We start from the raw sequence: 72,089 nt of genomic DNA on the forward strand, positions 1-72,089 counted from the left end.
ACTACCATTTGAACATTTTGAAAAAATGAGATTTCACAATGTTTTGCATGAAAAGAAACTTATCCTATCCTTTAATTCCATTTTCCCACAAACTTTCTCAGTAGCCTAGTGTCATGCACCATGATCCCCTCTGCCTTCCCCTGAGTTGGGAACGCTGGGACCCCATGCATTCCAGGCGGTGGCAGCTACAGGTGGACTGGTTCACCCCGGACTGCTACATGGGCAAGACTGCAATCTCTGCCTATGTTACACCAACGTAGTGCTTGCTATCTGCTGCATGACCTGTTTACCCTAATACTCTGGGGAAAGAATCAAGCAAGATAGGGTTGGAAACACAATCATAAAACAAGCTTCCTACCCTCTTGAGAAATAACAGCTTTGGGGTTCTAACCAAAACTGTAGAGTCCATTCATTTCAGTGAAGAAATGTGCCATGTAAGTTTTATCAGCGTTTTATAATTCACAAACACCAATATGAGCATACTCTGTGTTAAGTATTATACTAGGTACAAATAGTTCTTAAATCTATGAATATTGAAGTGCATCTTTACCAGGATCTATATGTATAATCACAGACATAACAGCACTTTCTGTATCCTCCAAAATCCATTATTTGCAAATATCACCAAAAATATAAAAAACACCTCAGCAAGACAAGTGAAAACTTTTATATTAATTTAATCAACAATCCACTCCACTCTTAATTTACATCCAGCCTGAAAAAGGAACACAGTATTAAGGAAAAGGACTGGAATAACCTAGTTCATTATCTTCCATGGTGCGCAAATCTTTGCAAATGCTTTTTCTATTAGATAATAATTCATGTTCATGTGGGGAGAAAATCCTATACTATTTTACAGGTAAACATTTGTATTATAGAAACAAAACCCACAAAAACAAAACCATAATCACATTTAACACCTTCCACACAAATGATGCCAAGACTTTAACTGCAGCCATGTTACTGTTCCACAATGGTTATGCGGCTCTAGAACAGAAACACCAGTCCACGTTTTAAGAACAGAACAAATGTGTGAATCAGTATTACAGCAATGTGCCAGGGTTACATAGCTGGTTTTCCACTTATTTCAGAGTCTCAACATCAGGCAGTGTGCTGTCTTCTTATCCTCATCACCGCAAGCCCTGCCATCTGTCAGATGCTACATCAATGCTCAAAGACTGGAAAGAGGACAAACAGCAGAGTATGCGGATTTACTAGGCTTCCATGATCCACACTTACTCTAAACCCAATCTAGAACTCAGAGCATGGTTCACACCCAGCAACACACTTGGACGATTTTTACAACAGGGCACTTAGGGAAGGGTCTGCAGAGGGTGCTGCCTGTCACCACCATCCTGGGGGCCCGGCAGCTTCCAGCTCCACCGAGGGAGGTCGAGACTGGATTCCAGGGTGTTCTTCTGCTTATCCACCTGGAATGTGTTTGCTCAAAAAACAAAAACAAAAAAACTATGTTATTAACAAGCTTAAGAATAATTCTAGGCTGGCGCCGTGGCTTAATAGGCTAATCCTCCGCCTGCGGGGCCGGTACACCGGGTTCTAGTCCCGGTTGGGGCACCGGATTCTGTCCCGGTTGCTCCTCTTCCAGTCCAGCTCTCTGCTGTGGCCCGGGAGTGCAGGGGAGGATGGCCTAAGTGCTTGGGCCCTGCACCTGCATGGGAGACCAGGAGAAGCACCTGGCTCCTGGCTTCGGATCAGTGTGATGCGCCGGCTGCAGCACGCCGGCTGTGGCAGCCATTGGAGGGTGAACCAACGGCAAAAAGGAAGACCTTTCTCTCTATGTCTCCCACTATCCACTCTGCCTGTCAAAAAAAAAAAAAAAAAAAAAAGAATAATTCTAGTCTGCTAAAGTAGGAAATATACAATTCCTTCCAAAGAACAGTGTTATTTCCATTATATCACACGGCAAACAATTTGCTATGGATCATCCTGTGAGAACTCATCATTTAATACACTGCTTCCATAAGAAAATACCCATTAAGTGAAATTTTAGTCCCAGCTTTCTGGTATCATTGAATTCTTCTAAGTTTCTCATCATCCTAAGTGGCAAACACAAGCATTTAAGAATAAGATGCTTATCTCAAATGTTTCTTAACCACTTTTATGCTTTGAAAATTCAAAGTGGATATGTCATGAAAAACAAATGAGGTCCAAAATATTTTAATTTACATGCTGATAAATAAGAACGTGCTTATTTAGAATGATGAGGACTTCCAAGCTAGGTCCACTGTGGTGCCATTATTTACTCACGGCTGAATGGAAGCCTGCAGCATGGCTCTGGTACACAGCACACACCCAGAAAGGGAAGAGCAAAACAAAATGCTAGCGGTTTCACGTATGGCGTCAGGAGTTTTCCAACATGAAAGCCATGACCACACCCTGGGAAGGTAGGGTGACGGGGGAGCACTGAGGAGCTGGAATGCACGACACAGGGGTGATGCTATCAGGTAACACAGGTCATTTCTGGCAGGGAATCTTCGCAAAGAGCAAATGTACCTGAGTTCCATTTTACTGTTTCTTTCACAAGGAATCCTTCTTTCCAAATAATAAAGTCCTCTTTAAAACGGAAACGTACAACACAGCTTTTTAGGAATCACTATCACAGAACAGTGTCTCCTTGAGAGATTTACACTGAAAACCAGAGTATTTGTTTCTGGCAGAGCACATCATGGAAATCTCTAGGCGTGCGCGGGGGGCACAGGGGCACATGCTGGATTCCTGACTACTTTTTAATTGCACCTTTCTTTGACCATGGGATTGCTACACAGCAGCACAACAGTTACAGCCCAGCTAAGTCTCTTCCTTTGGAAAATGGCAGTATCTCTGAAAATCTGTAACGTGTACTATTCTACAGAGAAGTGAGCATGCATCAAGCTGAAGGCAGTGAGCCACCAATGTTTAAGAGGCAGCAGCTCTGAGCTGAAATACGGTTACTATGTTACAAGTGTCTTCATTAACGTCTCAGAAGATACTCTTAATGACAGCCTACCAGCCCTGAAGAAATGGTTGCCACTACCCAACTCCAGAGTCACACAGAGTGAACAGATGACACAGACAGGCTTTTTGTGGGTAATAGGACACATTTCAATGGGACAGCCACAAACAGGGTTTCTGAGTGTACGTGCCGAAAACGGGAAGGCAGCTAGGCCTAAACTACAGGAACCGGACCACCATGGACTGGATCTGCGTCAGCGTCTATGTACAGAGACAAGCAGGGTTAGGCACTTAAAGCTTTCTGATGAGAATCCCGGCCCTACAGTAATATGACTACCAGTAGTACGATACTTTTCATGAAGAAACATGCACTCAGGAACATTACAGACAGGAAACAGCCTCAGACTGTTCCAAAAACAGAATGACTCTAGATTGTCCAGAGAACATGGATTACACAATCCAATACTTTTACATTGTCATTGTTTTTAATTATCAGTGGTAAATATCTCATTGGAAAAAATTATTTAAAAATTACTGGCAATGATACAAAGCCCTCACTGGTACAGATATTACTGTATTGGGATCCATCTCGTAAGAAAAATACCACCATCTAGATATCTTAACTATCTTCTATCATCCAAATACCTTAAACCAATATTCTTAGATTGTTTTATTCAAAGATATTTTTGTCCTGCCCCTATACTCTATAATCTTTTTAAAAATTATAATATTCTACATATATAAAATAAAAATCTAATGCTGTAAAAATCTCAAAAATGTAACATTAGTAATGCTGATTATCTAAAGAACTCTGCTTCATGGTACAGCTTTGAATATTTATTGCCCAGATGGATTAAAAAAATCTTAAATGTAATGTGGCAATGGACCTAAAAATCTGTAAACAGAATATCACCAAAAAATTTTTATTGGCATGAAATGCTATACGTATGGTTGTGTGAAACTTTTAACTCTTAAAGCCTTTTAACATAATCATGTATATCTATGTACAAAACATACATAAATTTCACTTTATTTAAAACATATGAAAGAGGTAATTTCAAATCACACTAAACATAATAAATATAGAACTTGTTTTGTTAAAAATCTACAGTATACATTCAAGTTAAAGGCTAAACTTCCAATTCCAACTATGTTTAAGACAAAAATTAAACATTTACAATAATCAGTTTCCTAAAAGTGCTATTTTTAATACCTATAAGAGGAAACTCATTCTAGTGCTTTTGTTTCCACCCAAACATCTTACATTCCTTTATTCACAGAACCAGATGCTTCTGTTACTAAAAATACATCTCCAAAGCTTTTAGATCCATTTAAATAGATTTAACATTTCAGCTCTTTGGGGGACGACAGGGGAGTCCAGACAGACAACTCAGACCATCTGAAATTATTAAAGATGACCAACTTTATGATATACCCTGTACCCTGTTTCAACTCAGATGTGAAGTTTGATGAACAGGTTAATGAAGACATTCCAGCCGACAAGTCTAAGGTAAGCCATCTTTCTCTACGTGAGAATTTGTATAGGGCGAGAAGCAGCCGGTATAGCAACCTTCCTGTGATCCGGGTCTGGAAACCACGCTCCACTTCTGATTTGTACATTCTCTTCCCACCTGATTTGGTTTTGTTTCTTCAGGAGTTATATTCAGTACATTGATTGAACTGTTGGGAAAAGATAGGAAGGTCTTTGTAAGTATCCCCTCCTTCCAGGATAATTTAGGCATGTCTCAATGTCTAAAGTCTGATGGCCTCCCTGCCCTGTGCCAGGGACACTTTGAGGATGCACTGATAAGAACATTAAAGAACTGTTTCAAAACAGCCTCACTGGTCATTTCTCACTCTCCACTGACTCCTGTGACCAGTCTATTTCTTTTATTTCTCTCTCAATCCACTCTGAAGGGCATCCCCAAGTGAAACTTAAGGTAGACAGAGAACATGTGGGATTTCAAGCTCACGTTGCACACCGCTTTCTGCCATTTCCAAATCTCTTAATGTGTTTTTGTTCATGCACACTTGCGTCTCTCTGTCCCTCCAGCTATGTAATGAAAGCCCATAAAGGCAGTTAAGAACCAGACATTGAAGGCAGACCCTTTAGGTTCAACCAGCCTCAAAACAAAGATATCTGATTAAGTGACTGCTTTAAAAATCTATGAAGTGTAGCAAGTGAACAACACATTTTTTATCAATTGTTTATACAGTATAATTTTTTTTTCACAAAAAATTTTCCAGATGTACATTTCTTGTGACTTTTGCTTACTCAACCTCATAACGTGGCAATCCTAAAAAAACATCAAGTTACTTCTAACTCCAAACCCTAATCAAAATTTTTATTTATATCGGCTTACCCTTCCTTAGAATAGCTTACAATGATTTAGTTCCCAGAATCCCCATGCCTCAGATCTGTCACAGATGCGAACAATGATCAATAGGTTCTAAGATACAGCCTTTAGGTAAAATCTACCTAACAGAGAAGGAGCGACAAGGGCACTGCCGTACAAATTACTTTGCTGTCCTCTAATTGTAAACCCAGATCCAAGGTGCTTCAGGGGCAAGAGATCCAATTTTAAATAATTTAAAATTTCAAGAAACCATGTCAGGCTGCATGGCTTTTCTATTATACACACAACTCTTGTCTGTTTTTCTCCTAGAGGCTGGAACAGCCAGACAGAGTACCTTTAAGCAATGAAATTCTGTTCTCTGCTACTGATATCGGTCAGACCAGCCCTCAGGACACAAGAAACAAAAGCCTTTCTCACCGTACATCTGTGTTTTTCGTGTTTTTCCCCCCTAGCCCATCACCGAGTGTTTACGATGCACCATGTACCCAGTGCCTTCCCTGTATTAACACTGAACTCACAATACCCTTTGACCCAGGTACGAAACGGTGGATGCTTTGTTTCTGGAACCCATTCAGGACTAATCATGCCAAGTATTTCATAACCAAAAATAATTATGTAAAGTAAAAATTTTAAAAATGTGGGTGCTGAGTACACATGGGCTCTCCTCTTATTCCCTGTACGTCCGTCCATATTTTAACTTTTACATCTCTCACTTTCTCGAGCTTGCACGCCTTTTTCACTGAGCGCCTTCAGCATGGAAATGTGCGTCCCACCTTGGGATCCCTCCACGTCCCAGGGTTCTCTCACCCGGCTCTTCCTTGCCTGCCAATGCTTGGAGTCCCAGTCCTGCCTGCCTTTGAAGGCAACTACAAATCGCACTGTCTTGTCCTCCTTTTTAAAAGCTTGGTATGTTGTTTTACAATCTGTTACACAAATCCTGGCCTGAGAGCCAGCTCCAGGCCAATCTCTCACTGCCAAGGGCCAAGCCTGCTGCAGCTCTGGCTCCTCTTTCCAAGGCGCCTGAAAAACTGCAGGCCCTCAGGACCCTGTCTCCTACTTTAATTAAGAGGAAAGATTATCACCGCACTTGCTAACCTCCCCTTTGATCTTTCCTATTCCTTGCTATCTTTTTGTTTTAAAGGTAGAGTGACAGAGAGGGAGGCAGATACACACAGAGAGAGAGATCTTCCATCTGTGGGTTCACCCTTCAAATGGCAGCAACAGTCAGGACAACGGGAGACCAAAGAGACTCAAGCCCTGAGCCATCTCTGCTGCCCCCCCCAGGATGCACTAGCAAGAGGCTGGGTTGGAAGCACAGAATAGCTGAGGCTCCATTCCAGGCACGTGGTACAGGAGATGGGAGTCCCCAGGCACGGTTTAATCCATCACACCACAGCACCTGGCCCTGCTGCTCTTTATCTTACTAGGGATACTCTCTTGGCTTCCTATGCTCAGTTCAAAAAAAAAATTTTTTTTTTTTTTTTTTTTGACAGGCAGAGTGGATAGTAAGAGAGAGAGAGAGAAAGGTCTTCCTTTTTGCCGTTGGTTCACCCTCCAATGGCCGCTGCGGCCGGCGCATCGCGCTGATCCGAAGCCAGGAGCCAGGTGCTTCTCCTGGTCTCCCATGCGGGTGCAGGGCCCAAGCACTTAGGCCATTCTCCACTGCCTTCCCGGGCCATAGCAGAGAGCTGCCTGGAAGAGGGGCAACCAGGATAGAATCCGGCGCCTCGACCAGGACTAGAACCTGGTGTGCCGGCGCCACAAGGTGGAGGCTTAGCCTGTTAAGCCACGGCGCCGGCCACTCAGTTCAAAATTAATCTTGGAATCGGCCCTGAGGCAGAGTATTAACATTACATTTAAGAAAATGAGGCTGGCGCCATGGCTTAACAGGCTAATCCGCCACCTTGTGGCGCCGGCACACCAGGTTCTAGTCCTGGTCGGGGCGCCGGATTCTATCCTGGTTGCCCCTCTTCCAGGCCAGCTCTCTGCTATGGCCCGGGAAGGCAGTGGAGGATGGCCCAAGTCCTTGGACCCTGCACCCGCATGGGAGACCAGGAGAAGCACCTGGCTCCTGGCTTCGGATCAGCGAGATGCGCCGGCCGCAGCGGCCATTGGAGGGTGAACCAAAGGCAAAAAGGAAGACCTTTCTCTCTGTCTCTCTCTCTCTCTATCCACTCTGCCTGTCCAAAAAAAAAAAAAAGAAGAAGAAAATGATTTAGCGATAGAGGAAAATGCAAAAACGCAGCAATATATGCATTTTCTGGGGACAGAGAGCAACCTTTTTACCACTGTCACCCTTGGGCAGAGAATTTTTTTTATCATTCAAGTTGCACAGGTTTTTCCCAGTTCTGCCGCCCTTCAACACCAATGAAATGGGCACACCAAAAAGAACCTGAAAATATGTACTCTACAAAACCTGTCAAAACAATATCCTTGTAACTAAAGTACTTAATATATTATGTAACTCTTGGAAATGAGCGCAGTGGCTCACTTGGTTAATCCTCTGCCTGTGGTGCTGGCATCCCATTTGGGCGCCGGGTTCTAGTCCCGGTTGCTCCTCTTCCAGTCCAGCTCTCTGCGGTGGCCCAGGAGGGCAGTGGAGGATGGCCTGAGTGCTTGGGCCCCTGCACCTACCTGGGAGACCAGGAAGAGGCACCTGGCTCCTGGCTTCGGATCAGTGCAGTGCCAGCCCTGGTGGCCATTTGAGGAGTGAACCAACAGAAGGAAGACCTTTCTCCCTGTCTGTCTATAACTCTGTCAAATAAATTTTTAAAAAAGTTACACATTCTATGATTTAGCTCAGGTGTACACTGTTCAAAACTGTACCTCCAGCATCCTCGCCCAATCCCTATTTATATTGGACACCAATAACTATTTGTAGAATGAAGAAATCAATCTACTGGAGCAGTGTTGTGGCACAGTGGCTAGAGCCACCCCTGCCACATGGGCATCCCATTAACATCCAGTTCCCTGCTAATTAATGGCCTGGAAAAAGCAGCAGAGAACTGGCCCAAGTGTTTGGGCCCCCGCCACCTACATGCTCAGCCCCAGCTGTTGCAGCCATCTGGGGAGTGAACCAGTGGGTGGAAGATATCTCTGTCTCTCTCTCTCTCTCGTTCTCTGTCTCTCCTTCTAACTCTTTTGAATAAATCTTTAAAAAAAAAATCCACTAACTTCCTCCTCAAAGCCTCTATTGTTGCTAATACTACAGATAAGCCACTCTTTCCTTAGCAGCGCAGATTCGGTGATTTTTAGAAGTATGTGAGAAAAGCGTCTATAGGCAAATACCTGTGCTCAGACACACAGGAACGTGGCTGGCAGAAGTCTGAATTGGAAGGTGAAGCAGGAAGAGACTGAGTCAGCTTAGACGTGCAGACCGGAGACCCATTAGACACACCGTGAGGCTTCTTTTGCCGCGGCCTCGAGTGCATTATAAGATTGTCTCGATCCGAACCTGTTAAAAAGAAAAAAAGGAAAACAGGCAGTACACATGATGAGGTGTTAAATGTAGAGAAGGCAACTGCTAGCAAGAGTCACTGGAGTTCTGAGGGAGGTAAGAAACAGAAAACATTCATCTGAACTTCATTAATTCTGTGATTTTTGTTGCATATTCTGCAAATACTTGAAGGACCTAGATTTCTAAAATTATAGTTCTAGACTAAATTGCCAAACGTGACATTCTTACACACTTAGAACAAAAGTTATGAAAGTCATGCACTGTCCTATCATCCCCACTGGAGCTACAGTAAATAAAATATTAAAGTTGATTTTTAGTTCCAAGTAGAGAGCTGTACGCTTTATTGAAGTGTGTGTTCGGACAAGAGTGTGTGAGGCACTTACTTCCTGAGAAGGCACTGAAAAGTTTCACATTTTCTGAGTTCTGGTGGTCAAAGGTAGTCATAGTTAAGAACTGCTGCTTTAACCAACTGGCTCTTTCTTCTTCGAACGCCTTTCTCTACCGTAACAAACAAACCAAAGAAACAGCGATCAGTATGTCAACATCCACACAGTTGCCATTTCACGACTTATCTAGCTGTCCATGTTTGCTTGCCGCCTAACTACGTGAATATATATTTTAAAAAACAACAGGCAGGGCCAGCACTGTGGTGTAGTAGATAAAGCCACCATATGCAGCTCCATCCCATATGGGTACCAGGGAGTCCTGGCTGCTCCACTTCCCATCCAGCTCTCTGCTTATGGTCTGAGAAAGCTGCGGACCTGGACCAAGTGCTTGGACCCCTGCACTCACATGGGAGACCCAGATGAAGCTCCTGGCTTTGGATCAGCCCAGCTTCAGCCATTGCAGCCATTTAGGGAGTCAACCTACAGATGGAAGATCTCTCTCTCAATCTGCCTTTCAAATAAATAAATAAATCTTTTAAAAAAATAACAGGCTAGAAAATCTGTTCTTTATTATTTTAATTTTTATTTGAGAGGCAGAAAGCTTCCATTTGCAAGTTTACTCCCCAAATGCTTGTAGCAGTTTCAACTGGGCCAAGAACTCAACCTAGATCTCCTAGACATGTGGCAGGAGCCAACTACTCGAGCCATCGTTTGCTGCCTCCCAAGGAGCACTTAGCAGGAAGCTGTAATCTGGAGTAGAGCGGGGACTAGAACCCAGGTGCCAGGCACTGTGAGCATCCCAATCAGCACCTTAACTGTGAGGCCGAAAGGCTGCCCTTAGACACATGTCTTACATGAACTCACGTAGAAACTTAGAATTTCCACTTAATAAAAACTGTGCATTTAAAAATAAAATTTAGAGGTGGGCATTGTGGCTTCTGCTCAGTATGTCTGGATCTCATCCTGGAGTCCCAGCTCCTTTGCTTCCAATCTAGCTTCCTGTTAATGTTCCTGGGAGGCGGAACAGGGCCAAGTACTTAGGTTCCTGCCACTACTCACAAGGGACATCTAGACAGAGCTCCTGGCTTTGTCCTGGTCCTGCTCCTTCTCCAAAGGCATTCTGCCTTTTGAATGATCTATAAAATATTAGTCTATTTTTCCCAAAATTGTGCTTAAAAACCCCACTACCACCAGTCCCTTTGGGCTTTGCCTCTCTTGAAGCGCCCCTCCCCCGCCCCCAGGCTACTCTGGCTGGAGGTCTTGGACTTAAATAAATCTTAATGTTAAATAAAAAAAAAAAATAGTCTATTTCACGTAATAAGCCATCAAGCACTATATCACATCATTTTAAAAAAAGATTTATTTATTTAATTGAAAGGCAGAGTTACAGAGAGAGGAGACAGAGATTTTCCATCTGCTGGTTCACCCCCCAAATGGCCACAACACCCAGGATTGGGCCAGGCCAAAGCCAGGAGTCAGGAGCCTCCTCCAGGTCTCCCTGGTGTAGAGGGCCTAGCACTTGGGCCATCCTCCACTGTTTTCCCAGGCCATTAGCAGCGAGCTGGATCAGAGGTGGAGCAGCCGGGACATGAACCGGCATCCATATGGGATGCCGACGTTGCAGGCTGCAGCTTTAAACCGCTGAGCCACAGCGCCGGCTGCTATCACATCAATCTTGAATTCAAATAGACAATACAAAAAAATGGAACAGAATATTAACCTAACTGTTGAATAAGCAGACTATTAAAAACATGAAATTACAAATGAGAAAAATATCCTGTACTAAAAATTAATCACTTCCAAAAAAAAAAAAAAAGCCATGAGGGCTTCATCAAACATTTCTCATTCTCTAGCCACCTACTAATCCTAGGAGCCAGGACAACTAAACCACAGAGCCCATGTGCAGATTATGTCAAACCTTCCCCTTTCCCAACAGCTGAGGGATCCTAAACCAATCCCCACCCTCCAGCCCTCACTGCACCCAGGGACTACAGGAGACTGACTCTGGAAAGGCCCCAGCCAAGGGGAGTGATAGGCAAAGCACCAAGAATATCTCTTGGAGCAGCCTGGAGACAAAGCCTCAGAAACCGAGATGATCTCATAAGGCAGGAGACAACACCTTGGCTTTGCTTCCTAAGGAAGACCGCAATTGCTGAAGTAGACTCTCACAGCTGTGGAGGACATTCATGTCAGCTACTCTAAACAACCCACATGAACTCTCACTCATACATATTAATATGGAATCGGGCATTGGCATTGGAAGAAAGAACGTTATGAGAAAAAACACCAAGACAGATAATGTACCATAGAGAACCATTTAAGAGAACAATTTTTTTTTAAAAAAGCAACATCAAACAGGTTAATAAACATTTGTAAAATAACAATATTATATAGAGAACAAAAATTAAGGGGATTAGGTCATTTACAGGATAAATTATGAAATAAAACTTGGGCTAAAGCAAGAAAAATACTGATCCTGAAAACCAGTTTGGTGACCCATAAGATAAAGGTAAGAGAAGATCTCAGAATTTTTTAAGTTTTATTTTTATCTATTATAAAAAGAGACAGAGACAGAGATCTTCTACCTGCTGGCCCACGGCACAAACGCCCACAACAGCCCAGGATGGGCCCGGCTTTCCAAGCCAGGAGAGCCCAGAACTCAATATGGGTCTCCCACATGGGTGGCAGGGGCCCAGCTACTTAAACCATCACCTACTTTCTCTCCAGGGAATATCAACAGGAAGCTGGAATTGGGAGCAGGAGTTAATCCAAACACTCCAATCCAAGTAGCATCTTAACCACTGCATCAAATGCCTGCCCTTAGCTTGGCTTTCAACTTTTAAGTCTCAAGTTTAGACACATTACTTATACTACATTATGTTATAGGACAGAATTCAAATGTGTTAATACTTGGCAATGGAAAACAATATCACAGACAAATTGCAAAGTAGAGCAGCAAGAGAGGTGAAACAAAGATAAGTCCCAGAATTCCTGCATCTTTCTCTGCAGGAAGAAACTGACATTGTCTGAAATGGAACAAGTACACAAACGAAGCATTACACATACTACTTAATTATTTAAAGAAAAGCAAACAGAACAACAAAATAACAGTATTAAGGAAAAATCAGATGCGGAAGAGGAAGAGTGTAGATGGAAAGTACTAGAAGGACATTAAATATTTTTCATGGCAGGGAACAGACCACTATCAAGAAAGAAAACTTAACCGTCAAACGGGACTCCCAGAAGAAGTACTAACAGAAATGTTGGGTGCAAGTGTGGAATAAGGAAGGCGGACATTCTCTCGCTTTGTAACTTTTGGTATGAATTAAAAAAAATTTTTTTTAGCTACGTGCAGATGTTACATCTCTATTTTTGAAAGGGAAAGAAGAGGCAGCGCCAAAAAGTTCATGGAAAAATGAAATTAAAATATGCAAATTTTCCATGAACTTTTTGAGGTCCCCTGCTACGTAGGCATAATACATTGTTATCAACAACAAAGGCCACCTGCAGAAGTGCACCGTCTATGCAGCAAACCACACTGCTACTGCCTATGGTTGATGGGCGGCAGAATGGAGACAGGCACACTGTCTTCTGATACCACACTACTGCGCTTGACAAACGACAGATGCCCAAAAGGTAACATCTTCTATGTGAAACTAAATACTTAACAGTAGAAAGTCAGTCTGTAAGAATGAATGAATGCTAAACAGTTTTCAAAAAAAATGTCCATTTCTAAGTCTGGCAAGGGGGAAAAGATACCACTCTGCAATAGTTTGCATGCTCAGCCTCCCTTCAATTGCAAGTTATTTATTAACTACTTTAGAAAGAACTGAGATGACAAAGAAGCAACTAAAAGCAGAATGCAGAGCATCGACCTTTCCCCTGAATTTTCAAGACCCTGGAAGTTTTTAACAGAACCTCCAGGGGCCAGCACTGTGACGCAGCAGGTTAAAGCCCTGGCCTGAGGTGCTGGCATCCCATGTGGACGCCATTCCGAGTCCCGGCTGCTCCTCTTCCGATCCAGCTCTCTGCTATGGCTTGGGAAAGCAGTAGAAGATGGCCCAGGTCCTTGGGCCCCTGCACCCACGTGGGAGATCTGGAAGAAGCTCCTGGCTCCTGGCGTCAGATTGGTGCAGCTCCGGCCATTGTGGCCATCTGGGGAGTGAACCAGTGGATGGAAGACCTCTCTCTCTGTCTCCACCTCTCTCTGTAACTCTTTCAGATAAGTAAAATGAATCCTTTAAAAAAAAAAAAAAAGTACCTCCAATCCTAGGCGAATAGCAGCTTCTGTAAAGCTTCGTCTTTCTCGCTCAAAATTCTTTTTTTGCTCTTTGAAAAGGGACCACTCTTCCTTGAGGCGTTCTTTTTCTTCCAACAGATAACAGTCACGTAATAGTGAAGTGGTATCATCATCGCATGCAGTAGCGAGCTGCTGCTATTAAATTTCAAAAGATAGTGAGTCCCAGCGGGTCCCGGCAACACCCCAACAAGACGAAAAGAAAGCCAGGGCTGAGGTCAAATTTTAGGGCAAGGACCGAGATCACCAACAAAATCAAGCGAGGAGCCTCCTTCCTCAAGAGCTACTACCCCAATTGGCAAAGTCCGGACTAATTAAGGAATGGTGACACATTCGTTAGCAGACAAGTTGGCTTACACTGGGACAATGTCACATACTATTGATCTTTATGAAATAAAGGAATAACAATCTAGTAAGAGTATAAAACTGTAGCCTTGACAGGTAATTCACATTTACCTGTAAAAGTTGCTGCTGGGTTTTAATCATTTCTTTACATTGTTGAATTTCTAACTCGAGTTTTTCAGTTTCTTGTTCATGGTCTTGTCGTGAGATGACATCTTCGTCATTAAAACCTTCTACATGTACCTTAGAAACTAACATATACACACAGAAAAAAAAAAAAAAACCAGCAAATTGACACAGGTTTAATAGCTATTATTCAGTCTTTAGTCTTTGGTGTTTTGGGATATATATTTAAAAAACAAAAATCAATATTTTCTTTTCTTCCCCACAAATTATCTCAGCACACTGATTTCTTTTTTCTTCTTTTTTAAAGATTTATTTCATTTATTTGAAAGTCGGAGTTACAGAAAGATCTTCCACAGATGGGTGAGGGGCCCAAGTCCTTGGGCCATCTTCTGCTGCTTTCCCAGGCACACAAGCAAGGAGATGGAGCCAAGGTGGAGCTTCTGGGACTCAAACCAAGTCCACATAGGATGCTGCTATACAATGCCAGCCCCCAAAATCAAGACTTTCAGAACTTTTCTCTTTCTATAATCTTACAGGTTTTCTAAAACGTAGTTATTTCCTTTGGCCTTTTTAAATGTCACAAGCTATATAACACTAAATCTTAAAACTATGAAAAAATTTCAAAAAGCACAGCACCTATAAGGAATGCATGGCAACTATACAATTTGTGTACTTGTATAATTTTAGGACTAAATGATATCCTTACAATGGAGTACAACTGCCATATTTAACTGGTAATTGATATATATGTAAGACTGTGCTAATTAAAATCAGCTAACATGGCTATATTCATAAAAGAAAACATAAACCATGTTCTTGTTGATATTGCCTCAAGTGTCGTGCTATAAATTTTGCTCTCATTAAATTCAACAAATAAGAAGTTCAAACATTTTCTAGGGCCGGTGCTGTGGCACAGCAGGTTAACAACCTGGCCTGAAGTGCCGGCATCCCGTATGGGCACCGGTTTGAGTCCCAGCTGCTCCTCTTCTGATCCAGCTCTCTGCTATGGCCGGGGAGAGCAGCAGAAGATGGCCCAAATCCTTGGGCCCCTGCACCAGTGAGGGAGACGTGGAAGAAGCTCCTGGCTGCTGATCGATGCAGCTCCGACTGATGCAGCCAATTGGGGAGTGAACCAGGATGGAAGACCTCTCTCTCTCTCTCTCTCTGCCTCTCCTCTGTGTAACTCTTTCAAATAAATAATAGACAATGATGATTCAAACGAATAAAATTTCATGTAAATTAATTTTCATAATAATTTTGCTGAATGCTATGTAAGTTGGCATTGAGTTAGTGATTTCAACAATTTAAATTACATTTTCTTCTGAAAGGCTTCATCTTTGAGCATAAAACTAACTTTCCTGATTTAAAAGCATGGAAACTTTATTTAACAATGCAAAATATCAATTAGAAAGTATATCTATATTACCAACGTGTGGTGCAACGGGTTAAGCTGCTGCCTGTATGCTGGCATCCCACATGGGCATGAATTCAAGTCCCAGCTGCTCTACTTCTGATCCAGCTCCCTGCTAATGAGCCTGGGAGAGCAGCAGAAGATGGCCCAAATGCTTGGGCCCTGCCACCATGTGGGAGACCAGGAAGGAGTTTCAGGATAGCTCATGCGGGGCCACTGTGGCCATCTGGGAAATGAATTAGCAGATGGAAAGTCAGTCAATCACTCTCTCCCCCCGCTCCTCCACCTCCCTCCCACCCCTTTTTTGCACCTGTGCCTTTCAAATAAACAAATTGTAAAAAAAATTAAATGTATATATAATAGAATATTCCAGTCTCTATTCTGTCCATAACACTGAACAATCTGTCTTTATTTTTCTAGACTTCCTTATGGATCTGTAAAATATTTATTTTAAAATACATAAGCAAAAATTGAGTATTACATATTTTTTCTGTGTGCATTTTTCACCTATTTTACATATCATTCCCTATCCTTAAAGATAATTCTGCATTGATAAATATATTCTTTTTAGAATTAATTAATCTATTGAGAGGAAGAGACAGACAAAGAGAGCTGCTATCCACCGGTTTACTCCTCAAATGCCCACAATAGCTGAGACTGGGCTGGGGGCAAAAGGAGACTGGAAATCCATCCAGGTGTCCCACATGGGTAGCAGGAGCTCAATCACTGGAGCCATCACCTGCTGTCTCTCAGAGTGCACATGAGCAGAAGCTGGAATTGGAAGCAGAGTCGGGGCTCAAACCAGGCACCCTGATACGGCATGAGGATGTCCCAGGTGGCGTCCTACCCACCAGGCCTAAAGCTGCCCTAACATCATTTATTTTGAAAATAATTTTTAAATGAATTATTAGGAACTTAGTAATCTAAGGCATCTGGGAAGAAGCAAAAGGTCACAGGACATGATGGTGAACATTTCTTGATTTTCAAGATTTAATAAAGAAGATTCTGGTCTTTTGATTCCATTGTATGAGGCAATTCAGAGCAGACGGCTACACAGCACCTTCCTTTAAAGAAAGAGTCGCACTGAGAGCAAAGTGCATTTCTCTTGGTGAGATTCAAACTCCATGTCTGAAAGCAGGCAAAATCTTGCTTTCAAATCGCCAAACTGAGCTAGAGCGCTTCAAGTCTGAGCGGCATGACTGAAGACAGCAGCTCACTACGCACCACCACGCACGCTACACGCGGAGAGGCAGGAGCTACCTTGGTTGTCGAGCTTTTCTACGTGACTTTTCAGAATCCTCCACTGTTTCCTGATGCTGTTGGTCAGCTGCTCTCTCACGGTTTCACAGGAAAGGTCCCACACGCTCTCTCTGCTTAGTTCCCCGGCATCATCTTCCACGTCAGAGATAACCTACAAGTGGCAAGAGGCACACAAAGGAAAGACCAGGATCCCGACACGGCTTTCCATACTCAGGCGCAGCCATCAGATCCACTACCTTGACGGCCTTACCAAACTCACTGCTGTGCTCCACGTTACAGACGGTGCATATATAAAACGTTAAGGGGCAAAAAACGGATGTGGGATGGGCTTATCAGTTTGCTGGATCTGTGATAGCATAAAATAAATAGTCCTCAGATACAGGTTTAAAAAACAAGTTCTGGTGACTTGCTGGTAACTAGCATTTTCCATCAACACTGTCATTTTCAGACTGTAATCCCTAATGTGAACTTCGTGGAAACTGGAATTTAAATTATATGTAAAGCATGAAGTAAGAAGAAGTTTTCACTGTTGTATGACTGTCTTCAGACCTCTGCATTTATCATCCCCATGCCAAATGCTTTCACTATATTCTCTGGCTCAAGAACACCTACTTGTTTCTTAAAAACTAAGTCAGATGTCACTTCCTCTCGCATTCCTTTACTGCCATGGCAACTGGTCTGTTTTACATTTTGCACCACCTTACCACAGCACCTAACACAGGAAAAAATAATCATTGCTCTATATCTCACCCAAAAAGAGAATTTTCAGAAAAAAAAAAAAAAAAGTCTAAATCCTTTTTTCTCCCAAGAGAACAGAACATAACGAACACTCAATAAATTCATGGTCGGAATGACGGCTCAGTTTCCAAACTTGGCACAAGCCCACTGTCTGAGAAGCAGAGTGCACGACACCTGAACTGACAGGACACGTGGCCCAGCGGCCCCGAGCGCGGGCTCTGTGCTCCTGAGCGGAGCAGCTGGCGTCAAGGCCTCGTTCTGGCCTGCGTACGGCTGAGCAGGAACCACTGCGCCAGAGTCCTCGTCAGCAACACTGGTGGAGGCGTGGTGCCTGGCCGTCTACAGCACCTGAAGCCACTTCTCACATGAGAAATGTTGGGAAACGTGACGGTGCTTATCACGTGTCTGTCACAGTGCTGAGCGCAGATGAAGTCCCCGAAAGTCATCTGCATCACCCCCAGGGCATGTCTGCAAACACAGAGCAGCGTTTCACGGCTGCCATGCTGACTGCAGGCTGCACAGCAGCGAGGATCTACCTTACTCCTAACACCCTACGACGCTCGTCTGGAGTGTTCACTGCTCCAACCAGCAATCGGAAGCCTGTGGAAGAGAGGAAAGAGCACTTACAGTTCCTGTACTATCCTCCGCTCGTTCCCTGGGTTTCTTCTTTTGGGGAGAAAGGAGAGAAATCATTTCCTTTTTCATTTGTTGAAGAACCTTCTTAAGTTCAGCATTTTCCATTAGGATTTGTTTTTGACGATATTCATAATCATTCAAGAGAATCTTATACATTTCATCTTCATTCCTGAGAGAGAAACCGTCAGTATGAAAACACAGGACAGAGAACATCAGGGCTGACTAAATCTGTCTTCGCAAAGCGCACTTTACCTGGCTTCGGTTTTACCAGTCCTCCACGAGGCTCTTCTTCCATCAGCTCTCCCCACATAATTTAAAACGTCCATGGCTACACAAACATGAAGACACAAAACAAATTCTCACCATACATATTTAAGTGTTTAAAACTCCAATGCACTCTAAGCATATTAGGGACATAAATCAACTTGGTAGTTAGCTTAGGGTTTACCTCAAGCAGCCGAATTTCGAGTTCCAGTTCTAGTACCTGTAAGTACTGAGATCTAGGCAAGTTATTTAACCGCTAAATCTGCTTCTTCATTCATACCATGGGAATCACAAAACTACCTACCAAAGAGGAGTTGTGAAAATTGAAAAAAAATATATTAAAGCACATAACACAGTATGGGTGAACACAGTATCTAGTACCCAGTAAATACAAAATAAATGTTATTTTATCATTAATAATTTCATCATCAGAGGTTTGCAAACTACAATTTTTGTAAATAAAAGTTTTCTTGGGGCCGGTGCCGCGGCTCACTAGGCTAATCCTCTGCCTATGGCACCAGCACCCGGGGTTCTGGTCCTGGTTGGGGCGCCGGTTCTGTCCCGGTTGTTCCTCTTCCAGTCCAGCTCTCGGCTGTGGCCCGGGAAGGCAGTGGAGGATGGCCCAAGTCCTTAGGCCCTGCACTCACATGGGAAACCAGGAGGAAGCACCTGGCTCCTGGCTTCGGATCAGCACAGCGCACCGGCCATAGCGGCCATTTGGGGTGTGAACCAACGGAAAAAGGAAGATCTTTCTCTCTGTCTCTAACTCTGTCAAAAAAATAATAAAGATAAAAAAATTTAAAAAAATAAAAATTAAAAAAAAGTTTTCTTGGACCATCATTTGTTTACATATTGTCTACAGGTACTTTTTCACTGCAATGACAGAGACTAAGTAGATGCAACAAGACTTGCAGACCCCACAGGGCAGAAAATACTTACTATTTGGACCTTAATAGAAAATGTGCCACATCCTGTTAACATCATCATCATCAAAGGATATAAGGCTCTTGATAGGATTCTATCTTCTGCCCCAGGTGCACGTGGAAGAATTCGGCATAAAGAAGTAAATGTAAGCTAATCTAATTTTAGAGCCAATAAAATCAGTATGAAATTGTTACTTCCAATTGGTATGGATGGGGAAACAGCTAAGGCCCTAACTGCTCTGTCTCCATAGTGAAATCTTCAAACTTCTCTAGCTAGATGTTACTCCTGTACTTCCAGGATTTCACTCTGCTGTTTCATTCATGAATGAATTCAAGGCTAACCAACCTTAAAAATCAATGTTCTCCAAAAAAGATTTATCAACTCAGAATACTTAAGGATTCCTCTTATGAGGCCGGCGCCGTGGCTCAACAGTCTAATCCTCCGCCTTGCAGCGCCGGCACCCCAGGTTCTAGTCCCAGTTGGGGCGCCAGATTCTATCCCGGATGCCCCTCTTCCAAGCCAGCTCTCTGCTGTGGCCCGGGAGTGCAATGGAGGATGGCCCAAGTCCTTGGGCCCTGCACCCGCATGGGAGACCAGGAGAAGCACCTGGCTCCTGGCTTCGGATCAGCGCGGTGCGCCGGCCACAGCAGCCATTGGAGGGTGAACCAACGGCAAAAAGGAAGACCTTTCTCTCTATCTACTCTGCCTTTCAAAAAATTTTTAAAAAAAGATTCCTCTTATGTTAACTGCTTATTATTGCACCTTTGTATTTTTCAATAACTTTAAAAATAAAATACTCAAATAACTGCAATAGCTCTGCTACAGAGAGCGACAGTGATACAGTCACTATGCTGCCAACAGGCAGAACTCACTATGTGACAGCCTGAAACATATGTTCATCAGCTGGTGCTGAAATCCACATTCAGTTTTGGAAAGACAATTTAGGAGTCCCACTGCATGCTGGCTAGAGGCCTGCATACAACCCACTGGGAAACCAACATTCAGTAAGTAAATGTACAGGATTCTTGTTCCTGGATCATATCTGGCCAACACAATGTGGACTGTGTAATTCTACTTGTGTGTGTGGTTTTATTTCATAATCTACCCTATTTACTTGATATATACACTAGTACTTGAAACAGCTGTAAATTATAGTTGAAGAGAATAATACTAGACAAAGCAGACCCTCTATACACACCGATAACTTCTTCACTCTACCCTTTGACTAGCTCCTTCGAAAATGCACAAACTTACTGAAAGGAACTCAACTGGTATAACTGATTCGGTCTGAGGAACAATTTTACAATGTTAACTCTAAATTCATTTTTCTTTGGGTACTTGGAAGTTGATACTGATTTTTACTATTATTGGTTCCTTGCTTTGGAAGATCAGATAGTCCTCTGGCTGTTTTTCCTCATCAGATAGTCCTCTGGCTGTTTTTCCTCCATGGCTTAAACCTGACATGTTAAAACAATATGTGCAACTAGTGCAACAAAGCAAAATGACTTATTTTTCAAAAAGCAGTTGTCTAAATTCCTGGTTTATATGGTTGAACACCATTTAAAATCAATTGCACAAAGGGCGAATGTGGCTTCATAAATCATTGTGCCGAATCCTTTACATTTCTTAACATAAACTTATTTATTCCATGGGTGTACTCATCTTATCCAGCCTCTTACCTATTTTTTTATCCTTCTTGTTCATAACAAGTTGATGTAGACGTTCCTTTAATTTATTATATTCACGTTCTTTTCTTTTCATATCATGATTATACTGAGTAGCTCGACTTGCAATGATATTCTGTAATTTTTGTACCTGAAAAGAGCATTTTCTATCAAATGAGGATTGATGAACCCAGTTAAAAATTTATATTTACAAGAAAGCAGTCTTAGCATTTATCTCCCTATATAATAGTTTTAAAATTCTAGGATGACTCTTCCTTGTCTGTAACCACTGGAAACCAATTTTTAAGATATCATTAAATGAGGGCCAGTGTTGCTGACGGGTGGGTTAAGCCACACCTGTGATGCCGATGCCAGCATCCCATATGGGTGTGGGTTCAAGTCCTAGCCGCTCCACTTCTGATCCAGTTCCTTGCTAATATGCCTGGGAAAGCAGCACTAGATGGCCCAAGTGCAGGGCCTCTGCCACCCTCATGGGCGACCTGTATGAAATTCCAGGCTCCTGGCTTCAGCCTGGCCCAACCCCAGCCATCTGGCCCAACCCCAGGCCATCTGGGGAGTGAACTAGCAGATGTCTGTCCCTCCCTCTCTGTAAACAAATCTTTATTTTAAAAAATAAACATAAAATGAATCACATAGTTTTTATTCTCACAATCTGCAGACATTTCAACTTGCAAAATTATACACTACACCTTTTATTTTACATATAGACTCTGATAATGTAGAAACTAGAAACTCTTACATAAATATCAAGATGATTAAGGCTTCATCTGAAACTATCAGGATTTATCAGATCGTTTGGAGTGACCTCCTTATACTGACTTGCAATCGCTTTACCTCTCATCAATATATGACAAAATCTATCAGACAGTGGTACCTGGCATCAGGTAAACCGTTCTTAAGAAAGAGTAAGCCCAGTTCAAACCTTTGCTGAGCACCTACAATGTGCCAGGCATGCTGTTCCAAGTTTCTATCTACTATAGCTTCTTGGGCAGCACCTCTTAGGAACTGCGTTCTACTCTATAGCCATTCCCAATCCCTGGTGGAAACTAACATGATTGACCGAACCACTACCAAAGATGAACTGCATTCCAACCATTTAAGTGTAATCAACAAATCAAGTTCAACTTTTCTGTGAAATACTTAAGGAATATGCATAAACAACTAATATTTGGTTAAATATTACTTACTAAATATACTATTTAATAACCAATGTGGCAAAATACATATCTAAATCACTTCAAGGGTCTTTTTAAAGAAATATACTCTCCTAAAAGTCTTTAATTATAGTTAAAATCTATAAAACACTGAAATTAAGAATTATATTTTTACATGTATTACACGATTAGAGATCATACTACAGAGTAATAAAAACAATGGTTTCAGGGCTGGCACTGTGGTGCAACGGGTAAAGCTGCCACCTGCAGTGCCGGCATCCCACATGGGTGCCTGTTCAGGTCCTAGCTGCTCCACTTCCGGTCCAGCTCTCTGCTATGGCCTGGAAAAGCAGTGGAAGATGGCCCAAGCCATTGAGCCCTAGCACCTGCATGGGAGACCCGGAAGAAGCTCCTGGCTCCTGATCAGCACAGCTGCAGGCATTGCAGCTATCTGGTGAGTGAACCAATGGATGGAAGACTTTCTCTCTCTCTCTCTCTCTCTCTCTCTGCCTCTGCCTCTCTGTAACTCTGCCTTTCAAATAAATAAATAAATAAATTCTAAAAAAAAAGATTTCTTCTTACACAAGTTAAAAATATTATTTTCAAATGCATTAACTCTACAGGTCCAAGTAACCACTAAAATAGAAATAAGATTTATGTCAAAAGATGTCATTATTCTAAGTAACCATTAGAGCAGAAATTAGAATTCTAGTAAGCAACCATTGCAGGAGAAATTAGAATTACGGTATCCTTTCCCTAGAAATAAGATTTGTAATATGAGTTTCTCGTATGCCAATGTAATCAAGTCATTGGATAAACAATGCCAACATCTAAAATAGTATAGGAAGAGGTGTCAGGGACGCAGCACAGTTACGGCAGAGAATAGAAGATGCATTTACAGACCCCCGTGCCTGAGAAAAATGGACAGTGACTTTGAGTCCAGGAAGGACAGGCCACTCACCTAACGTAGTTAACGTACAGGCTCAGTACCCCTTATCCCAAACGCCTGCAACCAAAGGCGCTTCAGTTTTTGGATTTGGGAATATCTGCATATACACGAGATTTCTTGGTGATGGAGTCACCTTAAACACACCTTATACACAGAGGCTAAAGGTCTCATACAATGCTTTTAGTGACCTGTTCTGACCACAACCCATCACGTGAGGGCAGGTATGGTATTTCCCACTTGTGGCACTGTGTCACACTGTTCTGCATTTTGGAACATTTCAGGTCTTTGGGTCACGATACTCAACCTATACTGCATCAGATGGATCCACTGGGGCAGGGCTGGGGGGCCACAGAGGGAGGGAGTTGCCAACCTTTTAGTTAAATATGATGCCATCTTATACTGATGTCCACTATATCAATTAGACATAGGATGAATGACAGGTTCATTGTTTTCTAAAGTCAGATCACACACACAATAAAATTTCACTTAAACCCATCTACACACTCACCTCATCTTTCTCATTTTTCAGCAGCTGATGCAAATTTCTGTTCTTGCATTGTAACTGTCTGTCTCTTTCCTGAAGCCCAATCATTTCTCTCCTGGAGGCTTCCAGCTGTTCCTAAAACACCCATATGTAATTCTGATTAAAGTTAACAAAGGATTCCGAACTGAATTCTTGAAGGCTCAGCAACAAGTCGTGACAAATACTAATATTTGTGAGCTAAAACTGAAGTTTAGTGGCTATGAAATATTTATAGCGATTATTATAAGCGCAACACTATACAACTTGTTTAAATGTGCATATTAAACTATATTTAACTTAAATGGCAAGTCTTGCATGCTTGTACCCAAGGGCATCACAGAGGTGCCTGTGGAGGGTTCTTCACCTGCTCCATGCACTGCCACTAGGCACTGCTTCCTCCTTTCTCAGGGAGTCCCGCCGCCCTCCGTAACTCCAGAGACCTGCGAGGCATCTTCAGTCCACGACTCTTACTGCCCAAAGTCCATTTCCCATAAGCTGCTCCCCACCTCACTTCCTAAAGATTCTCCACATCCCATCCTTAGAGGCCTCATTGGCACTACTTTAGTTCAAGTCCAAAAAGACTGGCTAATGGATGTCTTGCCACCAGGGTTTCTGGGCTCCCACCTCCGTCCCAAATCCAGCTCTGCACTCCTCCTCTAGTTCTTCCACGTACAATCCCTCGGTGAGTCCGTTTTCTGGATGGCACCTTTCATGGTGTGTGGAGCCCAGGCTCTCCTCTGCGGATCCATCACACACCCCAGCAGGCACAGAGCTGCTGGTGCTCTGACAGTGGAGCTCTCCCCTCCTGCCACCCCACTGGGCTTCCACTCAGCCTGCTCAGTATGTCTTTTCCAAACACTAGCAAAGTTCCATTTCATTCTTCAACTATCACTTGTTTGTGAAGCCTTCTGTGCCCTCCCCCGCACCAAGAACCATGAATAAACAAATAATCCCAGCTCATTGCAGCTCCTTCCCTGACCTGCAAGCTACCTGTGAGTGGGACCTGAGGTTTCATTATCTCCAAGCTCAGTGCCTAGTACGCAAAACTCAACAAACTTTGCTCAATAAATTAAACAAAGCATATGCGAGATAGAGAAATTTTCAAGGATAGAACAGCATACAATAGGCATCTCTGCTCATGATTGAACCAAAAGAACAGATTCTGGCCCAGACAGACATCATGAATCTAGAAGACATTCTGGAAAAACACCCTATGCTCTGGGGTAGTCCTAATAAATGAACACTCCTTACAGCAAGGGTGGAGAGTGTCCAGCCTGGAGGCCACAAAAGGCCAACGAAATCATTCTCAGGCCCCGCCAAGGGAACTGCAGGTGAGGCTCAAAATTTAATAAATCGGTAACAGGCTAATTTTTAAGTCAATAATTTTGTCTGGCCTATGAGTGATGTTATAAATATCCAAATGGTCCTTGGCAGAAAAAAAGTTCCCCACTCTTCCTTTAAAGTAGAAGACTTGACAGACTCAGATTAGTAACATAATGATATAATTATTCATTGGCCACTTACAAGACACATGGCCAAGGTCTGGCTTGTAACACAGCAGGTTAAGCTACCTCCTGCGAGGTATGGCATCCCGGCATCCCATACTGGAGTGCTGGTTCAAGTCCCGGTTGCTCCACATCCGATCCAGCTCCCTTGCTAAGGTGCCTGGGAAAGCATTGGAAGATGGCCAAAGTGCTTGGGCCACTGCCACCCATGTGGGAAACTTGGATGGAGTTCAAGGCTACTAGTTTTGACCTGACTCAGCTCTATTACAGCCATTTCTGGAGTGAACCAGTAGATGAAAGATCTCTTTCTCTGTATGTCTCTCCCTTTCTCTGTCACTGTTTTTTTTTTCAAATAATAAAATCAATCCTGGGGGAAAAATAAAAAAGGGAAGAGACAGATGGGCAAGTGTGCCCAGATATTATTCTCTCAAGATTCGGGTAGGCTTTGTTTCATCTGTCCTTGGAGAAGATGATATACAGGAAGAAAAACAAGAAAAGATAGAGGGGCAAGAATCAGCAGACGAAAAACCAAAAGGAAGATGATTTACCAAACATACACAAATTGAAAGAGCTTTGATTTTCACATAAGGAAATCTAAGATAGACTACTTAAAAAAAAATTTTGGCTTGAACTGATTGCCTTCCATCCTTAGTAAGACACACCATACTTGTTCCCTTTCCTTGCCAAATTTTATAAGCACACACACACACAGTATTTTATTTTCTAGAGGAAGACATAAAAGAAATAAAGGAAGGAAAATGAAGAAAGCACACTAGGACATTCACTATTTTAAGACAGCAGGACCACGGCCCTGTAAAAACACTTCCTTGTTTCAGAGAAAAGCTAGTTTACTGAAGCATTTCTCTGTGTTTTTATTCTAGAGCCCTAGGGACTTCTAAGAGTTAGAAGTTATCTAGTCTATCTGCTCTAGAAAGCTTTCACTTCTTTGGCAAAAAGGTCTCAGGAATATTTTCTGTGGAATTAAATGACACAGCCTCTCATGGGAAGACTCAACTTTACTAGCAAGACTCGATGCCCTGGGGAAGCCATATTTTCCTCAGAACATAGATACTTCCTAATCTAACTTTCTGCAGATTAAGTCACTAAATAAAACCTAAACCCTAAAATTTGATAAAGCAAATGAAAATTTATAGTATTGAATAAATTTATCGAACAGTTCAATAAAGCCAATGAAAAATGCACAGAACTGAATTACATAAAACGGCAAATACAGATGGAAATGCACATTCGACCTTCAGTTTGGTGTAGCAGTTCTGCAGATGGTCCATGTCACTACCCAATTTCAGGTTCTGTGTCTCCACATTCTCCTGAGCTAGAAGATTCTTCCGCTGAAGCACAAGCAGCTCATTCATGCAATTTAAAACAGCAACTATATTTAATTCTCTCTTTGTCTCTTTGCCTTTGGGTTCTTCATATAATGAAGGAAAACCAAAAGTCGTCAATTCCTGGTAGGAGAAAATGTTTTCTTTAAAGTTGCTTACAGATGAGGAGATGTCAGTCCAAGGATATAACATTTCAGTTAGAGGACATTCAAGGGATTACTGTACTTGGTGACTGTCGGTAGTAACAACACACCATATTCTTGAAAATCGCCTAAGTACTCTCACCACGGTGTGAGGTCATACACATACCAAAGCTCAACCAGTCACCCCCCAATGTAGACATTTCAAAACACCACACTGTACAGGATATATACACACATTCTTGTCAATGAGAATTAAATTTTTAAAGTTGGCTAGTGGACAACATAGTAAACAAAAAACCTTTTCTGAGAAAAAGAGAAAACTATCCTTAGCAAGTTAAGGAAACTGTGAACATCCCAAAGGACAGAGAATTAAGCTCTAGGATCACCTGTGACCTGCAGTTAGGCACTGAGGTTGGACTGCTATGGTTTGGATATGGTTACTCTCCCTAGGGATCAGGGGCTGGAAGCCTGGTCCCTGTGTGGTGATGGGACAGGTAGTAGAACCTTTAGGAGGTGGGCGAATGGGAGCCCCTCCCTGGGAATAGCTGATGCTGAGCTTGCAGTGAGAGTTAGGCTCTTGCGAGAGCAGGTTGTTATAAAGTGAGGCCAGCCCACCCACTCCCCACTCCTGACATAACCATGTATTGATACAGTGAAGGGGGCCCTTGCCAGAGGGCAAACAGATGGGGCCACTTGAATTTGGATTTTCAGCTTCCAAAACTGCAAGCTCGATAAAATTCTTTGCTATGTAAAGCACTACCCTCAGGTATTTTGTTACAGTAACAGAAAAATTGACTAATAAAGATTTTCCGTGTTGGAGCCCTTGGGGCGATGGGGAAGCCAAGCTGCTCCAAATAAAAACGTCAAACTGAAATCTAGATTAGAAGAGCAACCTGATGTATTCTAAGTCTCAGGCCACTACATGTGAAGATACTCATACTTGACAAACGTTTTTCTCGTAAACATAGTGTGTTCTATTTTATGTGATTCTTGCTATTCCTTACAACAGAAACACGTTACCTGATCAAGATATGAAATACTCTGTTCAATATTCTCTTCTGTGCAGAAGGCACTGAAAAAACTGTGCACATTTTTTGATAAAGGTATTGAAGAACATAGCACTTGCTGTGAGTATAAACTTGATGGAGACATCTTTGTTTCTGAGGTATACTGAGAGATATTTTTGCTTTCTGAAAAAAATCAATAAAAGGTATTAAATAACATAATTTCTGCAACCAAAGATTTTGAATTACTTTCATTTTTAACTATTTTCAAATACAGTCATTTTTATATAAAAAACTACCTTTTTCCAAAACACTACGATTTACATGGTATTCTTAGCAGGCATATTAACTAACAATACACAACCTTAATTTTTTTACTACTTTATGTTTGTAAGTAACAGACAAGGGGTGGGCATTTGGCCCTGCAACACCCACAACCCATGTGGCAGGGCCTAAGTCTGAGCTCTGGCTCCATACCCCATTCCAATTGCTGGCTGATGGTGGGAGGCAGCAGGTGATCAGCTCAAGTAAATGGATCCCTGCCACAAATGTAAGAGAGACCCAGATTAAGGGCTCCTGACTTCAGTCTGGCCCAGTTCTGGCTGCAGGCATTTGAGGAGTGAACCAGAAGATGAGTCACCTGTTGTCTTTCAAAATACTTAGGAAAATTTTTAAATGTTAAAAAAAAAAAAAGGACAAAACCCAATTGTGCCACTCAAAATTTATATGATTTTAAAGAAATAAATCAGAGAAACCTCTTAAGAGTAGCCACTGAATATATTTCAAATGCTTAAAAATTTCCCCCCAAAATAATAACCGTCAATAAAGTTACCTACCCAAGGCATTTAACTCCAATAATTATGGCATATTCTTAGCTTCCCCTGATAATTTTACTGAAGATAAAGAAAATTAGATAGTTTATAACCATCTACAATACTCTCAAGTCACATCTTCACTATTTGTGGTGACTATTTTTCCGGAAAAATGCACCTTTACAATGGCCACTCCAGTTTACAGCCATTTCAAATTCAGTTACCTGAGCACAGAGCTGGATCTGTAACAGTCATCCAATCTCCCATAGCAATGTCCAGAGCCAGGGTACCTGAGGATCGTTCAGCAGTGAAGCATGTGGTCCAGGTGCCGTCACTCTTTCAGGTAGGCATCTCCTTGAAAACCAAACGACAGAAGAGCATCTACTTTAACATGTGGACGTCAATATGAAATCAATGTGTAAGTCTGTGTACTCCAAATAGAAAAAATTTTGTATTATTCTTCCTGTGTACAGATACAGAGAACATGGTAAAGCTTAATAGTAGTTATTAAACACATCTAAATAAAATATGTAAGGACAAAGATGAAAGGCTTCCCAAGTCATCCTGGGGCATTCATGTTACTTCACAGAGAATAAGAATGGTGCATCACTTTCTAGCTCACAAGATTAAGCTAAGGAGAGCCACGTACTACTTCTCTATCACATCCTTTAAAATAAAGTATAGCTCTTATCTATGTAAATGAGATGAAAAATTTCTTGGCTAGCATCTTTTTGTTCATTTTTTCTAACTATTTATATTAGCAAAACTTATCCTCTAAATTACAATCCCCAGTGTTGGCACAGATGGAGGGAAATGAATACTCCAATGTGCTGCTTTCCAGATTACATGAATTTATACTACCATTAAGTGAAATGGCAATATGGATCAAAAGCCTAAAAATAAAAACATATCTTGATCTAGAAAATCCACTTCTAAAGTTTTATCCTAGCAAAAGATTCGTGTTTATGTGTACAAAGATCCACTGACAGTTTACTTACAATATCAAGACACCAGAAATGAAAGAACATGTTGCACAGTAAAAGACCAGGTCGGTAAGTGATGTATAAATACAACAAATCACTGTGCTGCCCTGAAACACAACTGTGTAGAATTAGGGTGGCTAACAAAGACCTACAAGCCAGCAATACCAATGAATGACACGGACTAAGTAACATACATAAGACATAATGAAAGAGAAACATTTCTCCATCACAAGGAAACCAATTCAAATGAAACTGTAAATGGCAACTGGCAACTGATGTCTTTCCACGCTGGAGACAGAGGAGGAGAGGAGACGGCAGGCACACTGGGGGACACACGCCAGAACTCGGGACAGCTGCTTCTCGGCCACAATCAAGCTGCGGTTGAAAGACAAAGCAAGTCCATCACTGACATGTTTTTGAATTTTAAAATAATTGTTTGAATTCTGGATTTGTATGTGAAGATTCCACGTTTTAACTGTCAGAAGCTAAATTATAAAAAGTAACTGCAAGCCCTCCTGTGGGAGGGAGGTGACTGGAGAGGTTATGAGAGTCATCTGAAAGGCACAGTGTTCTAGTCTGGATCTCAGAGGTTCCCTGGGTGTGCACACAAGAGCACGTCATCAAACTAGACATGTAAGATGCTTATGGTCCATCCACTGGGCTGCAAGTTACTCCTTAAACACCAGAAGAAGCTAAGCAAAATGTGTCTTTAGGACACAGCTGGACTGTGGGTCACAGGTTCACAACCCCTCTTCTGAATATTTAAGATTGTTCAATGTAAAAGTTAGATGAGTAACATCACATTCACAGTGGTACAAACTATGAAGAATATAAAACTCGATAATATGGAGAGCATCTAGATTAGTCAGGAGAGACTACACTGAGAGGTAACATTTGAACTGAGACCTGAATGATGTGGAATCAGCACAAGATCATCAATGACCACAGCAGCCCAGGTAGAAGAAAGAGCAGGCAGGTGCAAAGACCCAAGAGGGCAATGATCCAGGATAGGTATAAGGAACAAGGAAGCTAGTGCGTGTAAAGCACAGTAAGCAAGAGTAGAAGGCAGGAAATATGTTCTCTAAACTGCAATGAAAAGCTATTGATGAGTGTAAGCCAGGACAGTAACACCGGGGGCCGGCACTCTGATGCAGGTTAAGCCTCCGCCTGCAGTGTCAGAATCCCACACTGGTACTGCTTCAAGTCCTAGCTGCTCCACTTCTATTCAACTCCCCGCTAATGCTCCTGGGAAAGCAGAAGATGGCCCGAGTCCTTGGGCCCCTGCACCCACATGGGAGACCCGGAAGAAGCTCCTGGCTACTGCCTGAGTCCTGGATGTTGCAGCCATCTGGGGAGTGAACCAGTGGATGGAAGATCGATCTCCGCCCCACCCCTCATTCCCGTATCTCTGCCTTTCAAATAAATCTTAGAAAACAAAAAAGGAAAGTAGTATCACCTTCGTTATGCTTTAAGATGTAGGTGGGCAACAGTAAAAGGCTGGAAGCAATGAAGAAGCTACTGCAATTGCGCAGACAAGACCAGTGTCCCATCACAGTTCTAAAATGGATCTGTGGATCAATCAGATATGTGTTCTGGAGGGAACCTCCAGGACTCGCACAAATGGATTAAAGTGTGGGCAGAAATCGAGGCTGATGTCTGGTCACAGAGCAGCAGACGCTAAGTACCAATGATACACACACACACAGTCATCCAGATCTCTCACTGTTCTACTCACGAGCTTCGGCAAGGAAGGGCTCCCTAACCTATTTCACACTTCTCACTATTCTTAAATGGGTGCCTTCAGAAAGATGTGTAGGATAAAGGTTGAGCCTGTATCAAGTAAGAAACGCAATTTTACTTTTAGTTTCCGACACAGCTGTAAGTAAAACAGAATGTAAGGGACAATATGCCCATTTATTCTAATGCAACTTTGCTCTAGGTAAATCACTTAACCTCTCTTGAGTCACAGTTTCTTCACTGAAAACCCTTGATGATTTAGTGTGATTTAGTGATACAATGCATAAGGTTATTTAGAAAACTGCTCGGCATATGGGACTCCCCTAATTAATATTAGCTATCATTTTCATCATCTCGACACAGGGCTGTTTGGGACAAGTGACAGATTGCTGAAATCTGGAGAACACACCACTGCTCTTTAATAACAGTTGAACACACTGGCAGCAGACATTTAGACTAGGGGCGTGAGCATCTGCACCCCACATCTGAGTGCCTGGGTACATCCCCAGCTCTAGATCCTTAGTGCAGTTTTCCTGACAATGCAGACCGTGGGGAGGTAGCAATGATGGCTCCGGTAACTGGGTTCCTGCCACCCACGTGGGACACCTGGATTAAAGTTCCCGGCTCCTGGCTTTTGGGCCTCAGCCATTGTGGGCCTTTGAGGGGTGAACCAGTAGATGGGAGCAAGCTCTCTGCCTCTCGAATTGTGTGTGTGTGTGGGGGGGGGCAGTGAACATTTTTAGAAGATCTAGGCTCAGATATCATATCCTTATAAAAATACCTTAGGCAGTGGGCTACTTTATAATTGACAGGTCAGGAGAGAAACAAAATCAGATGAAAACAGAAATGAGCACCTTTCCGAGTCCTTTTGTTCTTTAAAGATATTTGGAAATAAGACAAAATAGTGACCTAAGTTCCTCCCTCTCTCTTCATAAATATCAGTTCTTTAAAATTATACCTTGTCAGTTATTGTTTCTCAGGAGTTTAGCTCTGCAGTGTCTACAGAGTTAGATGGTGAATTGCTACCTGCCCTAATAACTAACCACACTCATGAAACAACCTGCAAAATATTCAGGTCCAATTAAATGATCACAGTGAATAAACCAAAACTGCATTTTGAAGTCCCAGGAACAGAGAATAGAATTAATTATTAATTAATAATTAATATGACTTCACACAACCTAGAAGTTTCCAGGAATCCCCTCTGTTCAGTGAGGCACCAAATTACATACAATGAGAATTATGATAAAATGTTACCCAACCAGTTTTTCCAGAAACTGCAACTTGAGACCCTTAATCAATATACATCCTAAAATCAAAAAGGCTATTTTGAGCAAAGTGTTACAATCTAGCTCAATCACAGCCAAAATTTCATTGCTGACAGTTACAAACTTTTAAAATATGTTAATATTAGGCAATGGTAATTTGAAAAGCAAAAGAAATAAAAAGGTAACACGGTATCTCTGCTTTGCCTCTTCTATCACAAACTCATTTCAATGTGGAAGCTTCTAAAGCAGCCAGGGACTCCGTGACAAACCTGGGGCTGAAGCACAGGTCTGCGTTATACAGATTAACCAAGTTTATGCGGTGGCCTGATTATCCATGACATGTTATACAAACTTGGTTATATTAACATTGTTACTACAGTTTCAGTAAAAGAACAAAAATGGTAACAAGTGAGTCATGGTTTGGTTCAATTAACCTGGAACAAAACTTTCTATTACAGTCATGTATTATATGGGGACATCATAGTTGATGATGAGCTGTATACACACACACACACACACACACCAGTGGTCCCATGAGATTATACCGCCTAGTGCCATGGTAGGCATCTTTTTTTTTTTTTTTTTTAAGATTTTATTTATTTATTTCAGAGGTAGGGTTACAGACAGTGAGAGGGAGAGACAGAGAGAAATGTCTTCCTTCCATTGGTTCATTCCCCAAATGGCTGGAGCTGCGCCGATCTGAAGCCAAGAGCCAGAGCTTCTTCCGGGTCTCCCACATGGGTGCAGGGGCCCAAGGACTTGGGCCATCTTCTACTGCTTTCCCAGGCCACAGCAGATAGCTGAATTGGAAGAGGAGTAGCTGGGACTAGAAACGGTACCCTTATGGGATGCCGGCGCTGCAAGCGGAGGATTAACCTACTGCACCATGGCACCGGCCCCCAAGGCATCTTAGTTTGTATGAGCACAGGCTATGATTTCCCAGAACACACCTCTGTGGTTAAGCAACCCACAAGGATACCAATTACTGATGAGGACAGCTGTCCAGATTTCAACATAGGTCAAATTCAAGAGTGAATTTTATTAGTAAAACTTAGAGATTAAAGAATCTAAATACATACCTACCCTGTGAAAGCCATTTCATTTATGTAAGATTATTGGAAAACAGTCTTGAAATACATATAAGCATGGGGCTGGCGCTGTGGCACAGTGGGTTAACACCCTAGCCTGAGGTGCCGGCATCCCATATGGGCACCGTTTCTAGTCTCAGTTGCTCCTCTTACAATTCAGCTCTCTGCTGTGGCCTGGGAAAGCAGCAGAAGATGGCCCAAGTCCTTGGGCCCCTGCACTATCGTGGGAGACCCAGAAGAAGCTCCTGGCTTCGGATTGGCACAGCTCCAGCCGTTGAGGACAGCTGGGGAATGAACTATCAGATGGAAGACCTCTCTTTCTCTCTCTGCCTCTCCTCTCTCTGTGTAACTCTGACCTGCAAATAAATAAATAAATCTTTAAAAAAAATACATGTAAGAGAAAAAAATCGAGAAAGCAATCATGAAGAAACAAGGAATCATCTTCTATTGTCAATATCATAGGAACATAGTTTTTTTTTTTCTTAAGATTTATTTTTTTCAGTTTTATTTATTTGAAAGGCAAAGCCACAGAAGGAGAGACACAGAGAGAGAGAGAGAGAGATCTGTCATTTGCTGGTTCACTCCCCAAATGGCCACATCAGCCAGGGCTGGGCCAGACTGAAACCAGGAGCCAAGAACTCAACCATCATCTGCTGCCTTCCCAATAGCAGGGAGCTAGATCAGAGTGGAGTAGCGGGGACGTGAACCAGCTGTCCGAACAGGGATACTGGCATCACGAGCAGTGTCTTAACCCACTGTGCCCACACACTGGCCCCTACTTATTTACTTGGAAGACAGAGTAAGAGAGGGAGGGAGAAGAGAGAGAAAGGGAGAGTGTGGGAGAGAGCGAGCGAGCTATCTTCCTCCTGCCTGTTCACTCTCCCAAACACTCAGAATGGCCAGAACATCTGGTCTCTTATGTGGCTGGCAGGAACACAAGTGCTTGGGTCATTATCTGCTGCCTCCCAGGTACATTAGCAGGAAGCTGGATCCAAAGTGCAAAGCAGTTGGGTCACCAAGCAGGCACTCCAATATGGGACATGGGCCTTCCAGCCGCAGCTTAACCCAATGTGTCACACACCCACCCCAGAGCTATAGTTTTGTTCACCACTAGCAGGTAACGAGTATACACAGCCATCTAAAAACTGGTGTAAGTACTTCTCAACACGAATACCACCAGTAAGTCTTCATAATAGGAAATTTTACTCATTACAGAAAAACTTCAAAAATCTGGGTAAAAATGTTATCTTTACTTTTGAAGTCTACCAAAGCACTTTTAAACTACTTTGTCTTTCCAACATGTTGCTATGGTTACAAAACATATAGTTCATATACAACATATACTGTAGGTGTAAATAAACAAGGGCACTCTGGTCTTCTCCGGTAAAATGATTATGCAGAGCTTAATTATCAAGAAGCATTTCTAGGTTAGCATCTGGGCTGGAAAGCACTGAGACATCTGAACTTGCACCCCCACTTCTGAAAGGAAACAAAGATCTTATTAAATTCCATAAACCTATCATTATTCACATGACCCAAGTATTTTCATTCTTCTGTGAGCTAAGAGTTCAACAGGATTGCCACAGTCACATTTCTCACTGGGTGTGAAGCTAGGACACAAATGTCAGTTTTCAAAGTGTTGTTTTCACCCTATCACCATTCAAAGTTTCAGCACTGTACATGCAAATCTACCTACCTACTTAGCACTTGAAAGTAGAATACAATCAAAGAGAGTGTCCATCAAGTTTCTTTAAAAGACAGTTTCTGTAATCCACTTGAAATTATTCTACTTCCATCATATAATTTTTTTAAAGATTTATTTATTTTGAAAGACAGAGTTACAGAGACAGAGACAAAGATCTTCCATCTGGTGGTTCACTCCCCAGGTGGCTGCAACAGCCTGCTCAGGCCGAAGCCAGGAGCTTCATCTTAGTAACCTACATGGGTGGCAAGGGCCCAAACACTTGAGCCATTTTCTGCTGCTTATCCCAGGACACTAGCAGGGAGCTGGATGGGAAGTGAAGCAGCCGGGACACAAACTGGCACCCAGGGTTGCTAGCATCTCAGGCAGTGGCTTTACTCGCTGCAACACAATGCCAGCCCTAGATTGTATAATTCTTACAGGAACTCACTTAAATTGAAGCACATCTGTAAAATTTGTCCCTACTTTGCCACAGACAATTGCTTCTTTCTTATTTATAAACTCTTTTCTTAGAGTGAATGTTAATACAACATTGGAGTTAAATTTATAAATCTTTAAAAATTTGCAGTTCTAGTTAAGTGCACCTGCATTTTCTATCAGGACCGTTCCTCAGATACTTCATTTTCTTCCTCTGCCCTCAAGACACAAAACAGTCTCAATACACAGCAGTAAGCTGCACAACCTTGGAGAGGTAGGCTCTAAGAGGGTCCCTGGTTATTCTTGCCTCCTGGTGTGCACTCCCAAGGGTTATTTTGCTCTTCAAGTATAGGTTTAATGACTAGCTTCTAACAGAATATAGCAGAAATGAATGGATTTTACTTCCAAAACAAGGTTATAAGCTGGCTGGGGAGGGGTTGGGAGAGGGGGTCAGGCATTTAGCCTGGTGGTTAAGATACTAAGATACCAGTTAAGATGCTCAGGTTCCACAATGAAATGCCTGGGTTCAATACTCACCTCTGGCTCCTGACTCCAGCTTCCTACTAACACAGATCCTGGAAGGTAAAATGTGATGGCTCAAGTAGCTGGGTCCCTGTCACCCAAGTGGGATACCTGGATTGAGTTCCCAGCTCCCAGTTTCAGCCCAGCCCAGCCCACACTTGGCTGTTGTGGGCATCTGGGGAATGAACCAGCAAATAAGAGCACACATGTACATGCTTTCTCTCCACCTCTCAAATAAATACACAACAATTTCTTTAAGAGCCTGTGATTTCCATCTGGGGCATCATTTCACCGTCTCTCAGATCCCTCTTTCTGGGGAAAGTAAACCATCATGTGGGAAGTAGCACGATAAAGAAATCCATGTGGCAAGGAATGGACAGCTGCAGCCCACTGGGCCTGTAATCTGCCAAGAGCCATATGAGTGATTTTGGAGGCTCCTATCTCAGTCAAACCTTGGATGACTTAAGAAGTCTGCAGGCCTGGCTAACAACTTGATGGCAGCCTTGACAGGTGAGAGGTCCTGAGCAGAGACATCCAGCTAATAAGCCAAGCCCAGATTCCTGACTCAGAAATTCTAAGACAATAATCGCTTGTTTTAGTCGCTAAATTTTGCAGTAATTTGTTACACAATTGGTAGCTAACATAAAGCCATGTCCACACATGCACGGACACACACATTTCTTCTAACGTGTCTACAATTTACATGCCTCCTGCTGAAACATAACTAAGAATGACACTATACCCTAAAAATAGAACTGATTGGGGCCAGCGCTATGGCACAGTAGGTAAAGCCTCTGCCTGCGGCGCCAGCATCCCATATGGGCACCAGTTCTAGTCCTGGCGGCTCCTCTTTCCATCCAGTTCTCTGCTACGGCCTGGGAAAGCAGAAGATGGCCCAGGTCCTTGGGCCCCTGCACCTGCGTGGGAGACCCAGAAGGGGCTCCTGGTTTCGGATCAGCGCACCTCTGGCCATTGCAGCCATTGAGGGAAGTGGATGGAAGACCTTTCTGTCTCTCCCTCTGTCTGTAACTCTCTCTCTCAAATAAATAAAATAAAAAATCCTTTTAAAAAAATAGAACTGATCAGGTTTATGGCAATTATATCACCTAGTACTACAGTGAATCATTCCCTGTTATCATAGTTGGAAGGCCCTCTTTAACCATGTCCAGAGGACAAGGAATGTATTCATCTTTGTATCTCCCAGTTCCTGAATTACAGCAGCTGCTCAGCAAATGCCTGTAAAATGAAGGGGCTCCCACACAGAGTGTGCTCACTTTAGTCTGTGCTGTCTTCTTCCGCCATTCCCCAAACCAACGCCCTCTCAAAGCACAGTGAACCCCCAGCAGCCCCCTCAGCTAGCCCTCTCCAGACACTCGGGCCCTCGGTACAGAAACTCTAGTCTCCAAGCCCGCCTTGTACTGACTAGCTTGTCTCCTCCTCCCCAGCTACACTGACATTTCTGTACTCCCGCCTCACACGGAGCTTCCTGGATGCAATCATCAGTGGTGGCTCAGGTAAGTAACACAAGTTAACACCTTCATTCTGGCAAGCCAAAGTGGACAGAGGGCAGCAGCAATGGAAAAGAGGAGCCAGCCTTTTAGAGAAGAGTATTACACTTCACTCCCATTCTCTCATCCCCTCTATCCCTCAAGTCTCCAACGCACCTGCAAACCGAAAGGGAGCGCAGCAGAAACAGTCTCCTGAAAACAAGAAGCCCTCCTCACTGTGCACTATCGTCAGCGTTCCTTTCCAGTTTACTTGAAATTCACACCTGAGAAAAGGCAGTTGCCGACCTAATCAGAGTTCTAAAACAAACTCCTATAGTCAGAAAATAGGCTGGCGCCATAGCTCACTAGGCTAATCCTCTGCCTGCGGCGCCGGCACCCCAGGTTCTAGTCCCGGTCGGGGCGCCAGATTCTGTCCCGGTTGCCCCTCTTCCAGTCCAGCTCTCTGCTATGGCCTGGGAAGGCAGTGGAGGATAGCCCAAGTCCTTGGGCCCTGCACCTGCATGGGAGACCAGGAGGAAGCACCTGGCTCCTGGCTTCAGATCGGCGCTGTGCACCGGCTGTGGCAGCCATTTTGGGGGTGAACCAAAAAGGAAGGAAGACCTTTCTCTCTCCGTCTCTAATTCTGCCTGTCAAAAAATAAAAATAAAAAATAACAGTTTCCCATTCCACAGGAACATAGTAACATACTATCTGGACTTCCAAATACCACACAGGATCTTTCATAAAAAGCCTTGACTAAAATCAAAGTTAGCATTACTGTTACGAAAATAAACATGTCAGTGTTTGGGGCGCCAGTGCTGTGGTGCAGCCGGTTAAGTCACTGCTTGTGATATGTGCATCCCATCTGAGGACCGGTTTAAGTCCCAGCTAATCCACTTCCGATCCAGCTTCCTGCTCCTGTGCTTGGGGAAAGCAGTGGATGACAGCAGATGAGGTCGGGTCCCTGCCACCCAGGTGGAAGACCTGGATGGGCTTCCCGGCTCCTGGCTTCAGTCCAGCCCAGCCATGGCCCCTGCAGCCATTTGAGGGATGAACCAACACATAGAGGCTTGTACTTGCTCTCTCAGTCTGTCACTCTGCCTTTCAGATAAATCTTTAAAAAAATAAAAACATTAGTCCTATCTTACAAATTCAGTCATAAAACTGAAGGATTCAGTTATCAGCATAATTTTAAATAATATTCTAAAAAACTAAATATGATTCTTTAAAACATTAACATCACCTACACTTCATTCTGTCCCAAAGGAAACTACAGTTAATATGGTACACATACCTCCGCTACCTCAAGCACAACGCCGGTATGCATATCAATACAGAATAACAATTCAACCTTTTTAGAAAACCCACTTTTTATCAATTTTAAATCTAAATTATTTCATCTACATAGAGTAACAGGACAATTATTCTCTGTAGAAATAAAGTCTTCTTCATAAGTTGAAGTTTAAATCTGAATGGCCAAAACTAAAAAAAAAAAAAATGGTATTACCCTAATAATTTGCTTTCATATTGAGCCTGTAACTACCATTCGGTATCCCTGATGTGAAAACCTATCTTGGATTTTGTAGCATTTTGAATCTTGGATTTTCAGATCAAGGATGCTCACCTAATCTCAAAATATTTTTGTAACTATTCCAAAACCTGAGACGTTTCCAACTGTGAAACACTTGTAGGCCCAGGCATTTCAGACAAAGAACACTTGAACCTGTTTTAGGAGGATTTAGGGTTAGTGGTGACAGTGCAGACACTGCACGCCTCAGAGGCTGGGCTCGGAACCAGGTCACTTACTGCTGGACCATCTCACAATGCTGGTCCCCTCACTTGTAAAATGGGGTGGTAATGGCTACTTCTTAGAGGGCATTCAATGGGCACTTAATGAGCTCACAGGTGAAAAGCTAAGCACCGAATAATTAAGTTATAGGGTACTGTTTTCATAAACACGAATGCCAGGCACTATTCTGAATGCTTTATGTGTATCAGGAAGTCAATCCCCCACAATAACCCTGTGTGTTATTCCCATTTTACAAGATAAGGAAATTGAGGCAGCGAAATTAGGTAATTTGTCCCAGGTCTTAAAGCCAGCAAATGGCAGAGCCACTCCCACTCCACCCAGGACGGCAGAGCCTATCTCTCTCCATCATCAAGCATGGCCATTTCAGTGAAGAGACTCAGGAAGCAGCATCTCCCATCACCATCCCTTGATGGCCAGGACGCAAAACCATACACCCCAACCGGGCAAAGGCTGCAACACAACGGTGCAAAGGCACAACTTAAGGTAAAATATTTCCCAAGTATCCCTTTGGATTGAGGAATACAATCTCAAGGATGCTCCCAGTCAAGGCTGTCAATAGAAAGCTCCCCTCTTCTTAGCTCAGGGAGAGGAGAGCTACACACTGTACTCTGCACTCCTTACATATCCTTGAAATGATTGCTGTTGCAGAATGAGAAACGTTATGGCATAACAGCTAAAAGCACAGGATCCAAAGAGGACACACCTGCTTTCAAACACCAGCTCCCCCACTTATCAACTAAGTGATCCTGAGCAGAAGTCTTCCCTTGGCCTCATGCAAAAGGGGAGGGAACACTGTCTTTACTTCAAAGGACTGTTGTATAGCAAAACAAATTTCATTATATTTTATAATTTTATTAAATAAACATACACATGGAAGGAGGTGTTGGGCTCATGGTAGGTTCTCAGCAAGCACTGGCTATTTTGCGAACTTGCAAAGGTTTCCACATTTTATTTTGGTAACAGTTATCTAATATGATCTTAGTCTCTTCAAAAACTTAACTATTGGCCAGCGCTGCGGCTCAATAGGCTAATCCTCCGCCTTGCAGCGCTGGCATACCGGGTTCTAGTCCCGGTCGGGGCGCCGAATTCTGTCCGGGTTGCCCCTCTTCCAGGCCAGCCCTCTGCTATGGCCCGGGAGTGCAGTGGAGAATGGCCCAAGTGCTTGGGCCCTGCACCCCATGGGAGACCAGGAGAAGCACCTGGCTCCTGCCTTCGGATCAGCGCGGTGTGCCAGCCGCAGCGTGCTGGCCACGGCGGCCATTGGAGGGTGAACCAACGGCAAAGGAAGACCTTTCTCTCTGTCTCTCTCACTGTCCACTCTGCCTGTCCAAAAAAAAAAAAAAAAAAAACTTAACTATTTATTTGAAAGGCAGAACAACAGAGGAAAAAAAGAGAAAGGAAAGTCAGAGGGCAGCTTCCACTTGCTGGTTCACTCCCCGAAATGTCCGCAAGAGCCAGGTCTGGGCTAGGCTGAAGCCAGAAGCCAGGAAGTTCAACACAGTCTCCCATGTGAGTGGCAGGGTTCCAAGGACTTGGGCCATCTTCCACTTTCCAGGCTCAGCCGGGACTCAAAATGGTGCTCATATGGGATGCAGGCAGAAGCTTAATCTGCTGTGCCACAATGCCAGCCCCCATGTTTGTCTTTATCAAGCAGATTTTTATCCCTATACATAAGTGCTCTGTAATTCTGCCTTTCAAATAAATCAATCTTTAAAAAAAGAGGTGGACCTAAGAGTGTATAAGGACAGAAAAAACTGGAAGGAAAGGGAAGAGGCAAAAACAGGGCTTTGTTCCTAATGTACTTTCACATACAAACTGAAGATTTCACAGGTCCCTTTTATTTTTGGGGGGTTCCAAATTTTCTATAAGAAAAAAATCCATGTTTTAAAAAATTCAATTGCAGTCATAAGCACAAGGCAATGGGGATGAACAGCCCCACTCTTAAACACCAGAACTAATGGTAGAATGGCACGGGTAATAAAAAAAATACATAAAGCATTTGGGGTGGACACTGTAGTGCAGCCAGTTAAGCCACCACTTGAGATGTCAGCATCCCATCAGAGTTTCACCTCTGCCTGCTGCTATGTTCCTGGGAAGCAACAGATGATGGCTCAAGTTCCTGGGTTCCTGCCACCTGCATGGGAGACCCAGATGGCATTTCCTCCCAGCTCCTGGCTTCAGTCTAGGCCAGCCCTGGCTACTGCAGGTATTTGTGGAGTGACCCTGTGCAAGATCCTTCTCTCCCTCTCTGTGACTCTGACCTTCAAATAAATAAATAAGAATTTCTTTTCAGACTAATCAATTAATACAAAATATATTAAAGGTCAAACTGCCATGTTGGGCAAAAACTGGTTAAAAATTATACAAATGTTCTAGAGTTATTCAAATAATTACGCCAGGGAAACAGAACTCTACCACAAGTAGTCATTTTAGAAGGGCTATGCAGCAATCTATGAAAACTTGAATTGTGTAAATCTTTCTACTCATCAATGATACTTCCAGGCATGTTATCACATACCGAGTCATACAAGGCAGCAAGCTCAGCGCACCAGGACACTGTTGAGTGCTGTACTACTGGTAATGGCAAGCAAACCAGAGACCATCTTAATATCCATCACAGACTACCAGTTAAAAATCACTGCATATACTACGGCCCAAAGAAGTGCCACCCTGGGATTACTGAGAAGTGACGTAGGACTGCACATACAGAATGAAAAAAAGCCACGGATTAATGAGAACACTGTAAGTCCCATTTTCTGTTAAATAAAACCATCCACAAGCTTCTAGGAAAAAGGTCTATAAACGTTACAAACTGTTACAAACGGCATTCCTGGGAGAGGGAGGAGTGGGTACGATAGGGACAGAGGCAGCCCAGGACTCGCTTCAGCAGCACACCCATATATGGCCTGAATGTTTCAGCAGCATGTATCGTTTGGCTGTTTTCTGAGGTAGGAGATTCGAGCAGAGTAAAAGAAGTCGGGGGTGGGGGGTGAGAGCGCTCATTCCGAACCCTGACAGCAGCACCCCCGCCCTTTAGTGGAAATCTCACCTGAGACGAGCGGCAAACTCTTCCCATGAAGCAAGCACACTCCCAGCACCTAGCACACACATCCATGCACACCTAGGGGCAAGGAGAATGCAGTCCCCACATGCAGGCCTGGCTTGTCAGAACACGGCTGCAGGCGTGCCTGCGGGAACTGAGCCCACCGCGGTAACACAGAAGCCAGGCCTTGACTCCCCAGCCCCCAGCTGTGAAGAGCAAAACTGCAGACTACCAGCACACCCAGCAAAGACGCACCTTCTCCCGGCTCCATCAAAAATCCAATCTCGGGAGAAGGAAAGGAGACGACTAACTTTTATGTATTAAGATTCTTCTCGGGGCTGGTGCTGTGGCATAGTGGGCTCAGCCTCCACCTGAGGAGCTGGCATCCCATAAGAAAGCTGGTTCAGGTCCAAGCTGCTCCTCTTCCGATCCAGCTCTCTGCTTACAGCCTGGGAAAGCAGTGGAAGATGCCCCAAGTGCTTGGGCCCCTGCATCTGTGTGGGAGACCTGGAAGAAACTCCTGGCACCTGGCTTTGGATCAGCTCAGCTCGGGCAGTTGTCATTTGGGGAGTAACCAGCAGGTGGAAGATCTCTCTCCTCTAATTCCACCTCTTAGATAAATAAATCTTTTTTTTTTTTTTTTTAAAGATTTTATTTTACTTGAAGGTCAGAGTTACACAGAGAGAGGAGGAGAGGCAGAGAGAGAGTTCTTCCATCCGATGGTTCACTCCCCAGATGGCCCCAACAGCCGGAGCTGCGCTGATCAGAAGCCAGGAGCTTCTTCCAGGTCTCCCATGTGGGTGCAAGGGCCAAGCACTTGGGCCATCCTCCACTGTTTTCCCAGGCCATAGCAGAGAGCTGGACTGGAAGTGGAGCAGCTGGGTCTCAAACTGGCGCCCATATGGGATGCTGGCACATCAGGCCAGGGCATTAACCCGCTTCACCACAGTGCCGGCCCCATAAATAAATCTTTTTTTTAAAAAAATTCTTCTTGGGCCGGCGCCGCGGCTTAACAGGCTAATCCTCCGCCTTGTGGCGCCAGCACACCGGGTTCTAGTTCCAGTTGGAGCGCCGGATTCTATCCCGGTTGCCCCTCTTCCAGGCCAGCTCTCTGCTATGGCCCGGGAAGGCAGTGGAGGATGGCCCAAGTGCTTGGGCCCTGCACCAGCGTGGGAGACCAGGAGAAGCACCTGGCTCCTGGCTTCGGATCAGCGAGAAGCGCCGGCCACAGTGGCCACTGGAGGGTGAACCAACGGCAAAAAGGAAGACCTTTCTCTCTCTCACTATCCACTCTGCCTGTCAAAAAAAAAAAAAAAAAAAAAAAAAAAATTCTTCTTGGCCGGTTCCGCGGCTCAACAGGCTAATCCTCCACCTGCAGCACCGGCACCCCAGGTTCTAGTCCCGGTCAGGGCGCTGGATTCTGTCCCGGTTGCTCCTCTTCCAGTCCAGCTCTCTGCTGTGGCCCGGGAGTGCAGAGGAGGATGGCCCAAGTCCTTGAGCCCTGCACCCCATGGGAGACCAGGAGAATCACCTGGCTCTTAGCTTCGGATCGGCACAGCACCAGCCGTGGCGGCCATTTTGGGGGTGAACCAACAGAAGGAAGACCTTTCTGTCTCTCTCTAACTCTGCCTGTCAAAAAAAAAAAAAAAATTCTTCTTGGCTTACTATAAGTCACTTAAACTGCGTCTGATTTTGATTTTGACCAAAGTTTTTTTTTTATATACATATATTTTCTCCTCACAGAACCATGTTCTTACTCTATCAAGCCTCAATGAATCAAGCCCGTAAAAGGGGCATTTCTGCTTCAGAAGGGCAGCTCATGAAGTTATGTAAGGATGGAGTTAGGAGTCTGTGTACACCACCTGATATTTCGGTGCACACTGGTTTTTTTGTTGCTAATGTGTTCATCTGTTTTGGTCTTGGCTCTCCAACTGAACTCTCAGTTGTTTTATTTATTTATTTTTTCAAGGAAGCTGCACAGGTATTGAAAGCATCAAAACAAGTGTCAGAGGCTATGGCTCTCGGCAGCACTTCTATCATTTGCAATTAGTCATAATTTCTTTGGGTTTCAGTTTCCACATCTGTAAAATCAGGAGGTCACACTAGATGATCTTAAATAAGTTTCAGTTCTATCCTATGATTTTTATATTCCTCATGGGATCCAATATGGAAAGAGGCAGAGCTATTTATATCAAAACTATTTCTTCTCCATGTTTTTAAAACAATGCAGCCATACTGTCTGACATCCCAATGTTTAGCAAATGAGAAGATATCTAATCTTAATAACAAAATTTAAGAATATACCATTTGTAAAGTTTTACGCATTTTATATGTATTATTCAATCTTACAATAAACCAAATAAACAGTTATTTTCCCCCAATTCCAGTTGTGGAAACTGAAGCCCAGAGTATCCTCTTGTCCAAGATCACATAGCCAGACCATGACAAAGCCAAGATTCAAACCCTGGTGGTGCAGCACATTTCACCACTACCCCCTACTATCTCTGCTGTAGGACAGGAGGCAAGGCACTTTCTTCTCTAACACCTTACCTGTAGACTAGATTACAATCAGATAGTAGTGATGCCAGTGAAATAACTGGAATGTGAGCTGTATAAAAAGCAAGGAAAATTTTAAATTTTATAGCAATGTAAAGCAAGTCTGAAAAAAATAATGAAATAAAGTCTAACTTGCCAAGCTTGCTCCAAACTGCTTATCTACTCTTTGTGCTTCCAAAACGCTATGCATTAACTCTATCATAGTACGGATCTAACACTCCCTAAACCAAGTCCCTAGTCAGCACGCCTGTCCTCATACGGCTTGTCCTCCACCTTGATATGAAGTCACAGACCCACAGTAGGAACCCAACCACGAGTGCTGACTGAATGTCCAACGAGGCTCAACGCTCAGCGCCTGGCACGCTATCAAAACAAGAGTTCAGACAAGCCTGAACACTCTAGCCATGCTTTAACTTAGAAGGCTTTCAAGGTAATCTTGATTGGTGTCAGCTCAGGGAAGCAGCAAGATTCAGGTCATGAAAATTTAGAGACAGTACACCAATTTCAAATTCTTACAGTACACACAGAACTACAACTACAATCATTCTTACAAGAGGAGTAAGAAAAAAGAAATACTAGTTTTAAGCCTTAGTTTTTATGATTAAAAGTCAGCTGAGAAGTCCACATCAGATTTTTGAAATTACTATTTATTGGCATTTCATTCCTAAAATTAAGGAAATGGTAACAACATGTACTACAGGCACTGGAAATGACAAAGACACCAAATATAATTCATGAGTCTGCTAACATTTCAACAATCTAGCCCAAATTCAATCACTATAATTCTCAGTGTGTAGCCCTGAGAGCAGCATCACCTGGGACTTGTTAAAGATGCCAACTGTCAAGTTCCCTCCAGACTGACCTGAAACTCTGGGGATGGACCCAACACTCAGTACGTCAACAGAATTTCCAAGTAATTCCAACGTATACAGTTTGAGAATCACTGCTGCAGCCTACAGAAAATGTCTCATTTATAAGTTAATATTTATCTATACAGTTCAGATTGTAGAGTACCACAACACAAGGAACTCTTCCCTAAGGACTGTACAAAATGGTTTCCAAGAATAATGTCTACATGTACAAAAGGAGGTTGAAACTAACAGTTCTGGGAAGTATCTGGCTAAGCCAGCTTGTGAAGCTTCAGAGGCTGGGCAGGGGAATCTTGGAAAAAACAAACAGTAAAAAAGGCAGTTGAACATTCACATATCCTATCCACATGCCCTCCAGCCCAGCAAGCCTGCTCCAGGGTAAAACCCAAAGGAGGGGCCGGCGCTATGGTGCAGCAGGATAACACCCTGGCCTAAAGCGCCAGCATCCCATATGGGCGCCGGTCCGAGACCTGGCTGCTCCACTTCCAATCCAGCTCTCTGGTATGGCCTGGGAAAGCAGTGGAAGATGGCCCCAAGTCCTTGGGTCTCTGCATCTGAGTGGGAAACCCGGAAGAAGCTCCTGGCTCCAGATCAGCGCAGCTCCAGCGGCCAATTGGGGAGTGAACCATCGGATGGAAGACCTCTCTCTCTCTGCCTCTCCTCTCTCTGTATAACTCTGACTTTCAAATAAAATAAATAAATCTTTAAAAAACAAAACAAAACCCAAAGGATACACTTGCAGACATATGCCAGGTAGTGTGTACATTAGCAGCAACCCAACCCCCAGCACAGGAGAATGGACAAGCTGTGGTACAGTCACAAGATGGAGTATTTGCAGCAACCACAAACCTACAGTGACACACAGTAAAGCAAGGTTCAAAAGGCAGGGCATGCAACACATGTACAGCTGACCTTGAACAACACGGATCTGAACTGCACAGGTCCACTGACACAGAATGGCTTGGTTTTGTTGGCTTTGAGATTTGTGACAATATGGAAAAATTAGACCAACTGTATAGCCTGGAAACGTTAAAAAAAAAAAAAAGGTATGTGTACATGAAATACATGTAGATAACAGTCTATTTTGTTACAACTACCATAAAATATACACAAATTCTAAAAAGTTAAAAAATTAGCAGACTGTCCAAGGCACCATTCCCAGTCTACCTCATGCTGCTATGGTTAAGTGTACAGCTGCCCCGTTGCCACTAAAATGTCACCCTCAGATTTTCAACTGCGTGGGGCCAGTGCCCTTATCTCCCTTGCTGTTCAAGGGTCAACTATAGTTTTTAACTGCATGTGTATGGAAAATTACAGATGCAATAAAGCTACGTTAAAAGATACCCAGGTGAATGATGAACACAGGTTTCAGTAAATGGCTGTCTCAGGTACAGTCAAAAACAGGAAAAGGGAATGGAGGGGCCCATATAGTTACACAGAGGTTACTGTCAAGGTCCAAGCTCTTTGTTATGTGGTGTTCGTTATACTATTAGAACTAAATCAATCAATGGGCCAATCAAGATAATATGTCGTGGGGTCCACGTTGCGGGGCAGCAGGTTAAGCCGCCACCTGCAATAATGGCATCTCATATCAGAGGGCTGATTCAAATCCCAGCTGCTCTGCTTCCAATCCATTTCCCTGCTAATGCACCTGAAAAAACAGCAGAAGATGGTCCAAGTACTTGGGCACTCTGATACCCACATAGGAAACCCGAATGGAGTTCTTGGCTCCCAGCTACAGCCTGGATGAGCCCCAGCCATTGTGGTCATTTGGTGAGTGAACCAATGGATGGAAACAGTGTCTTCTCCCTAACCCTTGCCCTGACACTCTTTCATATAAATAAAAAAAATTTTTTTGGGGGGAGAATATGTTCGTGAACCAAGGATTACAAACTAATCTAATTCATTTTACCTAAAGTGCCTGAAAAAAAATTAAAATATATATACCATTCTTCAAAAATTTCAAACAATTCTAAATTCTACCCAGTCTGGCTATGGAGGCACAAAAGTCCTGGATTCTAGGCCTTCTTGCTAACTTGAGGGTTAAACTGTTTTGGGTCACAGATCCCAAAGCCAAGGACCCTCCCCCCATTAAAGCATAAAAACAGTTCTGGCAACAGTTTCAGGGGCTCTGTGAGGCTATCCACAGACATGCCAAGGATCTAGGCACCAAGAGTTAAGAGGCCTCGCCCTGCTGGTTACATGAACCCAGTACCACCCACTGCTACATGCACAACTCCATCTTGGGGGTCCTCACAATGGCCCCAGGAAGGAGCAGGTGTAGCACTGTTTACCAATGGAAGAAACTGAGGCAGGTTATTAGGTAACTTACCTACAGGTATAAAACTGGAAGGGAAAAATAAACACCCAGCTACTGAACCTGGAAACTAAGAATAAAAATGAACTACTCACAATTCTACAGCCTCACAGACCCCGGCCTCCACCTGAAACTCAACAAGTACCCAGAGCAAATGATAGAAATCCTCTGAGTACATCCTCTCTTTTAAAACAACATAGCAGATGACTGGCCATACTTACTGATGATTTCTAATTGCTATCTTGCCTTTATATTCTAGATCCTATCTAGAGGGACATCCCTACTGTTTGGATATAGTATACAAAGGATAACAGTGAAGTTGCCATCTTTCAGATACGAATGCACAACCAAATTATAATTAACTGGAAAAAGACTGACAAACTCAAGACAAAAAGCACATGCAAGGGCTGGGACCCATTCTGGATTGTAAGCAGCCATTGGCCAAACATTAAGACTCTGTGTATAGCTGTAAGGTCCCATTTAGTTCTACAATTCTTTTAAGACCAATGTTCTACCAATCTGCTCCAAACTTAATGTTTCTAAAATCAGTTCTATTTTCAGCAGCCTGGCACAAACGGATTTTTGCAGTGCTCACTGTATGCCAGGAACTATACCAATTTTTTAAAGTGCTTCTTTGCTTTGTGTCCCAATGTTTTTCCCAAAAAGTATGTACTGCTTTCACAATATGAAAAAAATTATTCAAGATAGATACAGCAAAGTTGTCAATTTATGGTCAGGGGCAAGCAGACTAACTTAGCCAGTGACAATCAACGAAGATGGCTAAAGTGGACAGTTCGGAAGTTGAATGGACAGAACATGGTGACAAGTGCACAAGAGATAGGCGCTGATCTTCTCTTGTAAAAACCTGTCTTTGGTACTAGACAGAGAGTCATGTCATTTCAACAGAGTACAGAATAAGCTTAATAAAACTAAGCTTTAGTGTTCGGAGGTACCGAATTCAGCATACAACCTACTGGGATTAACGATGCCTTCAGAAGACATTCAACAGGGATACTTTAGGGCCCAGAGATCAAATGGCAACAGAGCAGAGTGAGGATCCTCAGCCATCACCCTGCCCTTAAGCCAGTTCTCATTCAATTCCAACAGTTTTGTTATTGAATAGAATGAGTGCCCAACACTCTTCCAGGCCCCATTCTGGATACTAACGCTATCATCTAATCAAAATCCTATGAAGCATGAATTGTTGCTATCCCTCACTTACAAATCAGACCACTAAGGCACAAAGGTACCCAGCTGGTGAAAACTGACAGCTTTGCTTGGCAGAATGGCGGGGGAAGGAGACACGTGGACCCCAGTTAACAGATGAAAACCACAGATACTTCAGTTAAGATTGCACTATCTCACTGGTTGCATTCTAATTTCTATTTAAGAATTCGGTTTTTTGTTCATCTGAAACACCATTCCTGCCGTCTTAGCTCAGAATCCTACGCTGCTAAAGGCTGACATCTGTACCTTTCTGAGGCCGCTCAGACTGGGCACGGTAACTACTAGTCTCCCACTGAACTGAAGGCTGCTTGATGGAGCTGGATCTTCTTTATCTGTGTATCTCTACCCTCCCAGTCTGAAAAGCAGGAAGCTACTCAACAAAGGTTTGTGAGAGTTAATCATTTCTGCTTTTCCAGAGTTTCTGGGGGCTCTGAAAAAATCTTTTTCCAGTCTAACTGCTGCCTAGGCCTGTTGCCTTTTAGCCATTACTTGGGCTGTCCATGTTCAGGGCACTGCTGAACTTCTGAAGTAAAAACCAAAGATACGGTAATTCTCTCAAATTAGAAACTCACCTACTGGTTCTCTATCACCTACTGGTCAAAGTTCATAGCACTGTTCTCCATCTTATCCCCACACAACCCCACCTGGGGCCAACTCTACCACCCCTCCCTGACTGCAACTATCTACGGCTGCACATGGTGACCCCTGAAAACACAGCTGAAATTCTCTTCACAGCCTTCCCCCGTCAGCTCTTTCCTTCTCTCCCTTCCTACACTGTGACCTCCCCAAACACAATCCCTTTAGGCAAACATTCATACCTCTATCTTCAGGTCTGTCAAATAACAGCTTAGTGTTTAATAAATGTTTACTAAAAGAATAAATTATTAAAGAATTCAGTAAATCTGCTCAATGTTTTTAAAATTTATCTGAGAGATCTTCCATTCACTGTTTTACTCCCCAAATGGCTGCAACAAATAGGACTGGAGATTGCCAAATAGGTCCAAAGCCAGGAGTTTCACCCAGGTCTCCCACGTGGGTACAGGGACCCAAGCCCTTGCGCCATCTTCCGCTGCTTTCCCGGGCACATTAGTGGGGAGCTGAATCAGAAGTGGTGCAGCCGGGACGTGAACCAGCACCCATAGGGGATGCTGCTGCTGCAGGCAGTGGCTTAACCTGCTGTGACACAGCACACACCTCAAAATATAATTTTTGAAAAGTAGTTGAGAGACAGAAAAAGAGAGCAAGCACACACGTTCATCCCCCAAATAACCGTAAGGGCCAGAGATAGGAGCTGGGAGCACAAAACATGTTTCCCATGTGGTGCCAAGAACTCATTCACCTGAGCCATCACTGCTGCCTCCCCAGGTGCACTTGAGTGGGAAGCAGGAGCAGAGCCAGGACTCAGCACCCAGGTACTTGGATGTGAGATGTGGGTGTCTTAAACGCCAGGCTAAAGGCCCACTGCCTACTACATACAATTATACTAGTCTACCATCAAACACCACAATTCTGGCTTGTTTTCCAGTAGCAGCACTAAATGGTGCACTTCTCTAAACTATCTCATCCCATTCACGGATGAATTCAAGATCTTACACCTTAATCACCAGCTAATCACATCACCACTGCCAAAGATGCCAAACAGGTGCCACTGAGTATCAAAATCTCTTCAAATCATGAGCAAATAAGGAATGTTCACAACTACTGTAAAAGACATAGAAAGACAACGTTAAAGTGGAATAGCTCCCACTTAAGCACATGAATTAAAATCAGACAATTCTGGGCAGTGTCTTCTCATCTCTAGGTGCATACTACAGGGAAGATACTCAAATGCTTACTTTAAAAAAAAAAAAAACCTGTGTAATAGCTAGGGTTGGCCTCACAGTCGACTAGGTCAGGTTCTAGGAGAGCCCAGGGATATAACCTGACTTTGTGCTACTCTTGAGGCCTTTTGCTAACAATCTGAACCACTAACATTTTAGTCTCCTCACTTATCTGCCTCAGTATGCTGAGAACATAATGTGCTTCACAAGTCTTGTCACAAGGTGCAATGTGCTCTGAGATCCTCACATTTCCTCCTAGAATAAGTCTTTGCTGTTATCTTCAACCCAAAGGCTTTATTATCATGGAGGCACAGATGGGGAAAGGGAAGGGAAGGAAAGATATAAAATGACTTGGTTGAAAAGGCCCAGCCAGTCCCTAACAGAGCCTTCATTTTCACTACCAGTTCCTAATCCTCTTATCAAAAAAAAATTTTTTTTTGTTTGGAAAGCTTTTATCGACAGCAGGCAGAACAGGGTCTCAAATTAGTTATTAGCTTCTCTTACCCATTTAGTTTGAATGTATAAGTTTCCAAGGCCTGTAGGTTGATAGCTCTAGGGAAAGACATTTGGTGGATTACCGTTTTGATGGCTGGATCCGAGTTCATAAATCTACCTCTAACTTCTAAATTTCAAGACAGCTTGATCTAAACCTTAAAGGCATTTCTTTTCTAACCAGATCTCTAATCTGCAATATTTTGTCTTCTAAATGTGTCAAGTCATACTGGCCTCTCCAGCTTACGATCCAATTATAAAAGGCTGCCAGAATCTTCTTTTACCTAAACAGTAAGCCAACCCCTGCTACACTGCAAAGGGTTCCTTGGCCTCCATCACCCATAGCCAAAGATGCTGACTTCCACTCTGAATTGTTATAGGAACCCAGAAACCTGAAGTCCAAGAAGCCCCCACCCTCGCACTTCGGAACCACCTCTAGAGAAAGCCTCTAAATCCTGACCCCATCAGAGTCTGAAGTGGGGGGAACCTCAGTTCTTTCAGATTCACTAAGAGTGGCCTCAGCAGCACCGGTGGTGAGCATCTGGCACCCCAGCTGTGAACCCTTGAAGGTGGCATCAACCTAAAGACTCCCATAACGTGTGTAGTGCTCAGGGCAAGCTACTTAGATGCGATTTCCTGAGCCCAGGTGACTTGCATAACTGGGAGATTAGCACAGGCTCAGAGGGGTGCAGAGATCACAACTGGGCTCACGGCAGTTTACTGAAAATTCTAAACCAACGCTTTCTCACACATGCCTGCCTCTTGCGTGATCTAAGTTCCTCCCCTACACTTTCCGCTACACCACTGTCGGTGGTCTTCCTCTGCAGAGGCCACAGGCCACCCGACAACTCATTCTGACGACCGCCTCTTGCGGCTGGCATTATCAAATCGCCGAGCCCGCATGTCCCACAGCCTCTGCCGAGGCAGACACTGCAGACCCAAACTGGCCATCCCCTCCTCCTCACGTCTCCGCGTCGCTCGTCTTTCCCGGCCGGTATCCGTCCCCGAGAAGGCTTGCGGCTCCCCGGACCGCAGGCTCCCAGGGCGCAGCGCTGCGACTCCCCCCAGCTGGCACCTACCTCCTCTTGCAGCGCGCCCGGGGTCGATGCTCGCCCGCACCCTCCAACGGCCCCAACGGCCGCGCCAAGCCTCCCGTCTGGAAGCCGGGCGCTGCGCCAGGTGCCGGAGCTCACCTCCGCGCCCACCCACCCAGCCACCCCTGCCGGAGCCCACCCCCGCCCGCCTGCCCCTGGCCCAGCCGGTCCCTCTACGCCTCCCGGGCCGGGCGCGTCACAATCCCCGCCGCGGGGCGAGGCCGCTCACCGTCACGGCCCCCGGGAACGGCCGGGAGTCACCGCTCGGCGTCCTAGCCCGGCTCCCGCAGCCCCGAGGGCCCGCACAGGCGCGGCGGGACGCAGCGCTCCGCGCCCGCAGGCCCCTCCTCCGCCGCCGCGGGCTCCCGCCTTCCCCGCCCCGCTCCGCTCCGCCCCGCCCCGCTCCGCTCCGCCCCGCCCCTCGCGGCCGCCTCCAGGCCCCTGCAGGTTCGCAAGGTTCCCACCCCGCCCCCGCGCGCCGGCGCCGCAGGCCTCGCCGCCTCCCATTGGCTCCGCCAGTTGCTAGGCGATGAACATCCACGGCCGGCATTGGCCGGGTGGGGGCCTCGGAGTCTCCTCCTCAAAAAAAAAAAAAAAAAAAAAAAACGCCGAGAACCAACCCTTCTCCCTGGAGCCCGAGCGCGCAGCGAGCGCAGCTGCGGCTGCGGCACCTGTTAGCCCTGCGGTTCACCCGGCCGAGCTCTGCTCCCCGCCCCCTCCTCACACCCGGCGCACCCGGGGCTCGGTGGGGGCAGGAGGTCGCCGCTGCTTCAGAGCATGTTTTCCGGGCCCCCCAAGGAATCCCAACACCCATCCTAGGAGCAAACGCGAACGAGGTTCCCAGAGCCGGGTGCGTTTGCCGGAGCCAAACACCTGGCACCCAGAATTGGGTCAGGCCCAAGGGAAGGGAGGCGCGCGCATCGGGGATCGTGGATGCAAACAACCTAACGGGCAAAGTTATGAGGAAAAATTGGGGCAAAGAAACGGACCTCGGTGCGAGTTTGTAAGAAATGGCTCCCGTGAACTAGAAGTTTATGCAAGAAATGCCCCACACCCGCCCCACAACATCTGTGCCTGGAAAATGAATGCATATAGGGCTGGTGAGCCCGGGCCACGTGGTTGGCTCCTCCCCCGGCCCGTGTCGGGCTAAAGTTCTTCAGAGAAAAGAAAGCGATCAGACGGTGAAATCGCAGTTTATATACACGGTCTATTTGGATTTTTTTCTTGTGAAGCCAAGATTTTTACTCAAGAGGAGAAAAAGACAGCACCTGAGGAAGCTAGAAGCACTGAGAGACAACAGGGAAGAGTGGCCCTCTCCCAGTTTACCCAAACACACCCCACTCCCGGATGAGAGGTCCAGGGCAGAAAAGGCACAGGCGGCGGGGACAACTTGAGATCCCAAGAAAAGGCTCCTGTTTGCCCTTGGCCTGCGCTGTCAGGAGGTCCCCCTGGATACGTGGACCACGGCTGACAGCCATATAGCCCAGTGAGATGTCATCCTTATGAAGGCGCTATCTGCAGAGCTAGGGACTAGGCGAAGCCACTTTCTCCTGGCAATGACCTTGCTCCTAATAGACTAACGAAGAGAGGTTGGGGGAACCCTGCTCTCGAGAAAGGTTTTGAAATTTCATTCCCAAAACACCGCACCTGTTCCCATCTCAGAAAGCAACCTAATGACGGGTTTGCTTTGAAATAGCGCTTAAGGCTTTGTTTAGGCCAGTTCACCTCCTCACAGTCACCTCTCAATCTTACTAACTGGAAGTGTTGAGATCAATCACTCCAGGAAGGAATGTCTGGCACCCCCCACTCCCACCCCCACTACCACCTAAGTCATATTTTTAAGAAGGTTTGAGTCCGACAGAGGTAAGCTCTGGAAAGTTAAGTCCAGGCCCTGCCCCTCCTCCCCACCCCAGGAAGGAATCAGATCCCTCTGGAAAACAGCAGCTCTCATTGTTGAGAGATCTTTCCATGCCAAAAAATTACCAAGGGCTCCTAGGAGCTTTTCTTGTCTGTTGATGCTACACTACAGACTAAATCAGAGAAATTTAGAATTATTTTTAACAATGAATGAAAGTTAATATTAACAAGAATAGCACATTTTATAAAAGTGATTATGTCCCCCAAAATTAGTAAAAAGCATGGTATTACTTTAAAATTTTGCATACTTGAAGCTGGCATTGTGGTGTCATGCCACCATTTGCAGGGCCGGCATCCCATATGGGCACCAGCTGCAGTCCTGGCTGCTCTACTTCCCATCCAGCTCCCTGCTAATGTGCCTGGGGAGGCAGCAGAGGATGGCCCAGGTTCTTGGTTCCCTGTACCCATGTGGGAAACTTGGAAGAAGCTCCTGGCTCAGCCCCGGGCCATAGAAGCCATTTGAGTAGTGAACCCATGGATGGAAGATTCTCTCTCTCTCTCTCTCTCTCTCTCTGACCTCCATCCCCTTCTGTAACTCTGCCTTTCAAATAAATAAAGCTTCTAAAAAATGTTTTTGGCATACTTTCGTTTCTAATTTTTAAGCAAAGACACAGCAACAAAGAGAGCTCCCATTCCCTGATTTATTCCCCAAGGGTCTGCAATGGAAACAGATGGGGGCTTGGGTGGGAGCTGAAGCTGGAAACAAACCAGGCCTCCCATGTGGGTGGCAAGAATTCAGTTCTTGAGCCATCACCTCTGTATTGGAGTCTACATTAGCAGGAAACTGGAGTCAGGAGCTAGAGGAGGGTATTACATCCAGGGACTCAAAGTGGGATGCAGAAGTCTTCTCTAGGCTGAGCAGCCACCCCAATATCCCATATAAAAAGTCATCTTAATTTTCATTTCTTAATTTCATCTTAATTTTCATTTCTGCTTCTGCAATCAATTTGCAAAATTTCAGGCAGACTCTGAAAAACTGCACTGTATACTCAGAATGACAGTGAAAAAGTCAAATTATACCCTAGTAGAATTAAAATAGTTCCGGACATACAGATTCCTTGTGTGGGTCTCAGGGGTCCTCCTGAGGGTTTACATGTCATCTTTTAAGGACCTCTGGATTCAACATATCTTGATTCTCGGTCCCTCTTCATATATGACTAGTGAGGGGGCTGAGCATGTGACCTAATTCTGATCAGCCATAATGGGAGGTGGGTATGGGGAGGGACAGGGGTAGTTGGTCAATTTCCAGTGAGAAAAACATGTTTGGTGGCACCTACTGCATCCATGAGAAAAAAGTCAGAAAATGCAAAAAAGGCAGCTCAGAACCCAGATGTCAGAACCCTAGCTCTTCATATCTCGAGACTGAGATAGTAAATGTCCTATTGCTTAAACCACTTTGGGTCAGGTGTTCAGCTACTTACAACCAGGAAGGTCCTGACTGATATACCCAACAAGACAGACAATTTGGCTGAAGTCTGAACTAGTGTAAGGACATATTTAGTCCAGGGCTAAAAGAAATTGGGCTTAGTAGAACATTGCTATTGAAAGGAAAGACAAAGAAATGTGGAAATTATTTTTTAATGTTTTACTTTAGCTGCTTTCCCCTCTTTTGCAAAATTAAGGGGATGTGACTATGAAATACTGTTGTTTTTCAAAACACATCAAAACTTCCACTCTTATTCCTCTGTAGCCTATTTACATTACAGAGGCCAGAGTTTTCTTTGAAAACATAAGTCAGGTCATGTCACTGCTCTGCTTTGGTTGTCCTCATTCATGTCGTGTCCTCACCGTGGCTCCAAAGCTCTTGTGAGCTGCCCTCCAGGTTTCTGACCTCAGGTCTTGCAGATCTATCAACTGGTCTCTCAGCTGGTTGTTCCTCCACCTTCCTGAGCACATTCCCGCCTCAGGACCTTAACACCTGTTATTCCTAGTGTTTGAATGTTCTTCCCCTCAGCATCTATTATTACTTGCCACTCCCTTCTCAAGTTTGCCCAAATATTCACCATCTTTGCAAGGCTCAACCTAACGACAGCTATTTAAAACTGGAGCCCTCTGCCAAGTTTCCAAATCTAACTTTGTTCTTGCATAAACTTTTACCAAGATGTATAATGAACTTATTCTGATTGTTTAGTCTGTTTCTCACTACTAGAATGTAAGCTCAGCTGGAAAAGAGATTTCTGGTAACTTTATTCATTAATGTGTCCCCAGCGCATGAAAGAGTACCTGGTGCTTTCTATTCACACAACAAAACATCTGAAGCAACTTGTAAAGAAAGGAGGTTGTTTCAGCTCGTGGCTTTGGAGGTTCACAATCTAAGATCAGGAAGTCCCCATTAGTTCAGTCTCTGGTGATGACATTCTTGCTGGCAGAGTTGGAAGGCAGTGCCAAGCATCGACTGGTGAGAGGGAGCATGCGTGTCTGTGTCTGCATCTAAGTAGTCTCTTTATTTTATGGATTTTTTTTAAAGATTTATTTATTTATTCGAGAGTCAGAGTTACAGACAGAAAGAGGGAGAGACAGAGAGGGAAGTCTTCCATCTGTTGGTTCACTCCCAAAATGGCTGCAAGGCCCAGAGCTGAGGTGATTTGAAGCCAGGAGCCAGAAGCCTCCTCCAGGTCTCCCACACAGATGCAGTGGCCCAAGCACTTGGACCACCTTCCAATGCTTTCACAGACCATCATCAGGGAGCTGGATCGGAAGTGGAGAAGCCGAGACTCACGCATTTGGATAGGATGCTGGCACTGTAGTCAAAGGTTTAACCTACTACGCCACAACACCAGCCCCCACTATGGAGTCTCTTATAAAGCCACCAGGATTCAGTCAGGGGCCTTTGCCCCAGTGAACCAATGCAATCCAATTGACTGCTAAAGGCCCCACTTCCAAACATCATATTTGGATTAAGTTCCTGCCCTCTTAGAAGTTATTAACATAAGACTTTGGGGATCAAAGCTTTTAACACATGGGCCTTTGGGGCACATTCATCATCCAAATTAATTTCCAAACCATTGTGGTACTCAATAATTATGTGGTGACTGAATGAATGCAGAACCCCAAATGAATATTTTCCATGAAACAGGCCATATGCATATTCCAGTGGTGTTGCTCCAAAGTTATCCCATCAGTAGGCAGCAGGCACTGAATTTGCTGAAAATAATTGTTTCTTTAAGAATAAATCTGAGTTTTGGAGCAATCCAAAAGTGAATCAGAGCCAACACATTCTGGAGCCAACTGGTAAAATGCCAACCCTGAGTTTTTCTACAGAGTTACTGCATTTGGATAAGTAAGGAAAAGAAAGAAACGAGATGCTTGCTTTTCCAAGACAGACAGTAAACTGACTCTGAATGTAATTTCAAAGAGGAGTGCTATAAAGCTACACCAGTAACAAGCTGCAGAGTAAATACTATATGTCAATGTCACCAGTTTTGTTTAAAAAAATAAATTTATATGTTTGTGTATGTATGTGAATGGATCTCTGCAAATCTGTATATAGACTCCCATTTTTGTGCCCAGTACATCAGCGTCATCTTTCAAAAGTGAAAATCAGGGGTGGGTATTTGGCTCAGCAGTTAAGACTCTGGTTGAGATGCCCATGTCCCACACTAGAGTGCTTGGGTTAGATGCCCAGCTCTGCTCCAGACTCCAGCTTCCTGATAATACAGATCTTGGGAGGCAGCAGTGATGTTTCTGGTGGTTAGGCTCCTACCAACAGAGACCCAGATCGAGTGTGTGGCTCCCAGCTAAATTAGCTCCAGGTGGGGCTGTTTTGGGTATTTAGGAAGTGAATCCGCAGACCAGAGTCCTCTCTCTTCCTCTCTCTCTCCCCTCCCCCTCTCCCTTTCTCTCTTTCCCTCTCCTTCTCTCCCTCTCTTGTTCTCCCTCTCTCCATGTCCTTCTCTCTCTCTTTTTCACATATGCCCAAATAAATTATAAAAAATTTTTAATGAAAACCAGATTCCTTCCCCTCTCCCCTCAATTAAGAGCCTTCAATGGAGTCTCACATTAGTATGAAACTGGACTTCATATGCAGTCGTGTCTGGTGTGATGTGGTCCCTATCCTACTAGGGGACCTCTGCCTTTGGCACACAACGTACCAGCCATAGAGGCCTCCTTCTGGTCCCCTGGCTCTTTGCACCTGCCACTCAGTTTCTCTGAAAGGCTTTTTCCAGAAAGGTTCAAGACTTTTCATCGCTAAGATGCCACCTCCACAAGTGAACCATCCTTGTCAGGCATGGCCTTGTTGATTTCCTTGCCTGTGATCAGTCTCCCTCCACTCAAACCTAAGCCCCGAGAAGGCAGGGATCTTGCCCGTGCTGGACTCCATGGCCCCTGCTTCTCCATGCCCTCACTGGAGGGTTGTTAACTGCTTTGGTCTGGATATGGCTTGAGTGTGTTCCCCCAGGTTCATGTGCTGGAAGCTTGGTCCCTGGTGTGGCCATGTCAAGAGGTGGTGGAACCTTAAAGAGGTGGGACCTAGTGGGAAGTAACTAGGCCACTGGGGTCATTGACCTCATACAACATTGTCTTTGTTAGTTCTCATGAGTGGGTTGTTAGGAAAAGAGCGAGCCTGGCCCCTGAATCCCTCTCTAACTTCCTGTCTCATCGAAGGCCTCTCCTTGCATGCGCTCCTACTATGATGCCGTGTTAGGACGCGGCCAAGAGGACCTCCACCACTGTTGGAGCTGTGGGGCCTCTGGATCTGGGACTTTAAGCCTCCATGCTCCAAACTGTGAGCTAGAGAAGCCTTTTTCTTCATGGAGTGCCCAGCCTTGGGTATTTTGTTATAGCAACAGAAAACGAACTGCTTAGGAGGGAGGGCGATAGGACAAAGCAAACATTTCCTCTACCATTTATTAACTTCTGTTCTATCTGTCATGATTTTTTTAAAAAAAGATTTATTTATTTATTTGAGAGGCAGAATTACAGAGAGAGGGAGAGTCAGAGAGAGAGAGAGAGGTCTTCCATCTGCTGGTTCACTCCCCAAATGGCTGTAACGACCAGAGCTAGGCTGATCCAAATCCAGGAGCCAGGAGCTTCTTCCAGGCCTTCCACGTGGGTGCAGGGGCCCAAGCACTTGGGCCATTGTCCACTGCTTTCCCAGGCCATTAGTAGGGAGCTGGATTGAAAGTGGAGCAGTTGGGATTCAAACTGGCACCCATATGGGATCCTGGCACTGCAGATGGAGGTTCAACCTACTACACCACAGCGCCAGCCCCTGTGTTGTGATTTTCAAATATTTTAATTCTGCTGAAATAAGTAGGCTCTGATTTTAATATATGTGTCAAGTTAGTAACTCATGCCCTTTTCTATTCATATGTATTCCTCAGAAACAAGTGTTTTAAATACCCGAGCAGGCATTCAGGCCACACAGCTTCTGCTAACACACATATTCAAATCTGGATAATAAGGGGCCAACTTGCAAATACTTTCTGCTATAATGCATGCCATCTGGGTTATTTCAATAGCAGCAACAATGTCTAGATCACGTAGAGAACAGTTGTACTTGGAAGCTACATGCTCTCACAGAAGAGAACGCAGCTGAGTCACCTCTGATTCATAGCCCTGCTTTTGTGACTTCTGTGTTCTGGCCAGGACTACCTTTCCAGACACAGTGGGGTGCGTACATGAAGCCATGCCTAATGCTAGACCAGGCACTTTCATATCCATGGCCTCATTTGATTCACAAGACAAACTTAAGGTTATTTATAATTCACTGCCATGCAGTACGGGACAGAGTCCAAGGGCTGAGAGACCTCCCAGTCCTCCCTGTGGGCTAGAAGGATCAGGGAGTGCTCCTTGAAGGAGAAAAAACTGGAGTAGGGCCTTGGGGCAGTCTTCACTTTGCAAACCTGGCAATAGCCCTATGAGAATAGACCCCCCAGCTCTGCTTTCCGAGTTCTGAAACTTGGCCTGCAGTGTAGCTGGGCTTGGCTCCTCTGACTACCAAAGTGAAGCCCTGCATCACGCTGCATTTCCAAAAGTGATTCATTTCTGGCCAGTCCCATTGGGTTGGGGCCAGTCATAGTTAAAATAACAGTGTGTCACTTACAAAAATGCTGGCTGAGTTTGCAGAAACAAATGGACCACTGCTGTTCACTCCTCCTCCCCGCTCGGCCCAGGTGCACATGCCCAGAAAAGCCAACTGTCCCTCTGCGTATCACCACCCTCCCTCAGCCTCACCCCATCACACACACACGCACAGAGCAGCATGTTCCACTCTTCTGGATGTTCCATCAGTGCTATGGACTTTTGTCTGGCAGAGTGAGTGCTTTGCCCTACAATTGCTTTTAAAAGGACTCTTCTTCACTAAGAATACCTGATGAATGGTATCACGTGCTAGCACTGCACTTCTCATGTCTCCACTGATCCCCAAATTGAATTTAAATTTTTTATTTGAAAGTCAGAGTTATACAGAGAGAGAGAGATGAGAGAGAGAAAGAGAGAGATCTTCCATCTGCAGGTTCATGCCTGAAATGGCCAAAATGGCCAGGGCTGGGCCAAATGGAAGCCAGGAGCCAAGAGCTTCTTCGGAGTCTTCCATGTGGGTACAAGGGCCCAAGAACTTGGGCCATCTTCTCTTGCCTTTTCAGGTGCATTAGCAGGGAGCTGGATTAGAAGTGGGGCAGTCAGGACTCGAACCAGCAATGTTACGGGATACTGATGTCACAGGCGGAAGCTTTACCTATTATGCCACAATGCCAGCCCCAAATTTTTAATTTTAACATAAGCTATGTAAAATTTGACTATCCATAAATACCAAGCAATTGATTAGTTACTTTCACAGAAGTATGATCAGGTACCCATGGGACTAGTTCAAACGTTTCCAAGACAGAAGCCCACCACCTTTTAGTAAGTGCAGTGCACACATGTGTGCAAAACCTGCACAAGAATAACTAATCTTTTTGAGGGTTGTCTTAAATTCTTTTTAAAAAATATTTAATTTATTTTAAAGGCAGACTGGCAGAGGGAGAGAGAAAGGAAGAAACAGTGAAAGAGATTTATCATCTGCAGGTTTATTCCCGAAATGGCTGCAAGAGCCAGATCTGGGCCAGGCTGAAGCCAGGAGCCAGGAACTCCATCTGGGTCTCCCAAGTCGGTGGCAGGGGCCTAAGTGCTTAAACCATCATCTGCTACTTTCCAAGAGCATTAGCAGGGAGCTGAATAGGGAGCAGAGCAGCTGGAACTCCAACTGGCACTGTGCTATGGAATGCTGGTGTCTCAAGTGGCAGCTTAACCCACTGCAGCACAACTCCAGGCCCTGTCTTAAACTGTTAAAATTCAACCATTTTGGGGTCTGTCCTGTGGCATAGAAGGCTAAGCCTCTGCCTGCAGTGCCAGCATCCCATAATGGCACCAGTTCAAGTCCAGGCTGCTCCACTTCCCATCCAGCTCCTTGCTAATGCATCTAGGAAAGCAGCTGACGACAGCCCAAGTACTTGGGCCTTTGCACCCATGTGGAAGACCCAGATGAAGTTCCTGGCTACTAGCTTATGCCTGGCCCAGCTCTGGGTGTTGCAGCCATTTGGGGAGTGAACCAGCAGATGGAAGATCTCACTCTCTGAATCTCCCTCTCTCTCTCTCTGTAACTTCAACTTTCAAATAAATAAATAAATCTTAAGGAAAAAATCCCACACCAACTTGAATGTTGGAAGTACCGTAGTCCTGTAGCTAGACTTCTTTTTATTTAACATGGCCCTTATTTCCCTCCTCCTATATGAAACTGATTTCAGTAGTTTAATGACTATTTATCAAATGATTTCTGTCTGCCAAGCATGGACAACTATAAGGTAAGACAAGGGCTTAGCCACAATAGGAACTGGGAGTCTTCTAGGAAGGCATAATAAATGACAGTGCCAGTATTACAAGAAGTAGAGTGTACCATAGGCACTTGATTCATGCTGCCTGCCTGAAATCTTGGCTCTACTACCTGGGTCTGCGTTGACATCACCCAGTTCCTAAACCAACCTGGAACCTCACTCCTCTGGGCATTCTGTTTAATAAACAATCAGTGCTTTATGCTCTGGGCCACCATTAGTTAGATTTTCTGTTATTTGCAACCGAAGCATCTTATCTGATGCTACACTGAAAAAAGGACTGTCAGGAGCAGAGGGTGTGATATTTCATTTTATTGGTTCAAAAATGTTCAAGAGTCACAAGTGCAAACAGTCTAGTGAGCAAAACAAATCGTGAGGAATGAAGAATAGGAGTTATCTACAAAGCGCTGATTGAATGCAGTAAAGAAATAAGAAACAGGAAAAATGTGGGACTGTTTATGTTTTGTTTTATAAATATATCTCTAAGAAATGAACATTTTTCTTAATCATATTTTCTTTACTAATTTAATTAGGCCAGAAAAATTCAAGAATATGGATAAATGCAAACTTTTTACAAAATGATTTATTGCGGTTCTGTAGTTTTCACGCCACAAGGTTGTTTTCTCACTAGTACTTGAATAGGTATTTTCCAGGAAGAGTAATATTTAAATAACATATTTGCAAATCAAATCATATTCTAAATGTACTACGAGGCTAGATGTTTAAAAGAAAACTATGATAAGTCTTCGGTATCCTGGTTGACACATTTGTAGAACAAGTCATCTCTATCATTGCTCCATTCTATAAGATCCTATTTTATTACGCTATATTTCCTTAAAAGGCTTTTACCTACCATGACTTAAAACCCAGACTTGTGTGTGATGGTTTTAATGAAGATTTTTTTTTTTTTGTAATATGAATCACACGACAGAAGGCTCCTTAAGATGCTGCAATCAACCAAGCATTGCATATCTTTTTATTCCACAGTTGGCAATTCAATTTTATCTTTATAAATTTGCATTTGATTATATTATTTATATTTCACTGGGCAAATGTCTTTTCTGTGTTTTCCGTGAAGAAGAGATCTGGAGGATTGGTTCCTTTTTTTTTTTTTTTTTTAAGATTTATTTTATTTATTTGAAAGGCAGTTAGAGAGAGAGAGCAAGAGAGCGAGATAGCGAGAGAGACAGAGAGAGAGATCTACCATCCATTGGTTCACTCCCTAAATGGCCACAACAGCTGGAGCTGGGCCGGTTGGAAGCCAGGATCCAGGGTTTTTTTCCAGATCTCCCACATGTGTGCAGGGACCCGGTGATCTGGGCCATCCTCTGCTGCATTCTCAGGTGTGTTAGCCAGGAACTGGATTGGAAGTAGCAGGCAGGACTTGAACCAGCACCCATCTGCTGCAGGCAGTGGTTTAACTCACCATGCCACAACGCTGGCCACTGGAGGTTTGCTTCTTGATGGATTTTATTTCCTGTTTTGAACCTCTCTTGATGTGCACAAATGTTGCTCAAACTGAAGCACAAAGTCTTCTATATACTAAGAAAAACACCAACGTGAAATTTCAGATTTCAAAAACTTTGACAATAATTAAAATATGCAATTGGTTTAAAGTAAGAGCTTAAGATTTAAAGTTATTTGTAAGTCTGCCTGTCTCTTTAAGAAGAAAAGCAATTGCATTCTGGTTGCTGGGCTCTTGGATTTATTTTATCTTAGCAGCTGTTCCTGAAGTTGATGTTATTCAGATGAGGGTTTTCAAGCTCTTTGTTGTGTTTTTCAACTTTTGCATATGCTATCACACATAAAACCCCAATTTAGAATGAGGTGGGGTGGGGACAGTTAGAAATACTGAAGAAATAAAGTAATATGGGGGAAAAAAATCCTCTAATTTTCATTTTAAAAAGCTAAAACTGTTGAACATGATCTGCCTGAAGTCCTTGTAACAGTAGCAAGGCAAAACCTGAACCTGGAAGGCACCGAAAGCTGGATGATATATTTAGTTGTGAGAGTGTGTAGGGGTGGGGAAGGGAGGGGAATATCCTAGATGAAAATCATAGAAATTGTGGTTAATACAGGAAAGAGCATATGGAACCCTTCTTGCCACTCTGGAAAGAAGCACATGATAAATTTTGCCTAGCAAATTATGGGTTTATCTAGAAAGAATGCTTTTATAACTCATACACCTCCTATGTCCTTTATTTTTGTGTCTTCTGTTTTTCAAGAGCTAGTTTAGCTCAGTCCTTCAGTGAGGAAACTCTTAAGGGCAGGCGCAACAGGTTAAGCCGCCACCTGTGACACCAGCATCCCATACGGGTGCAGGTTCAAGTCCCCACTGCTCTACTTTTAATCCTGCTCCTTGCTAGTGTGCCTGGGAAAGCAACAGAAGATGGTCAAATGCTTGGGCCCCTGTCACCCATGTGGGAGACTCAGATGAAGCTCCAGGTTCCTGGCTTCTGTGTGACCCAGCCTGGGCCTTTATAGCCATTTGGAGAGTGACCCAGGGGATGGAAGATCTCTCTCGCTCTCTCTCTCTTTCTCTCCCCCCACCGTCTCTCCTTCTCTCTGTAACTCTGCCTTTCAAATAAATTTAAAGCAGGGGTGGAGGAAACTCTGGGCAAGAATCATGGCTCTGCCAAATGCTGGCTATGGAAAATGTGTAGTTTTTCTTTCATTCACAAATCACACCTGTTAGCTTACTTAATATCAAAGTAGGTATCAAACCTAAATTTTTATGTCATACATAATCATTTCTTAACGTTAATGATCTATTGAGCAGTTACTATTTGTTAAGCACTGTTAGAAGTTCTTTACATGTTAATTCATTTATTCCTCACAATAATCCTATAAAGAAGGTATCATTATGCCTTTATTTCCAGATGGCAATTAAACAGAGAGAAGTTGAATTATTTTCCCAAGATTATATGAGGGAACTTCAAAAAGTTCATGGAAAATGTGTATTACAGAAAAACTTCGCCTGGACTTCAAATTGTCTTGGTGTTAAAATGAACATATTTTTAAATTGCATTTTTTTACTTTTATTTATTCATTCTCACTTTATTTGAAAAGTAGAGAGAGAGAAAGAGAGATCTTTCATCTGCTGGTTCACTTCCTAAATGTCTGCAACAACTAGAACGGGGGCCAGGACAAAGCCAAGGGCCCAGAACTCAATTCCAGGTTCCCATGTTGATGGCAGGGATCCAAGAATTTGAACCATCATCTGCTGCCTCCCAGGGTGCAGATTAGTAGGAAGGTGGATGGGAAGTGGAGCACTCTGATGTGGGATGCTCGATATTCCAGGCAGCAACTTAACTGCTGCACCAAGTATCTGTTCCTTAATTCCATTTCAACAAGCTTTTTGAAGGCCTTTAGTAAATTTTAGAACAAGGTTTATAGAGTTCTCCTGTTAACTACCACTTATCACCCATGTGTTCAGGACCACCTTAACCCCTGTGGCTATCCATTCATCTTTAGTCAAAAACCTGCTGATTAATGAATGGAAGTCTTCAAACAGGGGTAAGCTTTCCACCCACTCCTCTTACCCTCTGCCCCCAGGTACGGGAAGACTGAGAGATTCAGTACTTTCATTTCTATGCTTTCACCAAAAACTAATCTTCCTGAGAACACTCTTGTGGTTTCCTCTCCACCCCCATCCACAATTGCTGATATCCCCACTCGACAGAAAGTCATCTTGCAGATCTCACATCTTAGGCTGGTGCATTGTTCCCAAATACTTATAACACAGTCAACTGGCTTTGAGAAAGGAAATGACTACTATGACTGGGTAACAAAACTGACATCTGATAGGGCATTGAAAGTCATTGGGGCAGGCATTTGGACCAGCAGTTAAGCTGCCAGTTGGGACACCCCCTGCGTCCCATATCAGGGTACATAGGTTTAACACTTGACTTTGGCTTCCAATTCCAACTTCCTGCTATTATACATATGGGAGGCAGAAGCTGAGTCCCTGCCACCCATGTGGAAGACCTGGATTGAGTTTCTGGCTGTTAGCTCCCCATCGCATGTGTATGGGGACTGATCCACTGGATGGAAGCTCTGTCTGTCTGTCTGTCTGACTGTCTTTCTTTCTTTGTCTTGCTGACCCTCAAGTAAATAACAATAGATGATTTTTTTACATTTAAAACTCCAGAAGTCATATATTTAAAATTTTTACTTAATTCATAAGTCACTGCATGGTATTTGACATATAATTGAAAGGAGTTAGGGGAATTGAATAACATTGCTATAACAAACTCCTCCCTTTCCCATCTACTTATTTATGAGGACAAAGTACCTCAAATTTAAATCTACAGAAACATTGTCAAACACAGGAACAGAGTTAGGCAGAATTCCATCTCCTTCTAACTACAAATAATATTCATCCCCACCAGAAAAGAAAAAGTTCTTTCTGTATTATAGATGCATTTTCAATACAATTTTAACTTTTTATGTTCAAAAATATTTATCAATTTATAATATAGCTACTGTTTGATCAGTTGTGTACTTCTACTAATTATAGCAATAACTCCACCTAGAGATATTTTTAACACTTAGAACACTGAAGTCACAGGAAAGTAAAATTAAGTAATCATGTAGTTATTGTGGAGGGTCACCCCAGGACACAGTCCCAAAGTTAAGGCAGTGCAGGCTCCCCAGCTCTTCCCAGAAGTGCAAACAACCTACCTGGGAAACACTATTGGAACACCAGTGAAGAAAAACCTACCCTATCTGACTGCGCTGGTGAATTCTTTCTCCACTTATAACACTGGCCTCAGCCAGTCCCTTCCCATGACTGTTACGTCTGTTGTTGATGTAGAACCTTAAATAATACCTGGGTTTGCTTGCCCAGCATGCAGCAAGCCAATCACTGAACCATGAGTAGTGGGAGAAAGTAGGTGTTTATTTTGCAAAGCACAGAACAAGGAGTTCAGGCAGTTATTGTACAATTCCTAGACTGTTCAAGGGATTAAGGGTGGTGAACCCTATAGATTAAAGCTAAGGTTGAGCCATGTGTGTGTGATCACTCATGTGTGCGTCTGGTTTGTCCGTAGTCTGTAGTACTCATAGCCTTTGATTAGGGTCAAGGGTTCCTGTGAAGGATCTCAAAATGGGGTTTAACATTAAGACATTAACTATAGAGGTGGTCATTGAATTCTGAGTTTTGTGATGTAGAGTCTTGTAGGGCCAACCTGACCCATGCACCACTCCCTTAATTTAGTGAGCTAATCTTTAGTAAAGAGCTGACTTGAAAACATCAAACTGGAGATAGAGGGACTACAAGCTAAGGGAAAGACAGTAGGACCTGATGAAGTTGTATTCGTGATGGGGCTTGCTTTCATTGTAAAGAATGATGTAATGATGAATAAAACATATTCAAGTACAAAAATACAAAATATGGTAGAGTTCTGTGAGGGAAATGGAATGAAAATATGAATTCAAGAAGAAAAGGGATGCAAATTTTCTGACTGTTAAAGAAGAGCTGGCCCATGTATATTTAAAATGAATAGTGTTGGGTAACAAACCACTGTGGGATTTAGATTCTATGAGATAAATTTAAAAGAATGAGCTAACAGTTTCCTTTTAACATATCATGAATTGCAGCATGCTGGAAATCACACCCTTTGCAAACTTGTGAGGAAAAATTTTAGGTGTCAACATAAAAAATGTGGAGGAATATGGTTTTGTTTTGTTTTTTTCTGGGGTTATGTGGGCAAAAATGTTTGAAGACCACTGATCTCGAAGGCCACGGGAGATCTCCCCAGACTGCTTAAAAACCAGTTCAGGTGATCATTAACGCAAACATTTTACATAGAAAAACACAGCTCCTATGTAAAGTAAAATGCCATTGGTTTTGCTCTGAATGTCCTGGGCATTAAGCAAGGACTTGCAAAAGAACATTTATCCACACACCTTTGTCTATAGTTTAGGCTAGTCATTCTTTAACTAAGCAGCCAACTGCTATTTCCTTGATAATTTAGTAACTGATACAGGAAAAATTATCATTTAAGAATCTGGATAGAAATTTCTTGCTATGAATTAGGTCCTAATTTTTTTTTACTAACTTGGCTGTGTTTTAATATATTATATAAACTCTCACCCTCTATCCTCCGTCAATCTATTTGAGTGCATAGTTTGGTCAGTATAAAAGATATCTTTATTTTTAAAGATAAACCTTATTGTGTATATTTAAGACATACAACAGGAAGTTATGAGATAAATATATAGAGAGATAGATGTAGGAAAATGGTTGTTATACTAAAACAATTACTGTGCTTATCATTTCACATAGTTACCTGTTTGTTTTTGTGGCATGAGGAGCTATAATCTACTCATTTAGCAAAATTTTGAGTCCAATATACTGTTTTTCTAATTTATTTTATTTATTTGAAAGACAGTGTTACAGAGAGGTAGAGACAGAGAGGTCTTCCAGCCGATGGTTCACTCTCTAATTGGCCGCAAGAGCCAGAGCTGCCATCAATCCGAAGCCAGGAGCCAGGAGCCAGGAGCTTCTTCTGGGTCTCCCATGCGGGTACAGGGGCCTAAGGACTTGGGCCATCTTCCACTGCTTTCCCAGGCCATAGCAGAGAGCTGCATTGGAAGAGGAGCAGCCGGGTCTCGAACCAGCGTCCATATGGGATGCTGGCACTTCAGGACAGGGCTTTAACCCGCTGCACCACAACACCAGCCCCCCAATATACCATTATTACGTATAGACTTCATATTGTACATTAGATCTTGACTTGATGTATTAGGATTTAGCCATCAGTGGATTTAAAGCAGAGGAGTTGCCTGATTAAATGAATGATTAAACAAAGAATGCTCTGGCACAATTGTGGAGAATGGATTGAGAAGGGCAAGATCAGCGAGAGATCAGTTAGGAAGCAATTATAGTGGGTTGAGCAGCTGTCAGAGAGACTGGCATCCCCTATAGGCGCCAGCTGGAGTCCCAGTTGCTTCACTTCCAATCCAGTCCCCTTCAAATGCACCTGGGAAAGCAGTGGAAGATGGCCACAGTGCTCGGGTCCCTGCCACCCACATGGGAGACCTGCATGGAGTTCCAGGCTCTTGACTTCAGCCTGCTCCAGGCCCAGCCATTGTGGCCATTTTGGGAGTGAACCCGCAGATGGAAGATCTCTTCATCTCCCTGTCTCTCTTTCTCACTCTGCTTTTCAATTAAATAATTTTTTTTTAAAGAAGCAATTGTAATAATCCAAGGAAGAGCAAATGCAGGCCTAAATCATGACAGAATCAGTGTGAACTGGAAGAAGGAGGATTATTGGATCAAGTGGGTTCCAATAAACTCCGTTCCCATATTCTTGTTACCTAACAATTGCGCACGTCAAATTCCAAGAATAATCATACTTATCCCCTCTTAAAGGTGACAGCCAGATCACCCTATCCTGTCTTAAATGTTTATCTAAGGAACCTCAAGATGTCCAAGCTTCAAAGATTAAATCTTTTTTTTTTTTTTTTTTTTTTTTTTGACAGGCAGAGTGGACAGTGAGAGAGAGACAGAGAGAAAGGTCTTCCTTTTGCCGTTGGTTCACCCTCCAATGGCCGCCGCGGTAGCGCGCTGCGGCCGGCGCACCGCGCTGTTCCGATGGCAGGAGCCAGGGGCTTCTCCTGGTCTCCCATGGGGTGCAGAGCCCAAACACTTGGGCCATCCTCCACTGCACTCCCTGGCCACAGCAGAGAGCTGGCCTGGAAGAGGGGCAACCGGGACAGGATCGGTGCCCCGACCGGGACTAGAACCCGGTGTGCCAGCGCCGCAAGGCGGAGGATCAGCCTGTTGAGCCACGGCGCCGGCCCAAAGATTAAATCTTACCACTCAAATCCTTAATGCTGTCATCAGAAAAATCCCTCTAACCACACTCCTCTCTGAACAGTCCTTGACCTTCCAGCTCTCAGGGAAACCTGGCTTTGCCATGAGGACCTGGAACACTGCATTCTCATGAGTGGCACCCAGTTTTCTCTCACACACCATTCCCCACCGGGCCAGAAGGAGATGGCAGTGTACCTCTTCCTCCTCACTGTCACTTCCAAACCATTGTCTCTTTCTTGTTCTTCCTGATCGGTTGCTTTGAAGCCTGTTTCCTTCCTGCCACACTCCCTTACTGTCGTCCTTGCCCACCTGGTCATTCACATACATTTTTTAGAGATTTCAGCACCAGGTTCCTTGCTTTTCCCCCTCCATTCTCATCATCACTCTGAGTGATTTCAGTCTCTACTGACAGCCCATCGACTTCCACGGCTTCTCCACTCCTCAGTCTCTTTATCTCTTTCCAGGGATTTCAGGATAAACAGGCTGGGATGTTGAAGGTACAGGGAAGAGGAACTTGAGGCAGGGAAAGGGGCAGGAAGGAAGGCTGTTAACAGCAGTTCTGCTTGCGCACTTGGAATTCTTTCTGTTTAAAGTGTCACGAATTCAACTGAAATCAACTTAAACAAACACTGGAATTTATTGGATTGCAAAAATGGGATAATAAAGGTCAACCTGGCCTAGGATTTCAAACATGGGATCCCATTGTCACTAGGACCTTCTGTAGGGCTGCTTGACACACTGGCAAGCCAAGTCTGGTACTGGGCCCTGAATCCCAGTAAGCCCTGGCATTTGGAGTCTTTTCCTCAAAATGTTCATGTTTTCCTCTGGCACAGGATTCTCCAGATCAATGCCACGTACCACGCATCTCAGTCAAGTGAGGTGTTCAAAGTCCTCTCTGGGACTGGGACTGGCCAGGGCCAGTAGGGTTACCTGAGCCTGGGTCAGTACTCCCCTGAGCCACTTTCTCTGTCTCTTGCCTTTGATACACTCTTAAAGCTACTACCCCATATGTGGAGTGATATAGACGCCAAAGGAGCTCCAAGACTCACACTCTAGGGTCATTTGCAGTTTCTAAAGCCAGGCCCCAGTTCCAGCAAGGCAGCTTAGTAAGAAAATCATTCCCATTGGCCAGTGTGCTAATTCTTTTGTGGGATTGTGTGAGATTGGGCCTCCAGGCTGATTTTTGGATGGCACTCAGTCACTTCAGACACAGGATGAGTGCAAGTTTGCGAGGGTACTAACAATGCATTGTTGGCCTTTGGACTTGAGCTGCACCTGTGAGCACCTGTGTCAGCTGCTGCCTGCCCAAGTTTCAGCCACAGTGTGGCTTTCAGTATTGAGATTGGGGTGGTGGCAGCGAGCATACTTTACCTGTGTGTCCTGACCACTGGCACCCAGGTCAGTGACCCTGCCCCTGCAGATTCCATCCCATGGGTCAAGCCAGTCCTCCAGGGGTGACTGTACCTCTCCTCTGAGGGCTTTTGAGATCCTTGCTCTGCAAAGCTATTGAACCCTTCCATCAATATCCTCTCTTGCCTCCAAGTGATATTGGAGTCAGCTTTAACTCCTGCTGGACCAGCAACATACATTCCTTGTAAAAATAGGTTGCTGTTAGCTTCTGCCTCACAATGAGTCCATTGCCTTTCCCCCATTGTTGGAGGTTGTGGAAGGCAAGGCTATGATCAACAGACACGGAGGTCATATTCTGTGAGTGGAGTGATTATTTGACCTGAAGGGCTCAAAAGAAGATGTGCTGCTCTATGCTGATGTTATTAAACTACAAATAGTAGATTTACCATGAGCAGAAAACAAATGATCATTCACCTTTTCCTTCATACT

The 72,089-nt window shown here is 43.9% G+C and overlaps 1 protein-coding gene across 3 annotated transcripts; it reads right to left on the reverse strand.

Moving 5' to 3' along the window:
- Positions 1-657: 657 nt before the first annotated feature.
- Positions 658-53,015, reverse strand: SSX2IP (SSX family member 2 interacting protein). Of its 3 annotated transcripts, none has more exons than XM_062191639.1 (14): positions 52,930-53,015; positions 28,493-28,622; positions 27,473-27,642; positions 26,220-26,432; positions 23,447-23,557; positions 20,830-20,965; positions 18,215-18,290; positions 17,954-18,131; positions 16,589-16,739; positions 13,906-14,042; positions 13,414-13,587; positions 9,150-9,264; positions 8,598-8,763; positions 658-4,632 (listed from the first exon to the last, which is right to left on the reverse strand). In XM_062191639.1, the coding sequence occupies exons 2-14, from the start codon at positions 28,533-28,535 to the stop codon at positions 4,458-4,460; spliced, it is 1,845 nt and encodes a 614-aa protein (XP_062047623.1). In that variant the 5' UTR covers positions 28,536-28,622; positions 52,930-53,015; the 3' UTR covers positions 658-4,457. The 3 variants fall into 3 exon arrangements, with proteins under 3 accessions (XP_062047623.1, XP_062047624.1, XP_062047621.1); XM_062191640.1 differs by lacking the exon at positions 52,930-53,015 and adding an exon at positions 46,663-46,682 and having other exon boundaries at positions 13,414-13,584; XM_062191637.1 differs by lacking the exon at positions 52,930-53,015 and adding an exon at positions 46,663-46,682.
- Between the last annotated feature and the right edge of the window lie 19,074 nt (positions 53,016-72,089).

The sequence above is a fragment of the Lepus europaeus genome, chromosome 5, assembly GCF_033115175.1.
Source record: "Lepus europaeus isolate LE1 chromosome 5, mLepTim1.pri, whole genome shotgun sequence".
NCBI lineage: Eukaryota > Metazoa > Chordata > Mammalia > Lagomorpha > Leporidae > Lepus > Lepus europaeus.

Excerpts from the sequence above, each read along its gene's own strand:
- SSX2IP (XM_062191639.1), bottom strand. The coding sequence starts at position 28,535 with ATGGGAGATTGGATGACTGTTACAGATCCAGCTCTGTGCTCAG. Across the intron at positions 14,043-16,588 it reads AGAAAAGCTCGACAACCAAG|TTTCTAAGGTACATGTAGAA; the intron begins GTAGCTCCTGCC and ends TGTATATGTTAG. Across the intron at positions 4,633-8,597 it reads TCCTGTGTGTCTGAGCACAG|TTCAATCAATGTACTGAATA; the intron begins GTATTTGCCTAT and ends TTTTCCCAACAG.